Source organism: Chiloscyllium plagiosum, chromosome 29 (assembly GCF_004010195.1).
Source record: "Chiloscyllium plagiosum isolate BGI_BamShark_2017 chromosome 29, ASM401019v2, whole genome shotgun sequence".
Lineage (NCBI taxonomy): Eukaryota > Metazoa > Chordata > Chondrichthyes > Orectolobiformes > Hemiscylliidae > Chiloscyllium > Chiloscyllium plagiosum.
The window spans coordinates 24,947,520-25,012,686 of NC_057738.1; the positions used below are offsets into that span (position 1 = coordinate 24,947,520).

Here is a 65,167-nt window from a genome sequence, read left to right on the forward strand (position 1 = left end):
AAGATTACGTACGTATTACTATTTCAGCTCCATACAGTTAACACTAAGAACAAACGTTGAAGCACTGTTCGCTCTCAATGAACATCTGTAGAACTCGTTAGACCTGGTTCGCTCCTTCCAGGAACAGTCTTGTCCATCTTGATGGCCAAAGCTTTCCCCAGACAGTCAGTTAACCCTTTCAGGTACTATTACCCAGGAACAGCAACAGAAATTGCTGGAAAAGCTCAGCAGGTCCAGCAGCATCTGGGGAGAGCAATCAGAGTTAACGTTTCAGTTCGACTGACGCTTCCTGTGGTTGTTACTGGTACTTGAAATTACCGCCTGAGTGTAACTAGAAAGAAGAACAAAGTTGCATTTTTACGTAGCTTTGAACATCAGGATTACCATAGAATTATTTTGGAAGGGTAATCACTTTTATTTTGTAAGTTTGTGCACCAACTTTGCACACAATAAGCCCCCCCAAATGGCAATAAGATAAATGGCCAAATCATCTCATTTTGGTAAAGCCATTCGAAGGATGTTATTGGCTAGGACACAGGGAAGAAATCCCTCAGCTTTTGTTGAGTATTATAATGGGATCTTTTACATACATTAACATTGCCTCTGTTTCAAGTATCGTCCAATATAGATGACATCTGTAGTAGTGGAGCCTCAGTATGTCACTAGGAGTTAAAATATGTATACTCCTGATGAAGGGCTTATGCCTGAAACATCGACTCTCATGCTCCTTGGATGCTGCCTGACCTGCTGTGCTTTTCCAGCGCCATTCTTGTTGACATTGACCCCCAGCATCTGCAGTCCTCACTTTCTCCATGCCACTGGGAGTGTCAATCTGGATTGTACTTACAATGAGCCAGATTCTGGGCAGGTGGAATCTTGTTTCCTTACAGAGCTGACCTTAATGGAAATTGATGTGTGATATAAACTGCCGTCTCCTTACTGCTGAAAGCATGTAGTGAAGGCTTGAGTGATGGAATCTCCTATGAGTTGATTGGTGAGGCTTGCTAATTGTAGGTTTACTGATGGGAGAAGAGTCCTATCTTAGCTGCACAAATCACTCTGAAAGCCAGATGAGGCAGATAGATGAGTTGAAATGTGTGACAAATGTTAGACATTGAGTTCTTACAAACTCATAGATACAATTTTATTTAAAATGACATGACAGGTGCTGTGATCCAAGTTGATGTTCTGGACAAGTCTTATTCCAGACAGGATCCTGGCTTAATGGATAATGATTTTACTTGTTTTGCTTTCAATGAAGTGGCATCTCACTGAAACATAAGCTCACAATTCTGCAGGCTTCACTTTAATAACAATACAGAAGTTTAATACAAACAGAATGAAGATAAAATAGCATGATCCAAACTAGCTGCTTAAAGATTTTTAATGCACAGTAAAATCATGACTCTATTAATCCAAAAACACTCCCTTAAAAAATGAAACAGACAGCATTTGTACAGTACTGGTTAGACCACACTCGGAATATTGTGTTCAGTTCTGGTCACTTCATTATAAGAAAGATGTGGAAGCTTCAGAGAGGGTGCACAGGAGATTTACCAGGATGCTGCCTGGACTGGAGGGCATGTCTTATGAAGAAAAGTTGAGAGAACAAAGGCTTTCTCATTGGAGCTAAGAAAGGTGAGAGATGATTTGATAGAAATGTACAAGATGTTGAGAGGCACAGATAGAGTGGCAGAAATGCCTATCATGAGTGAGCATAATTTTAAGATAATTGGAGGAAGATTTAGGGGAGATGTTGAAGGTAGGTTCTTTACTCAGAGAAAGGTGAGAATGTGGAATGCACTGCCAGCAGTGGTAGTAGAGTCAGATACATTAGGGATGTTTAAGCGACTCTTGGGTAGGCACATGGAAGTTAATACAATGAATGGTAAGTAGATTAGTCTATCTTAGAGTAGGATAGAAGGCCGGCACAACATCGAGGAGCGAAAGGTCTGTACTGTGCTGTACTATTCTATGTTCTGTGTTAAAGAGGTACCTGAGTTCTGAGATGGCTGTGGAATGTGGAGAGAAAAGAGGAGAATCAGGATGAGATTCAGGGAATAGGGCTAAGACTAATCAAGCCTCTACCAAAAGTGGAGAAAAAGAAAGTGAATGAACTAAGTACTGGAGAACATGGGTTTGAGTATCTTGCAGGAGAAAATTAGAAGGAGGATGACAGTAAGATTAGATTACTTTACAGTGTGGAAACAGGCCCTTCGGCCCAACAAGTCCACACCGACCCGCCGAAGCGCAAACCACCCATACCCCTACATTTACCCCTTACCTAACATTACGGACAATTTAACATGGCCAATTCACCTAACCTGCACATCTTTGTGACTGTGGGAGGAAACCGGAGCTCCCGGAGGAAACCCACGCAGACACGGGGAGAATGTGCAAACTCCACACAGTCAGTCGCCTGAGGCGGGAATTGAACCCGGGTCTCTGGCGCTGCGAGGCAGCAGTGCTAACCACTGTGCCACCGTGCCGCCCCTAAGATATGGAGGATTCTGAAATGACTGGGTTGTGGAAGGGAAGGATGTTGTAAATAATTCAAAACAAATCGCTGCTAGAGTCTGCTAACCTTTTGGCTATAATTTGAAATGTCTTCTTTCTATTGCTACCATTCACTCATTCCTGTATTGTCATTTCAGGGTCTGCCTGTAGCAAAGTCACAGGGAGAAGCAGAACTTGCTGCATCCTCCAGATCAAGGTAAGGTATTCAAAAACAGTGTACCTCAACATTTCTCCTGTGGTGTGCAGTTAATTTGTTTAAGTGTGCAAACACATAACATTTTGCTTTGCATGGAAAATGGAGAAATTGCACACAGCTACACAGCTTCTAAGGAATGTCGGGCAAGAAAACAAATGTAGATGCTGCCAGACCTACTGAGTTTTCCCACCAATTTCTGTTTATGTTTATGATTTTCAGCATCTGCAGTTCTTGGTTTTTTCTTATGTGTTATCACGGGGTGGCACAGTGGCTCAGTGCTTAGCACTGCTGCCTCACAGTGCCAGGGACCCAGGTTCAATTCCTCTCCTCGGGCAACTGTCTGTGTGGACTTTGCACATTCTCCCTGTGTCTGCATGGGTTTCCTCCAGGTACTCCGGTTTCCTCCCACAGTCCAAAGATGTGCATTGTGAATTGGCCATGCTAAATTGCCCGTAGTCTTAGGTGCATTTTCTTTCTTCAAAGGGTCGGTGTGAACTTGTTGGGCCGATGGGCCTGTTTCCACACTGTAGGGAATCTAATCTAATCAGTAGTTGCTTCGTGGCTCTTAATTTTCACATAAAATGTTTGCCACTCTTGTATCAGAAATGTTTGAATTATAAGGTCCCCCATATATAAGGCACAATCAGTTTCCGATGCTCATCATCTGTTAGTCTCAGATTAATTGTGCCCAGCATTGGAAAAATATATTATAAGTTACGAGCTGCTTAATGAGATGCAATGTTCTTAAACTTGTCTGAATTAGATTTACTGAAACCTTTAATATGTATGTGCAAACCAAGAGAAACTGCTGTTAAAAGTGTAATAAAATATCACATGTGACATGGTCGAGCATTGAGATAGTTGAGACAAAGGAAAGATATAGAAGCCAACAGAAGACAGATGCTGTAAGATAGAATAATCGTGATCAGTGGGAGAATCAGAAGCCAAATGAACAAGGGATAATCTAGTCAATTTTCCTCAGTATTCAACACCATTACCACTTACCCTCCTCTCTATAATTATTAAAACTCTAGGGTTCATAGTGGTCCAGAAACTGAAGTGGACTAGCTGCATACAATCTGTGGCTATTGTCAACATTTAGGGACTAGATGTTCTGTGACGTGTAATTCCTATCCTGAATTCTGTAAGCCTTCCTAACACTTATAAGGGACAAGGAGTAATGATAGAATACACTTCACTCGTCTGTGTGAGGAAAGCTCCAACGACACTCAAGAAGCTTCACAATATCTAGATCAAAGCAATTTTTATGTTCAGCATTCCATCCTCCTTCTTAAACATTCACTCCTGCCACCACTGGTGCGAAACAGCTGTCATATGTACCAACTAGAAGATGCACTCCAGTGCCAGACTGACTGAGAGCAATTGACTCTTTACAGCCCCTGAAGTAGCCTAGAAAGACTCTCAACTTTATCAAAACTGCATGGGGGAAGCAATAAATAACAGCCTCTCCAGCAACACCCACATTTTCAGAATGAATTTTTAAAAGGTTTGTGGATTTATACCTTAATATTGTGGGCAGCACGGTGGCACATTGGTTAGCACTGCTGCCTCACAGCGCCAGAGACCTGAGTTCAATTCCCGCCTCAGGCGACTGACTGTGTGGAGTTTGCACATTCTCCCCGTGTCTGCGTGGGTTTCCTCCCACAGTCCAAAAATGTGCAAGTTAGGTAAATTGGCCATGCTAAATTGCCCGTAGTGTTAGGTGTAGGGGAATTGGTCTGGGTGGGTGCACTTCGGCGGGTCAGTGTGGACTTGTTGGGCCGAAGGGCCGGTTTCCACACTAAGTAATCAAAAAAAAAATTCTTTAAGGCACCTAAGGGGATACTTGTGAGTCAACAGTTGGCTATGTCCATTACAATTTCCCATAAGAGCATTTTTGTTCAATGAATGGAGCAACTCAATATTAAAAACAAACCCTCTATACTCTGTCAGTGCCGTGCAATAACTTGTCCATATGTCCGATTAGGTACAATCAGGGCAAGCGGTCAGCTTTCTACAACACAAATGTAACAATTGCATGAAGCAGTGGGACACAAGTTCTGATTCTTGGACACTGAGAGATCTCAGTCTTCCCTGGATCAACATGAATACCCATGGTACTTGGTTTAAAACATAGTGTTGGCAGTAGACTTAGGAGAGGTTGAGGCTCAGTTCCTTAATGGGGAGATAAATAAAGAAAATAGAATCCTTGCCAGGTTTTAAGTTTATTTTATCTCCTACATGAGCATTTATTTAAACACTTTGTGCATGAGTTTGGATTTTGCCAGCAGCACAAGTTCACTGCAAGTACATTCCTCGGAATGGCAAAAGCATGTCCTTTAGGTTTATTTTCCAGATCTGTTTTTCATGACTGCTTTACAATACGCTACCATATGTTGTGATATATGCTGTTTCTCTTTGTACAACTTCATCAATATAAAATGATTCATTCTGGTCTCTGGATTTATGCCTGTATTACCATGTAGTTGGCTATCAGGAGGGCTGCACATTTGATCTATCTTCCTAACTTTCCATTTCTCTGTTATCAGTGTAACTCAATACCTCTCCCTTATACCCAGCAGCTGAGAAGTAAAGGTGCAGAATTACAGACACTGAATTGGTGATGCTGGGCTGGAATTATTTTTAAACCATAAAGAAATCTACCCATCAAGAGACTGTTATAGAAAGCAAGGAGTGTCATTTGTCAATGGATGCAGCATCTCAAGTGGCCTGTATATTTGTAACTAGTTTCCTTTTATACCACTAACAGATAATGCTTTGGTATAATAGTGTCCCCTAATGTAAGTCAACTGAATTACATATTGGAGATTGTAAAATGTAGTTTCTGTAGATTTTGTTTTGTGCCATTTTATTGTGGATCTCTCTTGACAGTCAGCGGAAGGTTGTGAAATTCCATGTTTTGTGCGGTAGGCACATATTTTAACGCAAACCTCATACATGCAATTTAATGATAAACACCTCAGCATAATTGTTTCCTTTCATGAAAATTTGTCTCAAACCCACCGTTGTTGGAGAAAAAGAGTAATGTAGTTTCAAGATAAACAGAGACTTGCATAATAACTTCTAGCTTCAATTACATGTTTCCTCGCTTGGGGAGGAGTGTAGGAGAGGAAATATCACTCGGCAGAATCTATCTAAGATGTATAATTGCAGTATCCTGCCTGCAGCATTTTGGGTAGCTGTTTATTGCAGGAAGAGCTAATATGTGATGTATAACAAATATAAAGAAATAGAAGCTGAGCTGGCCAGGAGGTTATAGTTTCTTATGATCTCTGCCATGTACCTTAGAGAGTTGTCTGGCAAGGGCTCATTTTACTTGTGTAATAGTTGCTGAGAAATATTCCTAATGAGCAGCGGTTTTTGGGTCTAATGCAACAGGTATAATATTCCAATTGAAATTTCATGGGTTAATGGGTAGAATCAGCAAACAAAAACAAAATGCCAAGACAAGATTTATTTTCAGTTTAAAGGTTGCCTTTACTAACTTTGTGCACCATCCTGAGATATATCCTTCTTTTTCCCAGTGCTTTAAAATATCAAGACCAAGGTCCAGTTGCCAACAGACTATCCAACAGTATCTGTCTGGAGACTTCAAGTGTTTCTACAGCTACAAGCTCCTCACACACTGGGCAGGTAATTTGTGGCTCAGTTGCATTTTATTTCCATTGGTTTTTAACAACGGTTTGCCAATGTCAGAAAAATCCAATCATAACATTAAGCATTTTCTTAAGGTTGTTGAACATTTTTGTTTTGTTTTAATTTAAATGTTGTGCAGATACTCACAGTTAGTGTACAGCAGTGGGTTGGTCCACAGTCATATCTCCTGTGCAGTTATTTTGGTGGGATACTAAGTGTTTCAGTCTGAGGAGATACCAAGCCCATTCTTTGACCTCTGATGAGTTAACTTCTATGACAGGCTCCAGGTGACCTTCCTGTGATTGGATTGCAGGAGGAGGACAATTATCCAACATTTGCATTTATGATTGTCCCTAACTAATTAGATAATGTGTATATTGACTCTGGGTGAGGGCAAAATTATGCTGGGAAGCGATGCTTCAATAAGCTGTGATGGCTCCTATTATATATGCAGCAATACCAAGTCTGCACCTCACAATATGATAGGTTTGCTGCAATACTCCTCTTTAAGTGTAGTTATGGTCATGTAATAAGTAAAAATGAGACTATTATTCAGGATCGACCGCTAAATTCATGTTGTGATCTGGTAGGGACAAGTAACTTGTTTTAAAAGTTGACAAAGCCTAAGGTCCACATACTTAAGAAGAGAAGGTCACAAGATTCCATGGTTTTGGAAAAACAATATACTTTACTTTACAAAGGTAGAACACTAATAGAATCTACAATATACATAATACAACTTATATTCTCACATCTGTAATCGGCATGAAACAAATATGAGTAACAAACTGTGATTGAAAACCCAACAGAGCACATCAAATGAAAAGTGTAGTCAAGCCAAATCCCACCAATTTCTGGATAGTTTTCTTTTAATAGTTGTGGATGTGTACTGTTCTGTTCGCTAAATCCTTTCTCCTATTTCTATTTTGAATCTAGGTTCTGATTAAAAGGCCTAAAAGTGGGGTCAAAGGGGACGGTCATATTGATGAGACTAAATTCACTTCGGAGAGAACATCTACTGGTAGGGTTTTTTAAAAGCATTAATTTTGTTAGTGCAATTGATGATTTATCCTTTTTCTCTTTGAACATTCCTCTAAAGTTTCTACTGATGAGAGAATGTAATTACACTGTGCCATGTTTACACAGAACTTACCCATTGTATACAATTTTGTCCTATCCAGCTTTCCATTTCAAAGGTTCTGTTGAATCTGCTTACACCAGGTTTTCAGGAAGTGTAATCCATATCATAGCAATTCACTGCATTAAAACATTCTCTCATCTGCACCCTTTTTTTTGTTTATCAATTGTGTTAAATCTGGATCCTGCACCGGAAACAGTTTCTCCTTACTTGGCCTATCAAATTCCTCTGAATTTTAAACATCTCAATTAAATTTTCCCTTAACTTTTTCTGCCTCTCACAGCAATAATCCCAGTTTCTCCAGTCTCTCTCCACAACACCAAAGTCACTCAGCTTTGGTCAATGTCCTCTTTATTTTTCCAAGGCCATGACAAACATGACGACGAAGTTTAGCTTCGAAAAGGTGAGAGAAAGCGCTCTAGTTTTTTCATATTTTGCCAGAAGATTGACAACTTCAGATCCCCAACTTCAGAATCACACCAGTTCCTGAAAAACCAAATCCTTTTATTGAGGGAGGAATGTTAGATAATATTTGGTTTGATTTACTATTGTTGCATATAGTGAGATATAGGGAAAGGTATTGTTTTTTTGTGTGCTACTCAGACAAATAATCTCTCACATAATTACATCAGGGTATGATTTGTAGCATAATTTCTGGCATTATTAGAATCATAGCACCATACTGCCTCATCAAGACAGGAGGCCATTTTGTCCTACAAACTTGTGCCTGCTATCTCATGTCATTCACTGAACCATTTCCTCATAGCCCTGCAAATTTTTCCTTTAGTTGCTTCCAGTGCCCTTTCCAGAGCAATGATTGAATCTGTTCTTCCTTCCAAAATATATCAGTTTGAGTTTCTCTACATCATATTTCATCTGCCATGCACCTCCTTAATCCACCATCTTGTTAACATTCTCTTCAAGTCAATTACTGGTCTCACTATTCATTGAATTTCTGAGATTGGTTTCATCTGCTTATTTTTAAATTGTGCTATGTATACCCAAGTTTAAGGGATTAATATGAATTCAGAAAGCCTTACTGAGACATTTTTATCATCGATGGTCACAGGTGAGGTGCCACAGAATTGGAAGTTGGCTAATGTGGTGCCTCTATTCAAGAGAGGTGGTAAGGAAAAGCCAGGTAACTTTAGATCGGTGAGTCTGACATTGGTAGTGGGCATGTTGTTGGAGGGAATCCTGAGGGACAGGATCTCCATGTGTTTGGAAAGGCAAGGACTATTAGGGATAGTCAACAAGGCTTTTGTGTGAAAAGTCGTGTCTCAGTAACTTGACTGAGTTTTTGGAAGAAATAACAAAGAGGATTGATGAGGGCAGAGTGGTGGACATGATTTATATTGATTTCAGTAAGGCGTTCAACAAGGTTCCTCATGGTAGACTGGTTAGCAAGGTTAAATTATATGAAATACAAGGAGAACTAGCCATTTGGATATAGAACTGGCTCAAAGGTACAAAATGGAGGGTGATGGTGGAGGATTGCTTTTCATACTGGAGGCCTGTGGCCAATGGTATGCCACAAAGATTGATGCTGGATCCACTGCTTTTTGAAATTTATGTAAATGATTTGTATATGAACTTAGGAACTACGGTTAGAAAGTTTGCAGATAACACCAAAATTGGAGGAGTAGCAAACAGCAAAGAAGGTTACCTCAGATTACAACAGGGTCTTGATCACTTGGGCCAATGCACTGAGGATTGGAAGATGGAGTTTAACTTAGATAAATGTGAAGTGCTGCATTTTGGAGAAGCAAATCAGGGCAGGATTTATACACTTAATGGTGGGGTCCTGAGGATTGTTGCTTAACAAATAGACCTTGGAGTGCAGGTTCATAGTTCTTGAAAGTGAAGTCATAGGCAGATAGGATAGTGAAGAAGACGTTCGGTATGCTTTCCTTTAATGTTCAGAGTATAGGAGTTGGGAGGTCATGTTGTGGCTGTACAGGACATTGGTTAGGCCACTTTTGGAATATTGTGTGCAGTTCTGATCTTGCTATAGGCAGGATGTTGTGAAACTTGAAAGGATTCCGTAAGATTTTTAAGGTGCCAGGGTTGGAGGATTTGAGCTATAGGGAGAGGCTGACTAGGCTGGGGTAGTTTTCCCTGGAGCATCGAAGGCTGAGGGGTGACCTTATAGAGTTTTATAAAATCATGAGGGGCACGGTTAGAGTGAATAACCAAGGTCTTTTTTCTAGAGTGGGGAATCCAAAAATAGAGGGAATAGGTTTAAGGTGAGAGGGGAAATGTTTAAAAGGGACCTAAAGGGCAGCCTTTTCATGCAGAGGGTGGTGTGTGTGTGGAATGAGCTGCCAGAGGAAATGATAGACAGGTACAATTACAACATTTTAAAGGTATCTGGATGGGTAAATGAATAGGGAGGGTTTAAAGGGTGTGGGCCAAATGATGGCAAATGGGACTAGATTAATTTAAGATACCTGATCAGCATGGACGAATTGGACTGAAGGGTCTGTTTCCATGCCGTTCAGCTCTATGACTCTAAGTCATTGACACTGATCCTGGAAAACTGCACTGTAAACTTTCCTCTGGTCCAAAAAGCAATAATTAGATTAGATTACAGTGTGGAAACAGGCCCTTCGGCCCAACAAGTCCACACCGACCCGCCGAAGCGAAATCCACCCATACCCCTACATTTACCCCTTACCTAACGCTACGGGCAATTTAGTATGGCCAATTCACCTAACCCTGCACATCTTTGGACTGTGGGAGGAAACCGGAGCACCCGGAGGAAACCCACGCAGACACGGGGAGAATGTGCAAACTCCACACAGTCAGTCGCCTGAGGCGGGAATTGAACCCGGATCTCTGGCGCTGTGAGGCAGCAGTGCTAACCACTGTGCCACCGTGCCGCCCACAATCTACTAATATTCTTTGTTTCTAGTGTCATTGCATAGATTTCAGAAAAACATTGTACCTTTAAGACAGTTAGATGACATAATGGCATGTTATTTCCAACATCCCGCCTCACTTTAAATTTTGCACAATCAACCATGTATAGTAAATACAGAACCCAAATTATGTGTCAGTCTGAGATCTTATAACTGTGTAGCTAGTGTTGTTAATAAACTTCAAGTCATCTGTATCAACAAGAATCCAGTCTTTGTCGTTTTTGTAACAAGGGCTAAAACACAGGAACTTAGACAGTACCAGACTAGAAATCAACCTCTTATCCATGCTGTCCCTTTTATTCTATAGGCTTCAACTTTGCCAGTAAGCCTATTAGATGACTCTTTATCAAAGATCATTTGACAATCCATTTACACAACATCAACTGCATTACCCTCATCAACCCTTTCATTTATTTCATCAAAAACAACTCAGTTAACTTAGGGAAGGTTCTCTGCCTCACTTGGCTATTGCCACCGAATCCTATTCACCGGCATTCAGTGGTATATTTCATAGAATCCCCACAGTGTGGATGTAGGCCATTTAGCTCATCGACTGTCTGAACAGCATACCACCCAGACTCACCCCACTAACCTTTCTCTGTAACCCTGCATTTCCCATGTCTAATCCACCTAGCCTGCATGTCCCTGGACACTATGGGCAATTTAGCATGGACAATTCACCTCACCTGCACATCGTCAGACTGTGGGAGAAAATCAGAGCACTCAGAGGAAACTCATGCAGATACGAGGAGAATGTGCAAACTCACCACAGACAGTAACCCAGGGGTGAGATTGAACCCCAGTCCCTGGCACTATGAAGTATAGCGCTGACCACTGAGCTATCGTGTTGTCCAGTCGATTGGCATTCCCAAAGCACAAGGAGGAAGCAAAGAAAAGGAGCAGTGGCTCCTTTTCCATCACTCTCCTTCCATTGCAATGGCTTAGAATGTCCTGAGGCATTTGAACAGGTATTCCTCAGCCTTGGTCTGGGTTGAATAGTTAACTTTCCTGCTCTACCAAGAAAACTTAAAACCTTTGAGTTCTTCAGCAGCAGCAGAAGATCATGCTATCAATACATCTGTCAGTAAAACTTGCATAGCCTTGCATTTTTTAGAACAAGTTTAGAGGAGTAATAATTCAGAACAACAGTTCCTGTCTGAGATGTCCTATCATTTCATGCAAATTGTGAACTGTTCCTATCAGTTTCTATCTCATTCCTGATGAAGGACTTATGCCCGAAACATCGATTCTCCTGCTCCTTCGATGCTACCTGACCGGCTGTGCTTTTTCAGCACCACAGTCTTTGAACAGTCTCTATCAGCTCCCACCACTGGGATCTGAACCAGATTTGCAGCATTCAGAATGAGTAGGAAAAGGCTTGCATCCAAGAGGTAGGATTAATGCAAACTCAAATGACCAAGTTTTAACTCAAAGTGACATCCAGTGACTTTTTAAATATAAACAAAAACAGAAATTACTGGAAAAGCTCAGCAAGTCAGGCATCATCTGTGAAGAGAAATCAAAGTTAATATTTTGGGTTCAGCGACCCTTCCTCTAAGCGTCACTTGATCTGAAGCGTTAACTCTGATTTCTCTCCACAAATGATGCAACGTACACCGAGCCTTTCCAGCAATTTCTGTTTGTGTTTCTGATTTGCAGCAAGCACAGTTATTTCACTTTTTACTTTTCATCATAATTTGTTAACTGTTTTGACTTAGACCCTTAAATAAAACTGACATTTATTTTCTCAATTACAAAGACAATCTATGTGAGGTCGATAATCTGTTTGATATACAATAATTAAACTCTTTTACAACCATCTCTTAAGGAACTTTGATTTGAACATAGGGTCACTTTTCTTTCACCAAGAAAACCATTTTGCTTATTGCTGTGTATTACTTTGGAGTTACAGTAACCTATAGTTATGCAAAAGCTGTAATATCCCAGAAATAGCCACAGTAACATTGAAGAACAGGATTATACTCAGTCACAAACAAATAAGGTATTTGAACCTAGTACAACATTATAAAAACACCAGTTGTTCAGTCACAGAAGTATAGTGAGTCCTTTGAAGCATTAGCTGTGGCTCATTTTTGCGGATCAGTCCCAAGGTTGTAGTCAGAGACTTGAACACATAATCCAAGCCAAAGCGTTGACTGCCATTTTGAGTAAATGTGAAAGATCCCACCTCCCCAATGACTGTCAAACACAAATTACTTCATAGAAATCTTGTGAATCACATTCTCATATGTTAACCGCTAAAACCCCAGGCACAGATAAAAGCAACACTGCCAATGCAATCATGACTTTGCAGGAAATATTGGAGGACTCTCCATGCTCTCAAAGATTTCTTAAATGTCTACCTCTCTCCAGATATGTTACTTAGAGTGCATGCATACTTTGTTTCAAATACTTCTGTGAGTTTATCGAAAATGCTAGATTTGAACACAGTTAAATAAGTATTTCCAATTTACGAGATTTGCTGACTAATGGCTGGGAATTTCATCCTTGAGCAAGTAGCAAGAGTTGGGAAAGTTCCCAAAAATACTGGGTCTACAGGTAGAGAGAGGATATTGACCAATAAGCTTAGAACAAAAATACTGGGCGGCACGGTGGCACAGTGGTTAGCACTGCTGCCTCACAGCGCCAGAGACCCGGGTTCAATTCCCGCCTCAGGCGACTGACTGTGTGGAGTTTGCACATTCTCCCTGTGTCTGCGTGGGTTTCCTCCGGGTGCTCCGGTTTCCTCCCACAGTCCAAAGATGTGCAGGTCAGGTGAATTGGCCATGCTAAATTGCCCGTAGTGTTAGGTTAGGGGTATGGGTGGGTTACGCTTCGGCGGGGCGGTGTGGACTTGTTGGGCCGAAGGGCCTGTTTCCACACTGTAAGTAATCTAATGAAGCTTGGCTGAGAGCAAGGGAACAATTAGAGGGTTGAAACACTTGAGTCGCTGCCTTATTGACGGATTGGGCTGTTTGATCATTTTCACAGTGTTTATTTACAGAAACTTAAGCGGGTTTGGAATGGTGGTGTTAGCTGTTAGCACTTTAAATGGTCTGGATGATTGACACTTGCATTGCCCTATAGTATAAGAGACTTTTTAGCATCCAAATAAAATAAATTCATCGTAATTTCTAACTTAACAAAAACATCCCATTACCACTTTAAGGTTAATTACTTCCATACAGTGCATAACGGATGCATGGGTGTGGAAGTGGGATGGAGGCTATGAGAGATGTTTGTTGGGGGTGAGGATCGGGAGCTATGCCAAAGTATGGGGTCATAGTGGGCCATGGAGATTGTTTGGGGTGTGCAAGCCTTGGTATGGGGCGTATGAAAAGGACATTTAAACCTACCTCTTTAAATCTTTCCTCATGTTGGCTAAGGTGCATGACACCTCTGAAGTTTTGTAAATCAGTGACATTTTAAAAATCTGGCCAGACCTCATGAAAATTGCAGATGAATGGGCACTGCCCATCTCCAAATGGAGGAAGCCAGGTTGAAGTGCCAAGTGCATGTTCACAACCAAGGAAGCCTGGAATGAGGTTGGGACTCCTGGAATTGGGCTGTCACTTTTAAAGGACTTCTGAATCAACCTGACTGCAAACTTCTGGCCCACAAGTCACTTTCTCACTTCTGGAATAATCACTATATTCTGGCCTCTTTATCAATGAATTTGACGTATGAATCTTCCTTTCATTTTCTCTTTGATGCTTATTCTCCATAACTGAAAGGCAAAAAAAAATGCTGTTCGAATAAAATCCAACTTGCTTGAGGGTTTGCTGTTCATGCTAATGAAAAGCAAGTTATACAACAATTTAAACTTGTATAATCCCTTTAACCTAGTAAAACATTCCAAGTTACCTTTCAGGAGTCAGATAAGCTTTTAAACGAAGCCATATAAGGACATATTAAGATAGATGAACAAAAGCTTGGTTAAAGAAGTTTTAAGGAGGAGATAGAAAGGCATTTAAGAAGAAAATTCATACCCTTGGGGTGTACATGATTGAAGGCACAGTCCTCGATGGTGGGGAAATGGAATTGGGGAATTCACAAGAGGTCATAATTGAAGGAATGTAGGGTTCTTGGATGGTTAAGACTAAAGGAAGTTACAGCAACATAAGGCTGCACCAGTGGGGGATTTGGAAACAAAGACAGGAGTTTGAAATTGAGACGTTAGTGGTCTGGGAGCCAATATAAGTCAATGTATTCCAATTACATGTTGATGTGCAGTGTGTCATTTACCTCTTAAAATATGAATGGATTTGTAACCTGTTGCTTAATTTCTTTTCCTCTTTTCAACAGTTAGCTCTATTCCTGAACCACTGGACAACTCTGATGTAACGCTACAGACTGATCATAAGGGCACTCAAGGGTCTCACCGACGAAGCCTGGAGTCCATAGAAGAGATCCCAATTGTACAAAACCCTCTTGGTAGTGCTGCTATGGACAATGGACACAGGGACAATAATGGCAATACAGGGAAGTGCTTAGATGCATCCAATCATAATGTGCTTCTGGATAACACTCCAGGCTTGCTGGTGAATCCAAGGGACTCTGTGCAGTTGTCTGTGAGAAGTGTTGGCCAGCAACCGACAAGGACTTCTTTGGTCAGACAGGATAGAGATACAGCTCATCAGAGGCACGGCCAATTAACACAGCAGTCCAGTGATGTTGGGCAGAATACTGTGTCAGGGTGAATTGAAGACTTTCACTGAACGCAACTAAAACTTTGAGAGAGAAAAATAGATCTAAAGCATAGATTTTACTGTCGTCTTCTTGTGATTGGCCTGCAGTCAACAGCATCATCAACAGGCTGAGTGCTGGACAAGTGCAGAATTCCAAGGAGTGGAGTTATTTCTCAAAATTGCTCTGTATCCTAGTGGTGGCATGATGGGCTTCATCTAACGACAATGGTGAAAAGCGTGACTTACAGAAGAAAACAATCTGGCTAATTTAAACAGTTCAGACCCCAAATGTCCTCAATTGACACAAGTCAAGTCTGACAGTAGTTAGACTTTAGTAGATCCCATCCAGTAGTGACCCATAAACTCTCCCAACTCCAAACTGGAGATCCTGTGCCAAATTCTGAGGAGTGAGTCAATTATACAGCTGGGTGATCTATGCCACTGAAAGGGCATTTTAGTCCTGCCTACCCCAATCCATTTGTTCACAATAAAATGCCCCGCAGCTATTCCACCAGAAGCCATTTCTGATTCTGAAAAATGGTGATAGGAATATCTTTCACTCCAAGCGAAATACACACAAATTGAAAGAAAGGCAAGTGACCTGTTCTGGTATTGATGATCTTTCCCTTAGGACATCTATTTGACCTTATCAGCCACCTGGTGTCAGATCCACTTCGGCCAATTGATGGAATAATTTCTTGAAGAAATCTGAGAACATATTGTGTGCAAACTTCTCCTCTCCCAACCCCTCCCCACCACTACCACCACCAATTGAGTACTGTTGCCCTTGCAACCCCAAGTATTACAGGCCTCAATTCCAATCAGATTTGTAGGTCTACACTGTTTCTGTATTTCTCTTAATGATTGTTAAAATTGTGATTAGCAACTGAAAGTTAGATGTGAAGTTGAGCAACAGAAATGATTACCTACTTTTTAAAATAAAACTCAATTTATATCACTTAAACTTAATACACTGCTGTAAGTTCACCTTCATTCACACCACATTGGCAAATGATCCCTAGCCCAAGAGAATGCTGTTTCCATAAAATGGCATATGATATTTCTTTAGCATACTGGCTCAGAAAAGTGCACGTGACTTTCTCATGGTCAAAGTTCCCATGAAAACCTGCTCACATGCAGAGCCTATCATTGCTTTCCAGAGTTAGGTACTTTAGACCGAACTGCTCACAAAGTTCAATATGTCAGTTTTTTTGATCTGCACCCATCAAGGAAATCTTTAATTTTCTACATTGTCCAATCTTATGAAGATGAGAGTTGCTTTTTCCCGAACTAATGTGAATGTAAATCTGCTTGGCTGGCAGCTCTGCAGTCTCAGCAGTGCCAGGATCGAGTGGTGAGCACTGCAGAGGTGATAAGCAGTCCCTGAGGAGGAAATGTCATGGAGCCCAAACTCCGAGGCAAGGTCAATATTTTGGATGAACCTGTCTTGCAGACACTAGGAAAGGAGGGAATGGATGGAGTAGTTCCAGTGGGTGCAAGGACCGAGAGAATACCCTAGAGAAAGTACTCCCCAACACTGTTGGCTGCTCTCTAAGCTTCCATCTTCCCTTACCAGACATGAAATAACAATAGGAGTGGAATGAAAGCATGAAGCAGCCATTACTTGGAGTTAGTTAGGGGCCAGAATAGGTAGATGGGTTGCCTAGCTCTTATCCATCTGTCATAATATGGGAGTTAGATTGGGCACACGACAGTGAGAAGGTCATCCGTTTTGGTTTATGAGCTCCCTGACTTTCAAACATGTTGATGGCAGATTTGTAAATGTTACAGTCCTACGGATACAGTATGTTGATTTCCTTAACAGAAAAATGCAACGTAGGACAAAGGAAGTGAAAGATCTGTTGTAAACTTTTGCTGTCTCATGTCAGATGTCCCATGAAAATTTAGCAATAAATCATGGATATAGCTAATTGACATTTTACTCTACCTTTATTACACAAAACATACAAACAAATTCAATGCAAAACAGTTTATTTTGAAGCATGTGATCAATCAGGGAAACCACCATCTATCATGATCTGTCACTATCTGTCATAACAGAAGACCCACAGTCATATCCAAAAATTAAACAGAAACAAATGAATGGAGGAGCTCTCTGAATCACATAAACTGAAAATGCACATACTATGTAGCCTGAAGATAGGGTTGGTGACGGCTGGAATGGATTATGGCTGTCAGAAATCCTGTAAGCCTGCACATTATTTTGTGGGTTCCTGACAGGTTTCTGCACACCACTAGAGATCCCAGTTTGAGAACCACTGATCCACACTAATCCATATAATGCCCTTTAACAGTAAATACAAAACAGTTTCTCCATAGTGAATTTCAAGTATTTTGAATGCGACTAATTTGTTAATCATTTCATAGAATATTAAAATGTTCTATGTGCACATACTTGACTTATTGTATTTTCAATTTCCTGTATTAATATTTCTAATGAAAACTCCCGATGTAAACTGCCATGGTGTAGCAAGACCTTCCATCAAGGACTTTCCTTATAATCTTATGATCTGTTCATGGAACTGTACCACTTCCATTGGCAGCAGGATATAATTACAATGTGACAAGTTAAAATAGGGAGTTTCCATTAGAAATATTGACATAGGAAATGATCACACAAAAAAGGGCAGCGTGGCTAAATTAAGTCTTCGTGTCTTGAGTCGAAGAGTGTGGTGGTGGAAAAGCACAGTGATTCAGGAAGCATCCGAGGGGCAGGAGAGTCGATGTTTCAAGCATAAGCTCTTCATCAGGAATTCCTGATGAAGAGCTTATGCTCGAAATGTTGACTCTCCTGCTCCCAGGATGCTGCCTGACTGGCTGTGCTTTTCCAGCACCACACTCTTCGGCTCTGATCTCCAGCATCTGCAGTCTTTACTTTCTTCATGTCTTGATCCAATAATCCACCTTCCTTGAATCCTACTTCTAATAGAGAAGATTAATAATAGTTATCTGGCCATCAGCATGTTGCCAGAGGTGATAAATATTAAAATTAAAAAGTCATTGAAAATCATTGAAAAAAGCATTTTAAATAGTAATCTTCAAAGAATCATCATTTCTCATTTTTTTAAGAGGGCACCCAGATAAAAATGAACAATTGAAAATTAAACATTTCAGTGTTTATTATGTTAAAACTTAAGTATACCAGCTCGATCTGAGCAAATTCTTGCTAGAACGATTTGAAGAATTATTGAGATGAAACTAAAGTAGTATCCACTGGTGTTGTACCAAAGAACTACTGAATAGTTGCAGTATGGTCTCGACATGCCATTTCCTATCAGTATAATGAATAGATTATGCAAATAAATTTAGATTTTAATTAGAATCATTAAAATGCACTCTTGGTGAAAATATACTGTGCTAAATTTGTCACTTTTTAACATTTATAGCCATATATCTGTTTGTGTTTTAGTGCCTACTTCGTGAAACTTGAAAAGATTTAAAATGTTTTAGTGTGTGTATAACTGGATTTCAGTCATATTTTTGAAGTCTTTCACCGGTTTTGAAGCATTTTTAAACTGTTCCATTGTGTTGTTGCGGTATAGTCTGCCATGTTTTAGATCAATTGCAAATTTATTGTTTGTTATAAAGCAGAGTTGTCCAGTCTATTAGCTAGATGTGGCTAATTGGAAAACAGATGTGGCTAACTAAATAAAACCGAGTAATGGACACTATCATTGGGCATATGATTTTCTCTCTCATGTTAGCATGGTATATGCATGTGAACTGTGACTTTTGTGTGCATTTGTTTTAAAATAGATGAAAGGTGGTGTATCCAAGTATTTTTTGAATGTTGTGAATATATGATTTTGATCGTTGAACGATGCTAGATTTTACTAAATAATATGGTTCAGTGGCAGTATTAATTCCTTTGAGCTAGATTTAATGTGTTCAGACCTAACTCCAGACACTTGAAAACTTAATCCAAGATAACAGCCCCAAGTGCTATGCTAAGAGTGTGCTGCATGGTGTATAGTGTCATTTTTTATAGGTGAGATGTGAACAGAGGTTATGTCTTCCTCTTAAGTGAACGTAAAAGTGTGATACCTGGAACTGGGTTCAGTTTTCCAGTTGAAGTCAAGCCAATGTTCTAAATAGTCTTAAATTAATTTACTTGCATTTGTATTCGCTGTCCCTATTCATAAAGCCTAGCATGCAATTTACTTGATCAACTACTCTCTCACCCTGTCCTGCCACCTTCAATAAGGTTGGTACCTGGGACTTCGATGTTGTGGCTATTACGGAGACATTTGTATTCGCTGTCCTATTCATAAAGCCTAGCATGCAATTTACTTGATCAACTACTCTCTCACCCTGTCCTGCCACCTTCAATAATTTGTGTGCAGGTCCTTCTGTTGCTGCACCCACTTTAGCATGGAACCCTTTATTTTGTATTGTCTACAATCTTGATCTTTTTTGCTAAAATTGAAATAATAATGCACAGCCTCATTCAGTTCTTTGCTTGTTTCAAAACTGTTTAATTAACTGCATTCTGATGTATAGTCAGTGAAATTGTCATAAATATAGTTTGGGAAGAAGCAAGAAATATTGCATGAAACAAGAATTGTATGTGATGGCTGTGTAGCCAGCATGAAACTGGAAGTAATTTGCTTGCATCTTAATTCTCTTTGTTAGGTGAACTGTAAGAGTTTTGTTAAACAAGCTGTAATTACGCACTTCTTAAACCTTTTCCCCAGTGGAAGGAGGAATCAGGGTATGGATAGAAAATTTTCGAGTGGGGATGAGAGTGGAGATGAACAGATTGTTGAGGGAGTCAGAGGAATTTTTGTTGATAGGAGAGAGAAATTTAAAACTCGTGACAAATGTGAACATCTATCTTTGTGATTGTAGCAGCACCCCTTATACCTTTCCCAACATAATAGCTTCTGAACATATGTTGTCTTAACCTGGAGATTCCACATTAATTTGCAAGGAATTGATTACAAGATTTCCTGACTCATAGTTCGCTGAGTATTCTTTTGTTGACAGGTTTATAACTGTTCTGTCTCTTTTGAAGACTCCCTTCACACCCCCGCACCCAACTACTACAGTCTTCCTCCTTGAATCCTTCATTTCCCACCAATCCTCCTCCTTTCACAGTTTGTTCCCTCCCTCTCTTCCACCTGTTCAGTCTTCCAAAAGTCTCTTTCTTTCTCCTATTCTACTTGCTGCCTCTCCTTCTTATATCCTTCTTGTAGCCATTTCTTTTCCACCCAATCTTACAGCCATTTTCTTTCCTCCACCTCTCTTGCAGCTCTTTTCTTCTCCTCTCTAGACCTGGTAGATGTCACTTTGACAGACATTGCTCTGGCCTTGGCACCCTTGGCAAAAGAACCCACTAACCCTGCAGCCTCCAGATGTTGGCAGACCCCTGGTTCTTGGCACAACCAGCCAAAACTTTCCCTGGCAGCTCATTCATTTACTTCCCTTGATTCTTATTTACTGGGCTTACTGCAACTCCAGTCGTTGGCAATTTCCGCCTCTGTCTTACTATAAAGCTATCATCAGAGAACATATCTTCATTAATTCTGCCCATTCTAGTTTCAGGGGCAATTTTTCCCTGATTAGTCATCCCTGTGATGGAACTTTCCTGAGTGATTTGAGGATTTCAGAGGCGAATTCATCTGCTGCCCCTGTGTGTTTTGAGCATTAGGACCATATCCAAGATCTCTGCAACAACTCAGCAAACCTCCTTGAAAAAGACCTTCCAAATCCAAGCCTCTACCACCTAGAAGAATAAAGGTAGCAGGTCCCTGTAAGTTGCATTTCAAGATGTGGATATTGACAGCTCCATAAAGTACTGCATTCTACTTTTGGAAAGTACCTGTAGAGGGGTATGTTTTGGAAAGAGTACAGTGCAGATTAATCTGGATGGTATCCCAGCAATGAAAAGCAAAACTTATTTACAACTATTGAAGTTCACCGCATTGAGGGATGCCCATTTTTGTGTCAATCAAGGATCACCCTCCACTGTGATTGCTGGGGTTCTTATCCATATCCATCCCATTTCTAATAACTTTGCTCCTTTGCTTCTGCTTTCTCTCTCTCCTAGAACCGTGATAGCATTCCTCTTGTTCTCATCTTCCAATCCACCAGCCTTGACATTCAATGGATCATCTTCCACTATTTCTACCAAACCCATTGTGATATTACAACCAAGTCCATCTTCCTCTTTCTTCCCAGAATTCCAAATTTCCCTTGGTAATACCCTAGTCCACTCTTCTGTTACTTCAACACCATTTCCCAGTCCTGCAGCATTTCTCGTAAAAGGACAAGCAATGTAACACCTGCCATTCACTTCTTTTTCTATAATTCTTCCATTCCACTTTGTCACTTGTCATTTAAATTCTCTCCCTCACTCTAACTATATGCTTCTCTTTTTCTTTATAGAATCCCTACAGTGTAGAAGCAGGTCATTCAGCCCCTTGAGTCCACAGAGACCTTCTGAAAATCATTCCTCCCAAACCAAGACCCACATCCCCACCCTATCCCTGTTACCCTGAATTTCTCAGGAGTAATCCACCTAGCCTGCACATTGCTGGACACTCTGGGCCATTTAGCATAGCCAATCCATCTAACCTGCACATCTTTGGACTGTAGGAGCAAACCGTAGAACTCAGAGGAAACCCACGCAGACACAGGGTGAATGTGCAAACTTCACACAGACAGTCACCTCAGGCTAGAATTGAACTGTGTCCCTTGCTCTGTGAGGCAGCAGTGCTAATACTGTACCACTGTGCTGCCCCATTGGCCATTAACCAACTGGTCGACTTAGAATGAGGTCTTTTTGCATGAGGATGTAGATGTTGATAGCTACCTGCTCTGAAGCTCTAAGCTTCTTAAGGCACTGATATGCAACCATACCAAGGGGGTTGATCCTCTGCCGGTAGACCATCACCTGGGAGTTTCAGTTCTTTTCATTTGGATTTCAATGGCCAGCTCCTCTGCCCTATACATGGGCATATGATTTAGGAAAAGGCAGATGATCTTGCTGCTGATGTTGCTTCTTCTAATGTTGGATCTGCTGACAGTGGTGTTCCTTCTACCTTGACCCTCACTAGCAGTTTCCATTTACTCTGTATGTTGACAGCAGGGGAGTGCAGTTGAAGTGGATGAAGTGTTGGAGTAGATAAAATATCTTCAAGATCGTTGGCCATCATCTGTCAAGAAATGAGAGCATTCTCTGATAGAAGAAGTACTTTGAATAGCAGTGTCTCATATGGCCATGCTTGGAGACCCTCAGGTTATTTGGTCAAAGCCTTTGAAGGTTGTCATTTTCACATTATGAATGCCTTCCCTCACCACTCTTGCCTCCTCCAAACTGCCATTTTGCAGACACCATGTGAAAGACCTGCATTTTTGGACAAGTCAGAATCCATGCACAAAATTGCTCTCATTTTCCTCTTAAGTACCCTTAATGCCTTCTGAATCAGCTGAAGGAATTCCTCATTGCACTCACAGCTACTCTGGGAAAGTCTGAAACAGATGGGATCACTTCGGGATCCAGACTCAATGTCATTTACTACAATATTTTCACTCCTCCAGCAGCCTCCTCCCAGGCCTGAAAAAACCCACACACAATTTCTAAATTTTTGGAAGATACAAAGTTTTGTGTGCATGCAGGTGGGGGGCGGGGGGAGTTAGGACTGGCAGGGTGAGTGGTAGTGTTGTCAATGGGGAGGAGGGCTGCAACAAATTACAACGGGATACTACAGAACCTGTTGATTGACACCTAATTGCCAATGAATTGTTACATAGCTGCGTGTTACGTGATATGTTTTGTTAACAGTAAGTTAGGGCACATATCACTTTTAAGACAAGAATTCAGATGGAGTGAGGAAGAGCAAGGATCTGGGAGCAGAAATACACAAATCACTTATAAATCGCTACACAAGTTGATAAGGCCATAACAAAAATAAATCAAGCACTTAGATTTATTTCATGGGAATAGAATTGAAATGTAGAAAAGTTGCATTAAATATGGTTGTATTGCACCTTGTGTACTGTAATGTCATTTTTTACCTTTCTTCTGTAACAATATTTACTAAGCTGTACTTGGCATGAAAGTGTATTACACATATCGACATTGCACCACCAAGCAAGGTTCTTGAGTTGGATTTAGAAGCTCCCAAAAATTAGGTCAATTTAAAGATTGGTGCATACTAATTTAATTATCATTATTCCTTTGGCACGGTTTTCAAAATGTTCAATAGGTTGGGATAGAGAGCTTTGGCAAAAAGGAGACATGAAATTCATTCCAAATTCAACACTAAAACTGAGCATGGTAGCTCAGTGAGTTTCCATTTTTCCCTTGTGTATTGTCTATAATTTTCCTGCAGTAGTTTCCACACTTACAATTAGAGATTGTTTTGCTTGGTATGTTTATTTTGTCACTGTGAATAGCCACAAGTTGAATGTTTGCCACTTTGTCATGAATTTAACAAATTGCCTGAAAACAAAGCAGAAGATTATAAGCATGTAGAGCAGATGGATTGTATCGAAATGGAGGAGTTATAAAAACATTCTGAGGGAACTGTAGAGCTCTACTACAGAATTATAGATCTAGTTTGACCAAATTAACCACCATGCAGCAGGAGTAGTAAGAGGTTACAGGTAATACAATAGCATGAAGAAGTGCAATGCAGACAGAAACCAGAAATTAAGATTAAGCTACAACCACATAAAAGATAAGTTAACATAACACTATAGATCGACAGCTGATTAGATCAAGAAATAACCTCACCGAATTTTCCACAGAGTGATAGACAGTAAGGAGCATATAACCAGAGACGTGCAAGAATGCGAAAGAAGTGTTTGAGGAAGAAATCTGCAATAGTAATAACAGGAACCTAGGAGCAAGAATCATATGAAGAGCAATTCTGAGTCGGTGAATCAGAAAGGACTAAAAGAACCGAGGAAGAATTCACAATCATGGTACCCGAGGTCAGGGACTTAGATAACCGGAGTACACTCTGGACCACAGCCTGGTCACCTCTGTGATTTACTGGTTGTGTTCTGTGTAAGAAGTAAGGCTTGTGATTTTAATCAATGGTGTCATATAACTGATACTGCCTCTACGTATTTACCTGATTACTGCTGTTTTAGTTTGTGCAAAGGAATTTAGATAAAAAGCACAATAGCTACCATTCAACAACTCTTGAGTCCCATCTGCCTTTCAGATAATGATTGCTAACCATTTAGGTTGCTGTGCTTTTATTTAAGATTTCTTCTATTTTTAATGAAGCAATTTTATCCTGATTGTTTACAAGTAGGGAGGGCAAAATAAGGTTTATCTTCTACACTTGGGCAATAAGCAACTATCGAAATAGGATCAGATTTAAGACAGGGATTGGCTAAACTGCTGATTTAAAGCATTTTCCTTTGAGCTCTGCAACCTGGGTCTGAATCCAGTGCAAACTAGTGGGAGAAACAACTTGCCTGGAGCTCTGTAAAATTCAGTTCTTGTACCAGCCTTCAACTCAAAAACCCTTTGGGCAGTTGTATTGCTTCCTGCTGCTGTGGTTCAAGAGGTCACAAGTTTTAATAACCCAAGAAAGCAATGAGCACAAGCTAGCTCCGAGCCACAGAGACAGCCTGTTGTAAAGTGGAAATAAGGAGCCCAGAGGGTGGGAAGCTCAAGAAAGTTTCATGCCAACACTTACTGAATGTGGACACAATGCACAAAACTGGCTTCTGATGGCAGTGTTACTGAGAAAGAATGTGAAGGTTATAGAATCTATAGGTTATGGAAATACAATTCTGGAAAAGCTGAAGTCTTGTTTAACTGCAGACATTGAGTCAGTTGTGATAATGTGGACTATTTATTAGCAGAATTTGTGATTGTTATAGAAGTGTACTGTGGAAATATCACAGGATTGATTGGATGACATAAAGGATGAGTAAATTAAATCTGAAGTCAAAGTTTCTTTAAAAGCAAGAAGGAGACTTCTTTCCAAGGAGGGGCAAGCAAATCTGAACGAGTTAATTGATCAAACCAATGTGGAAAACATGACACACATGATAACAAACAAAAGTGGAAATTGCTGGAGAAACTCAACAGATCTGGCAGCATCTGTGACAAGAAACACAGTTAACATTTTCGAGTCCAGTGACTCTCCTTCACAACGTGTTAGTAATGTTTGCCATTGGTCAAACTGATTATTTGCTAGAGATTGGACAGTGTAGAGGTTCGAATACACAGTTTCTTTGTGTGGAAAATGGGTATTAAAAAGTTTGCCTCACTGTACAGTTAGCTACAATTAGCGAACCAAAAAATTAACTAGATTGGAAAGAGATTCATCTGATCAGCAGCTAGAAGTTGGCACAGAGTAGGTTGATCACCTGTTCTGGTCTGGTCTTTGGACAGATCAGGTTCACTTGTGATTGTAAGTCTTGTAGGGGTAAGATTTTTTTGCAGTGATTTTTACAGTGTACTTTGATAAAGAATGTTGCGTACATTCTGTTGTTAGACCTGCTTTGGTTTATTGATATCTAGAGTAAACCTAAAGTAAGAATAAAAACCCACAGCACATGCAGCAAGCTATTAGGAGGGCCAATAAAGTGTTAGACATTATCGTAAGAGGATTAGAGTACAGGAATAATGAAGGCTCATGGAACACAGGGAGAACTAGCCATTTGGATACAGAACTGGCTCAAAGGTAGAAGACAGAGGGTGGTGGTGGAGGGTTGTTTTTCAGACTGGAGGCCTGTGACCAGTGGAGTGCCACAAGGAAAAGTGGCACGGTCCTCTACTTTTTGTCATTTATATAAATGATTTGGATGCCAGCATAAGAGATACAGTTAGTAAGTTTGCAGATGACACCAAAATTGGAGGAGTAGGGTTACCTCAGATTACAACAGGATCTTGACCAGCTGGGCCAATGGGCTGAGAAGTGGAAGATTGAGTTTAATTCAGATAAATGCGAGGTGCTGCATTTTGGGAAAGCAAATCTTAGCAGGACTTATACACTTAATGATAAGATCCTAGGGAGTGTTGCTGAACAAAGAGACCTTGGAGTGCAGGTTCATAGCTCTTTGAAAGTGGAGTCGCAGGAAGATAGGATAGTGAAGAGGCGTTTGGTATGCTTTCCTTTATTGGTCAGAATATTGAGTACAGAAGTTGGGAGGTCATGTTGCTGCTGTACTGGACATTGGTTAGGCCACTGTTGGAATGTTGCATGCAAATCTGGTCTCCTTCCTATCGGAAAGATGTTGTGAAACTTGAAAGGGTTCAGAAAAGATTTACAAGGATGTTGCCAGTGTTGGAGGATTTGAGCTATAGGGAGAGGCTGAACAGGCTGGGGCTGTTTTCCCTGGAGCGTCAGAGGCTGAATGGTGACCTTATAGAGGTTTACAAAATTATGAGGGGCATGGATAGGGTAAATAGACAAAGTCTTTTCCCTGGGGTCTGGGAGTCCAGAACTAGAGGACATAGGTTTAGGGTGAGGGGGGAAAAGATATAAAAGAGACCTAAGGGGCAACTTTTTCACAGAGGGTGGTATGTGTATGGAATAAGCTGTCAGAGGAAGTGGTGGAGGCTGGTACAATTGCAACATTTAAGAGGCATTTGGATGGGTATATGAATAAGAAGGTTTTGGAGGGATATGGGCTGTGTGCTGGCAGGTGGGACTAGATTGGGTTGGGATATCTAGTCGGCATGGGCGGGTTGGACCAAAGGGTCTGTTTCCATGCTGTCCATCTCTATGTCTATGACTGTGACTAAGCCTTGCTTCAAGAACTTGCTATATAAGCACTTGGTTAGATCACACTTAGTGTACTGTGTATGGTTTGGCTTCTTATCTCAGGAAATAAATTATTGCCATTGGAGGAGCGCCATAAAGATTCACCAGAATTGTTCCCAGGATGAAGGGACTATTGCATGAAGAGAAATTGGGCAAACTGTGCCTGTATTCCCTAAAGCTTTGTAGAATGAGAGCTGATCTTATTGCAACTCACAAAATACTTGAAGGGACAGACAGGGTAAGTGCAGGTAAGATAAATCAACTGGTTGAAGAGTCTAAAAGCAGGAGGGGCCACATTTTAAAAATAAGGGAGTTGTTACTTTAGATTGGAGATGACAAATTATTTTATTCAGAATGTTGTGAATGTTTGGAATTCTCTACCACAGAGGACTACTAGACTCCAAATTTGTGTATTTTTAAGGTAGAGGTTCATAGATTTCTGATTACCAATGGCACACAGGGTTATGGAGATATAAAAGTAAATTGAAGTGTTTGATTTTCCATGATCATATTGATGGCAGGACCGACTCGATGTGCTGAATGGGCTATTCCTACTCCAATATTCCTAAATTGTTGGATTTTCCTAAGAGAATGCTGGTGTGAGAAAACTGCTTAGCAACCTTTACTGGATTTGTGTCAAACAAATGTATTTTTATTGAAAAATACAAGTTGTATTAATATAGCATACTTTATGACCACAGAATTTCCCAAAGCATGCTGCAACCAAAGAAACACTTCTTTGAAGTTGTTGTACAGTAACCAATTAATGCACAGCAAGCTCCGACAACCAACAATGTGATAATAACCATATAACCTGCTTCCCTGATCTTGAATGAGACATAAATTGTAGTCAGGGACCCAAGAGACTGTCTTTTAAATAGTGCTGTCAGATCATTTACATCCAACTAATAGGGCAACTTGATTTGGGTCAAAAGAAATACAGAAATTGCTGAAAAAAACTCAGCAGGTCTGGCAGCATCTGTGCAGAGAAAGCAGAGTTCCTATTTTGAGCCCAGTGACTTCTTCAGAACTGACAATAGCTCAGAAAAGCTGGTATTAATGTTGGTGACAGACAGTTGGAGGGAAAAAGACATAAGCAAACAAGTGGAGTTGGAGCCCCGAGAGTCATAGAGTTGTACAGCACAGAAACAGACCTGTCAGTTTGACCAGATATCCTAAATTAATCTAGTCCTGTTTGCCAGCATTTGGTCATATCCCTCTAAACCCTTTCTATTCATGTAACTATCCAAATGCCTTTTAAATGTTGTAATTGTACCAGCCTCATGGCAGCTCATTCCATACATGCACCATCCTCTGAGGGAAAAAGTTGCCCCTTAGATCTCTTGTAAATCTTACCCTACTCACCTTAAACCTATGCCCCCTAGTTTTGGACTCCTCTACCCTGGGAAAAAGACCTTGCTAATTACCCGATCCATGATTCACATTGTTTTATAAACCTCTATAAGGTCACCCCTCTGGCACTCCAGGGAAAATATCCCCAGCCTATTAAGCATTGCCCTTTAGTACAAACTCTCCAACCCTGGCAACATCCTTGCAAATCTTTTCTGAACCCTTTCAAATTTAACAACATCTTTCCTATAGCAGGGAGACCAGAATTGAACACTGTATTCCAAAAGTGGCCTACCCAGTGTTCTGTACAGCAGCAGTATAACATCCCAACTGTTACACTCAATGCACTGACCATTAGAGTTGAGAGTGTGGTACTGGAAAAGCATAGCAGGCCAGGCAGCATCCAAGGAGCAGGAAAATCAATGTTTTGGGCAAAAGCCCTTCACCGCACTGACTAATAAAATCAACCATATCAAACGCCTTTTTCGCCTATCTACCTGCAACTCCACTTTTAAGAAATTATGAACCTGAACTCCAAGGTCTCATTGTTCGGCAAAGCTCCCCAGGACCCTGCCATTAAGTGTACAAGTCCTTCCCTGGTTCACCTTAACAAAATGTAACACTTCACATTTACGCAAATTAAATTGCATCTGCCACTTCTCGGCCCATCGGATCAAGGTCCCATTGTACTCTGAGATAACTTTCTTCATTGTCCACTACATCAATAATTTTGGTGTCACTTGCAAACTTACTAACCATCCCTCCTATATTCACGTCCAATGTCAAAATATATTATATATAATATATAAATATATAAATGTCAAAACGCAGTGGACCTAGCACCAATCCTTGTGGTACATCACTGGTCACAGGCCTCCAGACTGAACAATGATCTCCACCACCACCCTCTATCTCCTATCTTCAAGAAAAATAAAAGTAGGCAGACAAAGGAATGGATATTAGTAAGCCAAGGAGAAAGAAAATCTGATAATGGGGACCGTAAATTGGTGAAGATTGGTTGGTTGTGCTGAAAGCACCCCATGTCATGAGAGGGCCTGGAGTATGGGGGTGGATAGAGCTCATGGAAGGTGTTCAGGCTCTAAAGCTATTGAACTGCAGGGTCTCCAAGTGGAAAATGAGATGTTGTTGTTCCAGCTTGCAATGAGCTTCACTGGAGCACTGCAGCAAGCCTGAGACAGAAATATTGGCCAGGGAACACAGTGAATAAGGCAGTAGGCAGCTCAGGGTCATTTTTTATAGAGAAATAGTTGTGTAAAGGTCTGTGAAGTGGTCACCCAGCGCTTCATCTCTCCAATGTAAATGAGATCATATTGTGAGCAGTGAGTACAGTAGACTAGATTGAATAAAGTTGAAAAGCGTAGTGCTGGAAAAGCACAGCAGGTCAGGCAGCACCCAAGGAGCAGGAGAATCAACGTTTTGGGCATAAGCCCTTCATATATTCCTGACGAAGGGCTTATGCCAGAAACATCGACTCTCCTGCTCCTCTGATACTGCCTGACCTGCTGTGCCTTTCCATTGCCACACTTTTCGACTCTGACTCTCCAGCATCTGCAGTCTCCTCACTTTCTCCTAGATTGAATAAAGTGAGGGTAAATCACTGCTTCACCCAGAAAGTGTGTCTGAAGCCTTGGGACAGTGAGATGCAAGAAGGTGTACGAGTAAGTCTTGCACCTTCTGCGATTGCATGGAAAGGGATGTGTGTTGGGAGTTGAGGTGGTCTGGACCAGGGTGTCCCTGAGGGAATCGTCTCTGTGAAATGCTGACAAGAGAGGGGGGGGGGGAGAATATATGTCTGGTGGCGGTATCCCTCTGGAGCTGGCAAAAATGGAGACATATAATCCTTTGGATGCAGATAAGAATGGGGTGGAAAGTGATGATGTAACTATACAGTACATCCTCAACCCTTGCTTCCTGTAAGGGCTCCACTCCATTGTTCCAATTTATCAGTTTCTGTTGCATCTGGTCTGGTGGTTCCACCGTTTGCAGGGGGGAGGGTCTCAGAAATATTTGCCTTTTTGTCTCAGTCAAAGATTCCCTGCTACCATAGTCTACAACAAGGTCCTTAGTCATGTCTCACACCTCTGCCCTCTCCCTCCCACGACAAAGATAGGATCTTTGTCTGGTGGGGGTCTCCCTGGTGCTCACCTTCTCTCCCTCCAGCACCAGGGTCACTGGACTAGAAATGTTAACTCAACTTTCTCTCCGTGCACTCTGCCAGGTCTGCTGAGTTTCTCCAACAATTTCTGTTTTGCTTTGAGATGTTTTGCAGTTCTTTGTTTTGGTTTGATTTAGGTGTTTTTAATCAAGTTGTTAAGGGATGTTATGACACACCTAGGGAACAGGTGGGACTTGAAAAAGCAGCTCGGTTTAGCTCCCCCTCGCCCCCCAGGAGAAGACAGCGTGGCCATAACATGCTATTTCACTTGAAAGCAACACACACAAAACCGGTACAGTCCAGTCAACACTTGCTTTCGCTTTTTTTTTGTTGTTTACAAACAGCGGTGGGACGCATAATGTGAAAAATGCCATAGGGAGTCCAACCAAAACCCGTTTTTATTTGCACTCGAGTCGCTGCCAACTCGTGTCAGCGCCCGATTCAAAACAGCGTGAGTGGAGAAAACAGATATCAGGCGCTCACGGGGAAAGAGAAACGCACCGCCCCAGGTGCGAGACGCCAACCTCCCGCTCAGGAAGTGTGGGAGATGAAGGGTGTGGAAATCCCCGGTGGCCCCTGGGGAAGGCTCCCATTTATGGACAAAGGCAGCCTTTCGCCTCCTCCGCCGATGTTGAAACTGACAGCGGGCTGCAGCTCCCCCACTCGCCCGGGCTGGGGGGGCGGGGCAACGGGATGTATCAATCTCCGGGTCTGATTGACGGCCGGCTCCGCCAGTGGCCCGCGGAGTTCCGGGATCGGGCTCCGCAGGGCGGGCCAATGGGCGTCCCGCGAGGAGGGGGCGGGTGCAGCCTTCGCCCCACCCACCCCCTCTCACTCTCCAGCCCCGGGGGACTGGCGCTGGGTCTGTTCTCGTCCGCCTCACCTGCCTGTGTACGGACTGCCCGGACAACCTGTAAGTATCAGCAAGGGAAGATCCGTGCTGGCTATGGGGGCTCTCCTTGCGTGCGTGTGCCATTCACAACAAACAAGGTTAAAAAAAAGGGCAAACCATCCTCGGGCAGGAGGGCTGAGGTGAAATGTTTACACCGTCTGGCTGTTGGAAGATGAGCAGCGGAACTCGTTTGCCTTGTACCTAGAGCCCTGGTGTCTGTGCACTTTTTAAAATCTTGATTGGGTACAAACAGGATGTGCTAGCAGGAGCTTGACTTTCAGTTTTTAACGACAAGTTGTATTTGCCATCTTCTTGTCTGAGAGTAGGATGTGCAAGGTTAGAGGAGGTCCTTAGAGCAGTTTGATTTTTTTTCCAACGTCCTCTGCAGTGTGTGGAAGCGTTTTTGGTCTTGCTGCTTTACACCACTGTGACAAAATGTAGGCAGCTGTGCTTCACAGCACCAATAGAGAAGTTGCCAATCTGAATGGCATGATTTCGATAGTTATTAATTCGAGCCCATTAACACGTTGTAGGGACAAAACGCCGCAAATGCTGGGAATCTGAAATTAAACAGAACATTCTGGAAATTCTTTGCAGGTCAGGCGAGAGGAGCGCACTGCTTCAGGTAGCTTTGTCGATACCGATACTTGTTGGTTTCATCAATTCCACCGTTAACAAAATTATATAAATTACCCAAGTAATGGGGAGTTGTTATCTGGCATGGACAGTAGCTGCAATTGATTTTGTTGTTCTCATGTGAGAGACGGGGTAAAACATGATCAGAACTTTAGCTTCTGATTCACGTTCTCCCTACCCCGTCTCCTTGAACTGACAGAGGTGAACTTTTGATCAGGATCAACTCAACCTTGCCTGTGAAATGAAAGTGCAAATGAACTGAGCAACGGGGCGAAGCATCAAGACTGAATAAGGAGGAGTTTCTCCTCCCACTGGTAACTTCCTTTTGCAGGCCAAAGATGAAAAAAAAAACTCCTTTTGGGAGAATGACATGCTCATCAACTGGTCTATTTCCATGTACTGTACAGCAATCATCTGGTGTAGTTTAATCTATATTAAGGTATTCTACATTAACACCCAAGGTGGTAGGAACTGTTGTTTATTCCCCACGTAGACATAAATAATTTATTAAAACTAAGGTATGGGGGGGGTGGTGATGGTTGTCAGGAAGAAGTTTCTTTTTCATGCAATGGGTTAGTAAATGTCTAAAATGCTCTGCTCAAAAGGCGTGGATGCTGACAGAAATTTCATTTGACTATACTGCAGTGTTATGAGGCAAGAGTTTCAAAATAGTTCATGAGAGTTATACTGGACTTGAAATATTAACTTTGGTTCTGTTTCTTCTGGTACTATAAAACATGTCAGGTTCCTCCAGCATTCTTTGCTTTTATATTATAAGAGTATCAAGGGATATGGAAACATGGTAGATAAAGTGGTTAAAGTACAGATTAGCCATAGTCTAATTGTTTGACAGAACAAGGTTGTGGAAATGACTTATTTGCATTCTTGCATTCCCACTAATTTCAATGCTTAAAGTTAGGGTGGGGAGGCAAATTACTCAACTTATTCTAAACTGAAATTAAAAAAAACTTTGATCTATCTTATACATCAATAAATGTTATTTACCCTGAATGGTTGAGTTTTAAGTTTAAATTGGAATGAGTCAGATATAATTTCATTGCTTTGCATACCATTTAAGAAAAATAGTGCAGTGGCAGTAACCAAGCGTCTATATTCAAATTGGGAGACATGCTTTTCTTTTAAATTCAAATTAGAGTATGGGTGTCACTGGCTATAAGTCAGCACTCATTGCTCCACCTTTTTTTTGTGGCTTCACTCCAATTTCTCATCACTCCCAATTCATGTTTGCCTTCGTCGATAAAATGTACCTCCTGAACTCTAGCTGTTTTTTCCCATCATATTGCTGACAAGCCAGTTTCCATTCTGAACTCCTACATGGGTGGTGTTGGTATTGGCATCCACTCCTCAGCTCCTGTTCTCATCTACTTCAAATCTACCATTATTACCCTTCTCAAAAATCCAAACCTTGACTCTTCTTGTCTTCGTAAACTACTGCCTCATTTCCAAGCTCCTTTTATTTTCTGAATCACTTTAATTTGTTGTTACATGCCAAAGCAGTGCCCATTTTTACCACAATTGCAGAGTTGAATCTCTCCAACCAGGTTCCACTATAGTTCTGAAACCCCTTGAATAAAGCTCATAAATGGCACTGGTGTGACCATGATAAGATATCCCTGCCCATCCTTTCTGGTTTTTTTTCAGTCTTTTACATAATCATCTTTCAATCAGTCTCCTCTGTGATTCAGTGGGATTGCCAGTGTGTGGTTTGATGCTTATCTAACTGTAACAGAAAATGATCCACAGAGATTTCTTTTCCCATGCTCATTACCTCTGGAATCTTCTAAGCACCTATCCTTGATCTCCTCCTTTTTCCCAACACATGTTGGCCCTGGCAGACATCATCCAAAAATATGATTCCATATTCCACATTTGAATTGATGACTCTTGGCTCCACTCAGAACTTTGTCAGTCAATTGCTGCATTGTCTCTGATTAGTCAAATTGCTTGACAGTACCACCTATTAAATAAGCAGTCCGTTTGTCCAGTTAAATAAAACGATTGTCTTTAGTTTTCACCGCAAATCCTGTTCTTTTCCCATTGGCTCCATCTCTCCCACTGTCGATTTTTCTGAGGCTGAAGTGGATTTTGTTTGTTTGTAACTGTGTAATGGTACTAAAAACTGAGATAAACTTCCCACCATACATCTGCTTCATCACCAAAGCGGCCTAATTCCATCTCCATTTCAATTCTGATGCTCAAACCCCATTCACTGCTTTTGTGACCTTTAAGCCCTACAATTACAATGCTGTCCCGATAGGGCAACTCTCCTATCTTCCAGTGCCCCTCAACTGAAAATTATCCAAGAGGATTCTGTCCTAATTCTCACCATGTCCCTTGCAGTCATTATATTTCTTCTTGCCAGCCTACATTGATCCTAGGTGTGACAATGCTTCCGTTTAAAAATTTCACCGACACCCGTGAATTCACCCCATCTTATCCATGTAACTCCCTTTACAACTCTAAACCCTTGAGATCTCTGTACTCCTTCCAATTCCTGCATGCTGCACAACCCTGATTTCATTATCCACCATAGTGACCATGTCTTAACTGTCTCTTCTCAGTGATTCGCTTCCCGGACCTTTCTGCCTCACTAACGCTTTCTCAACCTTTAAGATACTCCTTAAAACCTCTTTGATCAAGTTTCTCTCCTGCCCTCATATGCCACTGTTTCATATAGCTGTGCCAAACTTAGCTTTGGTAACGCTCTTATTTGTGACTGGGCTGTTTTACTGAATTAAAGGTGCTATTGTGATCCTAGTCTTTGTTGTTGTCCATTAGAAGATAAATTACAGCAGTCGCTGTGGCCCAGTAAGAGATTTCAGAATTCTCATATACTGGTTGCTTTGCTCTTCGGGATGGTGGGGATTGATTAATGGTGAATACTTCACAGCTAAAAATAGCAAGGGGCCAACTTGTTCTGTTGCATTTGAGCCAACTCCATGCAGATTCATTAAGAAAAGGGACCAGTGTAAACCTTTCACTACCTCAAGACATCCCAGTGCTTCACTGGCAATGACACTTTTTTGACATGTGGTCACCATTCTAAGAAACACAGGACAGATTCTTATAGGGGTCTGAGCTATGTCGCCAATGGCAAGATTCATGGCGGAATCAAACAAGGTGCCTGGCAAGGCTGTTCTGTGTTGGGAGCATTCTGCTCTATCCTTTATGCTCTTGCTAAGCAGTAGGACGTGTTTAGATTAGATTCCCTACAGTATGGCAACAGGCCATTTCACCCAACCAGTCCATACCAACCCTCCAAAGAGCAACCCACCCAGACACATTCCCCTACCTTATATTTACTCCTGACTAATGCACCTAACACTGGGCAATTTAGCATGGCCAATTCACCTGTACATCTTTGGACTGTGGGAGGAAACCGGAGCACCCTGAGGAAACCTATACAGACATGGGGAAAATGTGCAAACTCCACACACAGTCACCTGAGGCATGAATCGAACCCAGGTCCCTGGTTCTATGAGGCAGCAGTGCTAACCACTGAGTCACCATGCCACCCCTAATGTTTCTCACTAGGCTATGGCAAGTTGTCAATTGAAAGGGATTGTAGTTTGTTAAACGATTAGTAACTAATGTACCACATTAATATGTAGCCTCTTACCTTACCAAAAGGACTAGACGAGGTTGACATTGAGAAACCTTGATTTGGAAGTCAGAGGGGGTACCTGGTGACTTCAGTTTGTAGTGGCTATGATGAAACCTCCATGTTGTTCAGCACCAAACGGCATCTGAGGGTTTGATCTTCAGGCACCAGCTCATCCATGGACACTGGCATCTGATATTTGAAGCACAGAGCTGCAGTACAGGGTGCACTGGTGACCTGCATTGTAAGGCTGCAGCAGGGGACATTTTCTGTGGAGGGATAGGCATCCAGCTCACTGCTTGCCTTGCTGATTAGCGCAGTTACACAGCTGTTGGCTTGCTTTGCTGGTCAGTAGTCCTCAGTGAAGGGTGCATACATCTTGCTGTACAGCAGTGTGCCATATTCAATTTCACCATGTGCCAGAAGCTTACACAGCAAGCACACTCTATTGCGTATCCATGATTTCCATGGTGAAGCCTGTTAGGCAGGGGGTCCCAACACTGTAAATTAGGGCAGGCACCCAGTTGGCATGTTCTCAGCCTCTGCGGTCTGAAGTCTGAGCCACAGTCTGGCTACAAAGCAACCAGTCCAGTGAATAGGGCTAATGGGGTCAGAGAGATGTGTAGCCACCAGTCAGGGCAGTTCTTATCTGAGGCTATCTGGTTTGCTTGCTCAAGGGAAAGGGCCACAGTGTCTCAGTGCAGACCTAATTCTGCAGCTGGCATGGAGGGAGCCTACTTTACTGTGGAGTTATTGGCTCTTGAGGTTGATTGGGTGACCTAAGGGGAATTTTGTTGACCCTGGCATGCCCAAGATTGTCTTGCCATAGGCAAGTGAGCCCTCCTTGGCTGTAACTTCCAGGGGACAGTGCGTGGGTTGGCATGAATGATTTGAATTAGCAGGTAGGGCATAAAGGCTATTGAAAGTGGCATAGGGTGATTTGGAGTACATGTAGAATCATCTATGTAGAAATAGGTTTAGAGGTATCACGGGATGGCGTGGGTGATCTGAGAGGGTATGGGGGATGATTGGTAGAGTGTGGAAGATGAAGGATGAAGTTGGCAAGTTCCTTAAAAGCTGTTGGGAGCTGGCGTAATGATTGGCAAATGAAAGCGGGTCTTAGCTACAGTGATAGTAAATTTAGATTCCTCTGGTTTGAAGTAAAAGATTTTGATGGATGTTATTAACCTTTTTTCATTTACGTTTTTTAATTTGGTTAAAAGAAAACATTAAAGTATTGCAAAAATGTATCTTCACTTGCAGTATGTGTTTAGTTTCCATGTATCTTTGTCTCCTATAATATTGTAGATTTAAATGGTGAGCTTTGGCATTGATAGTGAAAGCTGCCTCAGAGATGTTCTTGAGCTTGATAGTTAATGTTTGTAGATAGCTGGGCTGTTCCTTAGTGATAATTCGTTCTGTACCACATCCAACAGTACTGTCCCGCTGTCATTTGATGATCATTGCTCAAAAACAAATACTCAGAAATGACTGGGAATTAGTTTTTGATACTGGTAATTCTTTGTGATGGTTTGATGTTGTAAAGGAATCCAGATGTAACGTTCCCTCTAAATATTATGAATTTAAAATAAACCAACTCCTACTTCCCTCCTTCTCCATGAGCCAGAATTCATGAACTATGGTAATTTATTTACTTCATACAGTTTGAAAAGATACTTGAATCTGATGGTTCAATGTGTAATGGGAAATTGGACTCGAGAAAATGTTTAGAATGTGCACTAATTACCTTCATGTCACTGAGTTCCTGCGCTGATTCAGTCCAATATTGCTAGTTTGTCTGTTAAAGATTTCTGTGCAGTAAATTCTAAATTAAGCTTCTTCTTGCTTCATTGTCCAGCCTGCACCTTCATTGCCAGATTCTGATTTCATCTCCTAAAGACGCTGACTCCTGAGGTAGAGTCCCACAGTTCTCTGGCATCCCTTGCCCAAGTACATGTTCTGAATGAGTGATCTGGATTTTCCTGTATAGATCATTGCATTAGCAGTCAGAAATCTTGCCTTATTTGGCCCCAGTCTTCTTGTTTGCTGAGGTCAATTGTGGGGTCCTCCACTGTCAAAACATAAATTCAGATCAGAAGAAGAGGGTATTGGTTTAAGCTGAGACGGGAAAGATATAGAAGGGACCTATGGGGCAACATTTTCATGCAGAAGGTGGTGTATGTATGGAATAAGTTGCCAGGAGAATTGGTGGAGGGTGGTACAATTATAACATTTAAAAGAATTTTGGATAGGTATATGAATAGGAAGGATTTAGAGGGAAATGGCCAAATGTTGGCAAATGGGACTAGATTAATTTAGGACGAGTTGGACTGAAGAGTCTATTTCCATTCTGTACAACTCTGACTCTACAGATACCAATGAGGAAGGCCATCTTACTCATCCATCTAGAAAAACGCTTAATTTCCGTTACATTCAACTACTTATTTATGAATATTACCCAAACACTTTCACCACTTCCCTACACAAAACAGCAATGTCAGAGAAAGACCATTGAATCAACAGAGTCTGCCAATTCCGAAAAGTAAAGCTGGGAAATTCCTTCTTGATCCCCAAGCATTGAAACAAGAACTAGGGGATTATGATAGGCCATATTTCCAATTAACTAGATGTAAGCCTACTGTGACTGAGAGTGTTATCTGTAGTCAAGAACTTGTTGCGTTGCCTGGGAAAGGACAGTAGAGGGTCCGCTCTCACTGAATGTTTCAATAATCTGTTTCAAAGAGTGATGACAGTATCAAAAAGAAGCTTAAGCTCTCCCATGCATACTAGGTATTACGGCCTCAAATTGGCTGGAGCTGTCGTGTTACTGTGGGACTTTTTCTACAGTTGTGGAAACTTAATGTAAGATACTGTTGGCATTCTAGCAATGTACTTAAGTGTCCTTTGTCCAGTGTTGTCCAACGCATTAACTTTAGTTCCAAATGGTGCACTGCACTACAATGTGATTAGGTGCGTTTCCGTGGGGACCGGTTAGCTCAGTTGGCTGAATGGCTGGTTTGTGAAGCTAACAGCGTGGGTTCAGTTCCCACACTGCTACAAAAGTCCCTCTTTCTTGATCTCTCCCCTTACCCGAAGCATGGTGATCCTGCAGTCAAATGAAAGATGATCTAAGGAGAGATCAGCCTTTTGGTTCTCTGAGACTATGTAGACTATGCCTTTACTTTTGAATTGCATTTCTGATTGAAAGGTAATGAGTGGACACAATGGTTAATGATGTGATTTGGTGCTCTTCACCAAACAGTCTGTGGGTTGTACTTCTCTTCTGGTTTTCATGTCCATTGCAGTTGACATGATTTCAAAGCTGCTTGCATAACTCCTTAACTTTTAACTGGTCTCCCACTTCCACCTTCGGGGCAGCACAGTGGCTCAGTGGTTAGCACTGCTGCCTCAGAGCCAGGGACCCAGGTTCAATTCCAGCCTCTGGTGTAGAGTTTGCACATTCTCCCCAAGTCTGCTTGGGTTTCCGTTGGGTGCTCTGGTTTCCTCCCACGATCCAAAGATGTGCAAGGTAGGTGGATTGGCCATGGGACATGTAGAGTTGCACAGATAGGGTGGGTCTGAGTGGGATGCTCTTTGGAGGGTCAGTGAAAACATAAGCCGAATGGCCTGCCTCCACATTGTAGGGATTTTATGATGATTCTAAAGTTGAGTCCATTCAAGTTTATGCTTCCCACATCCTAACCAGGTCTTGTTCAGGAGAAAGTGAGGACTGCAGACGTTGGAGATCAGAGTCGAAAAGTGCGGTGCTGGAAAAAGCACAACAGGTCAGGCAGCACCCGAGAAACAGGAGGGTTTATGCCTGAAATGTGGACTGTCCTGCTCCTTGGATGCTGCCTGACCTGCTGTGCTTTTCCAGTGCCACACTTTTTGACTAGGTCCTGTTCACCCATCACCCCATGGGCTTCACTGAATTATTATGGTGCAGAAGGTGCCCATTGTGCCTGCACCAGCTCCCTCTAATCTGGACCCAATCTCCTGCTTTTTGCCCCATATTCCTGCACACCATCGCTACCCCAAAAATATCCAATGCCCTCTTGAATATCTGAGTTGAACTGTATGTGGGGAAAAAAGGTTCTTTTCCAGCAGCTTCTGTTTATGATTGCCAGCAGCTGCAGTTCTACTGGTTTTTACCCAGTTCAACTGTGTGAAATTGGCAAGAAATGTAATAAAATAAATGGAAATTAATTCAGTGCTTTTCAAGCAAGTTGTGCAACCCAACCCTCAACAGGCTGCTGTTTTCCACATTCTGGCATGCACAGGGATTATCCCAGCCAATGGGGAAAGGACCAACAGACAAATACAATGACACATCTGTAATTTTCTTTTCTGGTTCTGGTGCTGTGGAAACTACCCCATAATAGAAACAGCAGCAAGTGCCTGGGGGGCAAAGATATTCCCAAGGAGTTTCTGTACGAGAAACAGACCGCAAAATGGCATATTACAGAGCACAGATAATGGGTGTGGATTATGACTGTGTAAAATTGACACAAAATCGTTGACAGCTCTTTCCTGATTGGAAGCAACACTTGCTTGAGATTTCAAACTGCTAACTCAGTACTAATTGTTTTACAGCAACACCCAAGGTCAAGGTCTGTTCCAATGACCCTTTAATGGAATGGTAATGTTACTGGAATAGTAAGAAGCTGAGACCATTGATCCAAGTTTGAGAGTTCAAATCCTGCCACGATGACCTAAGAATATAGTTTCGGGAATGAAACCTGCCATTCTTACCTGGTCAGGCCCATATGTGACTTCACGCACAACTCTGAACTGCCTTCTGTAGTGCACTAGCAAAGCACACAGTCATAGCAAACCCACAGAACTAGGTACTAATAATAAATACTGCCTTTTGCCTGATTCCCAAATCTCAAGAGTTAACAAGGAGGGTGCTAAAAGGATATACAATTATTGATGGGAGCAGAGAGTAAGTTGAGGGAACGATTCAATGAAGGGCCAAAAAGTTTACGCAATTTGGACAAATTGGATTCTTTATTTGTATAGTATTTGGGAACAAAACTCCAATGTACAATTTAAGTACAATGAAAGAAAACCATGAATTTAGGAGGATTTTGTTTTTAACTGAAACAGAGGTGAATATGTCAGAGTACTGGCCCAGAATGGATGAAGGCATTTTAATGTGTGTCAAGAAGAAAGAAGGTAACCCTTGTCAACAAATAGGATTCAGTGTTATTAGAATGCTCCATAGAAATACAATCACAAAATTATAAAATTATAGAATGGTTACAGCACAGAATGAGGCCATTTGGCCCATCTTCATTGTAATTGACAAACCTTACTGAACTCTGTGTTATAATAGTGGCAGCATGTCAACAGTATTTCATTGTGTGCACTATATAAATGCAAGTCTTTCAGTTGAAAAGTCAATTGTGATTTTGAGAGCTATTGGGAGAATTTTGTTGGCAATGTAGGATAGTAGTTATCAATAACATTTTGACTGTTGTATACTTTAATGAATAGGCTCCATTTAAGAAAGGACTTTATTGTTTCACTCTGACCTGCGTTATTTAAACAGAGAGGCCATGTGGAAAATCTTAGACAAGATTGGATGACCTGATAAAGCAGTAAATTCACAATGGTCAGCAATGTTGCTTGTGAATGCATTGATCTATTTAAAGTAATACATGGTGTGAATGAGGTGTGTGTCTTGCACACCTGTGCTCTTCAATATATTCTTTGCTGTCACGCTTTCTGGGAATTTGATTGATATGTTGATGGGATGTCTACCAAATTTGGACCAGATGGCACACTCTTCAACTAAGATGACTGAAACCCTCAACCAAAGAATCAGAGCTGGTCGTAAGAGAAATGCAGCGACTCACAGTATAGGTTGATCCTCCAAGGCAATTCTGAAGGAGTGCTGTACTGTAGGAAGCACTGTCTTTCAGTTGTGACATTAAACAGTGTCCCTATCTGCTCACTGAGGTAAATGTCAAAGGTGACATGTGGTTTTCAAAGAAGGGTTCTCCAGGAGTCTTGATGTTTACCCCTAAACCATCAACAATGAATATAAATGATCTGGTCAATTATATCAGTGCTATTTGCTGTTTCGTATATTCAAGCCACCTGTTTCCCTGCATTATAACTGCAGCCTACTAATGACCATACCCTTGGTGACATTGGGAGTATGGCCTACAACAAATCATGGACGGTTCAATAAAAGTGCCTGGAGACCTATGTCCAATCCTAAGCTTAAGGAAGCCAGGTGATACTGTAACAACTGCCAACTAATTCTGACTATATCCCTCTACTTCCACCAGTGATAATTGTGAATACATGATTTTATTGTCAGTCATGCAAAAATACATGCACACTCCATCTGAGCTGGGATCTGCTCAATGCTTCATTTCTAGGCCTACCTGCTCCATGACAATCAGCAGTGTGGACCACATGGTTCTCCCATGTGTTGCCCAAGATGTTCCAAATGCATCTCAGTTGTTCAATTGCTTATTTGTTCTGGCATAGATGGTCTGTGCCTCAGAGACATATAGAGGGTGGGTATTACAACTCTGTTAATATTGCTTCAAAGAAAGGTAAAGTTATCTCCAGAAATGTCTGTCTTGACAGCAAGACAGCAAATACAATTGCAAGAGCATGCTCAGCATTTGCTGCTTTACCTGGAAGACCATGCAGGAAACAAGGAAATAAACAAAAGCTTGCTTTCTCCACAGTTCCAGTAATATCTACCCTCCAATTTAATGTGGTGGTGGCTAGATAAGCTGTTTTGGTGATGATGACTATGAGGTAAATATTGTCCAGGACTCCAGGAATAGCTCCCCTGTGTTTCAGAATGGTGTGATGGGATCTTTTACACCTATCAGAAAGGGCAAGCCCAACCTTGGTCTAATATCTTGATGAAAGACAGTTCACCACTTCCACAGTGTTACATTGGAGGGACAGCCTTGATTTTTGACTCCTGAGTAGAACTTTCAAGCGTGTTACAAACTGAGCTTCAACTGGCGCAAGCTGTCTGGCTCGAGCTATGGGATGAATCTGTGATCCTGAAATAAAATTATTAAATAACTGAGTCGAAAATGTGGCATTTTTATAACACGATATAACTTCTGTAAAAGCACAAAGCTTTAGAAAAATCTAGGGTGACGTATTAAATGTGTTACAACCCTCTGTATGCAGTAGCTTTTATATTGTATCTGACTTTTTAAGAGTTGTAGAAAACTAATGTGTGGCAGATTTTTCACTCAGTTTTATGTGAGTAACATACACGTAACTCCCAGGTGCTCAGCGCAGCATTACAATTGAATGGGATGGTTTTCGATATGTGTGGGCACTGAGGAAAGTAGACCAGCGCGATCTCAGCTTTAATCCCTGGTCATTATGGAGCTGGCTGCTCTCAGGTCAGATTAAAACTGGGCCGCTCGCCTGGCACAGCAAATGAGGGGGAAAACCTTCCTGTAATGGTGACTTCACCTTTGGGCACGAAACTTGTTAATAATGCATGATCTTCATACATAAAGAGTTAAATGCTGTGCATGATCAGAGTGCAGCTGTAACCTGGCAACAGCCAGTGACTTCAGGTGATGTTGAAGTAGGGTACAAGGAAATATCAATATAGTAAAAATAGAATTTGCTGGGGAAACTCCACAGGTCTGGTGAGAAAGTAGTGTTAAGATTTTGGGTCCAATGAGCCTTCTTCAATATGACTTGCTGGAGCATGGCATCTTTCACTGTGGAAGTGGTTAAGGGCTCCATATTCTGTGGAAACTTTTGGAGAAGACCCAACTATCTCAATTATGTTCTTTATTATTAGAGGAATTAGAAATGCAGTTCTGTTTAGTGTCTGAACTCCGTGCTGTAATGACTGAAAGTTATGTTGCTCTTTGAATATTTGAATCTTATTGAATTGTTATTTTTAAACCTTCACTTGCTACTTGCTTTAATGTAGTTTACATTCAACTACATTTTCATCACTGGAGCCATTCACAGATAGGAAGATTCCATGGTTAGAGATTGAATAAATTCTAATGTGCGAACTCTTTCTCTAATCTAAGCGTTTATTAGCCTTTGTATGTAAAGTAGCAATCCCAACATTTCAAGGTGAGGCCTACACTTGATATATCATACCTTTCATAAGCTCAATGTGCCAAAATATGTTTTCGTGACAATCGCTGTCATTGTCGAATTGTAGAGTACAAGATTACTAATTTGTGCAACCTTACTGTGTACAATCAGTTATGAGTTAAATAACAAGAAAACTGTTAATTGGGGATAAGGTTTGGCCAGTGCGGTTTCTTAACTGGAGCGTAAATGCTATCTGTCACTGTGTAAACAAAGGCTTGTACTGAAACCCTCTGCATGCTCTAGAAAAGATGATCAGTGTAAAGAAATTGGCAAAGTTACAGGCAATTGTTACTGCAGCATTGCAATGTCAAAGGAAGCCCAATGATGTACTTAGTTTAATATCTTTTATGCGTTGTAAAAGAATATTGCCTGACAGTATTAGTGACCATTAGAATGCGTTATGATCATAATAAAGGTACTGCCTCCTAATGTTTTGAAGTGCAATCTGATGAAATACTATCATTTCTCCCAGCAGTGGGGTTAATGGCTGACTGCAAAGCCAAACCAGCAAGAGGCAATATGGACCAACTTTCCACCAAGATTCAGAATGACCGGATACAGGAGAAAGCAGCCACACGACGCATGTCCAATTCAAATGGCACTAACGGGGGAGCTACCACACCTGATGAGCTCAGTGACCTTGAAGAGGCCTTTAGAAAATTTGCTATTCATGGAGACACTAGAGCCACAGGAAGAGAGATGAATGGCAAAAATTGGTCAAAACTGTGTAAAGACTGCAACATCATTGACGGGAAGAGTGTGACAATCACCGATGTTGACATTGTGTTTTCCAAAGTCAAGTATGTCCTTTATCTACTGTTCAGTCAATGGGCAGCTGTTCTTTCTTTGAATTATCATTTTCATCTCCGATTGTTCTCACCTGATGTAATCTTTTTGTTTGGCTAGGTAAAATATTTTACTGTTATCAATAAATTAATGTATCACAGCAATGGAACTTAGGAGTTACTGAAATTGTTATGATCTGTTAAAAAGATTTTTATATGAATTACCAAAGGAAATGAATGGGACAGAAAATCATATGATAATTTATATACTCTTTTAGGATCTGGTGTGTTTTTGTATTAAAATTGTTGGATTTTGCTGTTGTGTTTTCCAAAGTCAAGTATGTCCTTTATCTACTGTAAATTCCCTTCCACCCAGAAATGAACTGCTATCTTGGTTTCATTGACTGAAATAGGATTGAAGTTACAGCAGAGCCCCAGGTTTCACCACCCAGGGAGTTTAGTCTTATACAGGCTGGAGATTATAACAGCAGCAGACAGGAACTGAGCTGCTTTAGTGACTATGTATTTATGTAGAGATATGTTTATGAATAAAGTATATTTTGAAATTTAAAAACAGCAGCAGGCAGGAAGTGTTCATAACTAGGGACCATAGTTTAAAGATAAGGGGGTAGACCATTTTGAGAAATTTCTTTACCCAGAGTGTGATGAACCTGTGGAATGCGCATCACAGCAAGTGGTTATGGCCAAAACATTGAGCTTTTAAGAAGGAGATAGATCTAGCTCTTGTAGCTAAAGGGATCAAGAGATCTTGGTAGGGTAGGAGAGATTAGGATATTGAGTTCAATGACCAACTCTGATATTGATTGAGTTTTTTGAAGAAGCAACAAAGAAGATTGATGAGGGCAGAGCAGTAGATGTGATCTATATGGCGTTCGACAAGGTTCCCCAAAGAAGACTGATTAGCAAGGTTAGATCTCATGGAACACCGGGAGAACTAGCCATTTGGATACAGAACTGGCTCAAAGGTAGAAGACAGAGGGTGGTGCTGGAGGGTTGTTTTTCAGACTGGAGGCCTGTGACCAGTGGAGTGCCACAAGGATCGGTGCTGGGTCCTCTACTTTTTGTCATTTACATAAATGATTTGGATGCCAGCACAAGAGGTACAGTTAGTAAGTTTGCAGATGACACCAAAATTGGAGGTGTAGGGTTACCTCAGATTACAACAGGTAAGAAGGTGTTTGGTATGCTTTCCTTTATTGGTCAGAGTATTGAGTACAGGAGTTGGGAGGTCTTGTTGCGGCTGTACAGGACATTGGCTAGGCCACTGTTGGAATATTGCATGCAATTCTGGTCTCCTTCCTGGCGGCTGGGGCTGTTTTCCTGGAACATCAGAGGCTGAGGGGTGACCTTATAGAGGTTTACAAAATTGAGGGGCATGGATAGGATAAATAGACAAAGTCTTTTCCCTGGGGTTGAGGAGTCCAGAGCTCGAGGGCATAGGTTTAGGGTGAGAGGGGAAAGATATAAAAGAGACCTAAGGGGCAACCTTTTCACGCAGAGGTTGGTATGTGTATGGAATGAGCTGCCAGAGGAAGTGGTGGAGGCTGGTACAATTGCAACATTTAAGAGGCATTTGGATGGGTATATGAATAGGAAGGGTTTGGTGGGATATGGGCCGGGTGCTGGCAGGTGGGGCTAGATTGGATTGGGATGTCTGGTCGGCGTGGACAGATTGGACCGAAGGGTCTGTTTCCATGCTGTACATCTCTGTGACTCTATACTGAATGGCAGAGCAGACTTATTCTGTTTTGTTTTTAGAATATTATGTCACTAACCAGTCTTTATTGCACAGCTCTCAATTTGTCAGGCGGAGGTCATTAAAATTCATCCCATTATACTGTGGATCAATAGTTGACTATTGTCTGTCAGGGAAAGAAGCCTACATCCTTCTCTTCTAAATGAGAGCAGTGGTTACAATTTAAATTTGTTGAACTCAATGTTATTGAAGGCGAAATGCTGTAAAAACTTAATCCAAATACGAGGCGCTTCGCCTGAGCTTCCATTGGAACAGTGGAGTAGGATGGAACTGGGATAGAGAAAGTTGTACACGGATCCACTGTGTGAAGGCATATAGCTCCTGTATCTATGGTCAAACTGGATAGGTAAATGGAACTCCTGGTTTACTGAGTGGAATACCCAGAAAGTCAATAACATGGTACACTGTGTTTTAGTTTTCTATTCCAGCTAAGGTATACCAAAGGGAATTCTTTTTCGCAAACAGAGTCCACTCAATAAATGAAGGGCCACCACTTTAAAGATGTTTAGAAATAGGCACCCCCAATTTTATGTCCTCAAACTCAGCTGTCATCTTGCTGAGAGTAAGGATGAGGGAAGTGGACATTGAATTTCTGCCATTATTTTGCGTTAAAGGTTGCTCTTCAAATTCTGACATTTTCATATTATAGGTCAGGAAAAGAAAAATAAAAGCTTGCATTTGCATAGCATCTTACATGACTTCATTGTTTCCCAAATCATTTTGCAGCCAATGAGATCATTTTATAAGCATTGTTATAACATGGGGAAACACGGAACGAATTGACACCCAGCAAGTGTCAAACAGCAGTGTGATTTAGGCCATCATCTGGTTTTAGGTGTTAATTAAGAGACACGGGTTGGTTTGGGCTCAATGTCTGCGTCCTTGAAAATAATTTACACTGCTTCATATAAGAAGGCCACATAAATCTTTGATTTGCTGACAGTTGGCAGGAGAACAGAAACAATCATCTACTGAGGCAAAACTCAAGCCTTTGGCCTCTGTGAAATGGATTCGAACTGTGCCCACAGCTGTCGTTGTTACTGCAGGTTTATGATAAAACAGATATTGTCAACAGCTTTTGGTCCAATGCTTCTCAGGTTACTGATCCTTAATTTTTTTTTCATTCATAAGAAGTGGGGCCACTAGTTAGACCATTGTTCATTGTCATTCCCTAATTGCCCTGGAGGAAATGGTGGTGGTGAGCTGCCATCTTGAACTGTTCCAATCAATGAGGGTACCCTGAGTGCTGATAGGAAGAGAATTTGACCCAGTGATAGAGAAGGAATGGTAATTATAGTCCCAAGTCATGATGATGTTTGGCTTTGAGGGGAACTTGCTGGTGGTAATACATCCAAGCTTCTGCTTCACTTGACCTTCTATGTAGTGGAAGTCATAGGTTTCAAAGAATATTTCAAAGGAGCCTTGGTGAGTTACTGCAGTGCAACGTGTAGACGATACACACTGCTGTCACTCTGTGTTGGTGGTGGGAGGAGTGTATGCTAAAGTGGTGAATGGGGAGAGCTAATAAAGCGGGATGTTTGCCTTGGGTGATGTTAAGTTTTTTGAATGCTGTTTGAGTTGTCATGGTGTTATTGCATTCCTGACTTGTACCTTGTAAATGATAGACAGGTATCAGGGAGATAGGAGTTACTTGCACAGACTTGCTAGCCTCTGACCTGCTCTTGCAGCATTTATATAGCTGGTTTAGTTCAGTTTCTGGTCAATGGTATCCCTTGGGGAGTTGACAGTGAATAGTTCAACAATGATAACGCCTTTGAACATTAAGAGCGATAGTTAGATTCTCTAATATTGGAAATGGTCATTACCTGGGCACTTATGTCATATGAATGTAACTGGCAACATATGAACAATTGCACTTAATAATTGCAAAACCCACTTGTGTGGGGGCAAGAATTCCAGATTTGTTTGAGGAAGAAATGCTTCCTGAATTTATTTCTAAAAGGCCCAATTCTACTTTTAAGATTATGTTGCCATGTTGTGTCCCTTTCTCCACCATTGTATCAGTAAGCCTCAATTTCCCTCTGTCTATCCTATCAAGTCCCTGTCTCATTTCATGGCTTTGGTAAGGTCACCAATCAGTCTTCTACACATACGGGAAAACAACCTAGGCAATCTGTCCTCAGAATTTACAATGGAAGCTTTGTCAGGGTAGGCATTGAACCAAATGACTAAACCTAGAGAAATATTAACATGTAACTGTGAAAAGAATAGAGGGTCATTGTCATGTCCCTGGGATCCGGGATGTCACCCAGGTTTTATATTAACGGGCCTGTGTACTAAAAGGCTTCCTAAGACACACTTTTGAATTTTTACATTGAGACTATAATCTAACAAAGAAATCCTGCTGTCTCCTAACAATACCTTGATTCACCTGTTACATCGGGGAAATTTAACTATACTTTGTTTAGAAAACACAGATAGTCTTCCCTATGGGTGACTGTTGGAGCCACAATTCTGAAAGGAAAGTTAGTGCACCAATGGTAAAATGAAGTCTTTCTGAAGCCAGGCAGTGTCTGATAAATTACTGTCTCCAGAGAGATGCTTCCTGAGTACATTTAACTGAATACTTTCCACTAACTTCAGCAGCTGAATAGCAGGAGGAGAATGGGGTGCAAGTTCTCTGACTGCCTTCTGGTCTACAGAGAAATTAATAAATGTGAATTTTTACTCACTTTGCATTAGCACAGATCTAAATGGTCCCTTTTTCTAAATGACAGTGCATGCCTTTGCAAAGACATAATCATTTCTTACTTGCTGTATCCTGGGTACGCTCATGTTGGTCCTAAGATACCATATAGGAACAGATGAGGACTTGTAGGTTTGGTCATGAACTGCCAAATATTCTGCAATTCAATATTCTACAATATTTGTGCAAACACTTGTTTTCTTGAAAGAAACCTTTAAGCTTTCTCATGATTGACCTTTATACGGTGTCTTTTACCACCTCAGGGCAATGGCCAATGATTGCTTGATAGATATCGAGTTTTGAGTGAGCTGAAGTATAAGTCAAGGTATTGCTTACCATCTATAACATTAATTCCATCTCAAGTTTATGTAAGGCCTGGTAAACGTTTAAGAATTCTGCTTTTTTTCTAAATATTGGAGCCTTTAACTTTTGTACATGTAATCTGACTTTTTATTTGAAAAGTATATTCCAACATGCGGCTGCACAGTATATTAAGTGCAAATATTTATCTATGAAGACAGCTTTGTGAAGAATTTATATCTTTAAGTGACACATAGAGATTTAGAGATCTCCTCACTGGATCCTGGGTTCTGTCCATCTCCAATGAAACCTTCCTTTGGAGACTGTGCAAACTCCACACAGACATTCTCCTCGTGTCTGCCTGGGTTTCCTCTGGGTGCTCCGGTTTCCTCCCACAGCCCAAAGATGTGCAGGTCAGGTGAATTGGCCATGCTAAATTGCCCATAGTATTCGGTATATTAGTCAGAGGGAAATGTGTCTGGGTGGGTTACTCTTCGGAGGGTCGGTGGTTGGTCGAAGAGCCTGTTTCCACATGGTAGGGAATCTAATCTAATCTAATCTGAAGACAAATAGGCTGTCTGATATTGGTAGAGTTTTGGCACAGTAGCTCAGTGGTTAGCACTGTTGCCTCACAGTGCCAGGACCCAGGTTCGATTCCAGCCTCGGGTGACTGTCTGCGTGGAGTTTGCACATTCTCCCTGTGTCTGTGTGGGTTTCCTCCAGATGCTCCAGTTTCCTCCCACAGTCCAAAGATGTGCAGGTCAGGTGAACTGGCCATGCTAAATTGCCCATAGTGATAGGTGCATTAGTAGGGAGCAGGGGAATGGGTCTGGGTGGGTTACTTTTTGGAGAGTCGGTGTGGACTTGTTGGGCCGAAGGGCCTGTTTCCACACTGTAGGGGAATATAATCTAATCGAAATGGGATATAATTTTCTTGGACTATAATGCTTTTCTCCGTGCTTTCCCACCCGTTTTCCTGCCACTGATTATCAGCTGAAGAGCCAGGAAGAAATCTTTTCTTTACGCACGGTGTTGATCTGATCTGGAGTGCATACCCTGAAAGGATATTGGGAACAGAATCAATACCAAGTTTCAAAATGGAAATGGATAAGTGCACTTAAAAAAAAAAATACCCAAAGTTGGAGCAGCAAAGTTTGGGCTTTTGAGGGAATGGGAGAATGAGAAAGTTTCACCTTGAGATACTCTCTGAAGTAATGAAGTTTATGTGAAGAAAATGTCTGGCCGCAGTTGTGTGAAATTACCTCTCCAGAGTGGTTGATAGCAGCTACTACATTTCACTGTAGCTTTGGCAGTTCGGGTGACAGATGTAGAATCAAAGAGGAGACATTATGAGTCTCCCAATCAGGCACCCACAGGCTTAACCTCCATTGGGGTGTGGAACTGTCTGTCACCAGGAAGATTCTGGCAATGGCGTCAATCAGTCCACGACTGGACATTAACTTCAACGGGTTGACCACCCACACCCATTAAGCTGGGCTGAACAGCAGGCTCCCGGTCTGGTGCCTCAGTTGCAAAATGTCCTCATAATCCTGCCTGGAGGCCTGTCACCATGGCATTGGGAAGATCCCACCCTTAAAGAGCAGACATGTGCTGAATAGCTTTGCTGTGTGTTGCAAGTATCAATGAAATTTAAGTTGATTTTCAAAGCCTTTACAGCATCAAGATGTATCATTGCCTCACTGAACATATTTTGGATTTGCTGCTTGGCGCCTTCTATTGATAGTACCTTGCGATGGGTTTGAATTGTTGTCTTCTTGTCTTTGATTTGTTTTGCCATCCAAGGTCTCACAGTGAGCAACACGCATTGATATTCGGTCATGTTCAATGGCCCCACTCCTGACCCTTTGGCACTCTTGGCTGGTACTTTAGTGCTGTACTGAAGGGCTGTGTTGTCATAAGTGATCTCTTCCTTCTCAACTGGACATAAAAGATCAAGCAAAGAACAAGTGATTCTGCCTGATGTCTTGGTCAGTATTTACTGAAGCAGATTATCCGGTCATTTATCTTATTACTTTAGTGTCTATTTATTGTACACAACTTGGCCTTTGCACTTCCTACATTCCTGCTAATCCCTGGAAGCTCAAATACACAGGGGCTGCTAATCCCTGGAAGCTCGAATACATGGGGGCTGCTAATCCCTGGAAGCTCGAATACACAACCACCTGATGAAGGAGCCGTGCTCCGAAAGCTAGTGTGCTTCCAGTGAAACCTGTTGGACTATAACCTGGTGTTGTGTGATTTTTAACTTTGTACACACTAGTCCAACACCGGCATCTCCAAATCATGACTAATACACAGGGACTGTTAATTCTTGGACTATAGGACAGCTACAATTCACTTAAGTATTGATTAAACCCTGGTATTTATGACAGTTCCAATACACAGGGGCTGTTAATTCTTGGAATATATGACAGCTCTAATATATAGGGGCTGCTAATACTTGGAATATGGAACAGCTCTAATACATGCAAGCACTGATGATCTCTGAAACACATGACAGTTTTAATTCACTGTGACTGCTAATTCACTGAACTAAAACGTGGGGCCACTAAAGATCAAACCAATTAATAAAAGCACTTGAGTTAAAGCATCAAATTAGATTGCGGAAGGCTGAAACTCATTGCTTTTACTCCGGTTAGGGGAGGGAAGCAATTCTACCAGAAGTGGACTCATCAACTCAAAACATGTATCACAGGAGGTGCTGCATATTTCTGATATGGTTATCAACTGAGTCCTCTTGTCTGTTAACTCATTCCTCCATGCATTTCTGCTTGTGACTCATACCAGATGGTGTATTCGTTTCTCAATCTCAATGACATAAATCTTGTTGTCATTTCACTGGTGCGACCACCGGTCAAGCGTACATTGTTGGCTGTACTATTGGACATTCTAGAAGTTTGTCTTTCTGTACATCAAGGAGCTTTACAGTGAGGTAAATTCTGTAAGAGATTATGCATGGTTAGTGCATATTGTGAGAAAACATTCACAAGGTTGAAAACAAAATGTTCTTTAGGGTATGTTTCTGATAACTGTGAATTTGTGTTCCAGGGCGAAATCTTTTAGGACTATTACCTTTCACCAATTCGAGGATGCCCTTGAAGAGCTCTCACAGAAGAGGTTTAGAGGGAAGGTCAAGGAAGAGGCAATCCAGGAGATTCACAAGTTAGTTGAAGGGAAGTCCCCTGTTGTTTCAGGAGTAACGGTATGTTTTCTCATCGCTATGTAACATAATCATCCAGTACCTGGCAGGCAGTGTCCTGTTTAAAGAGGAATTAACCCAGCTGCTGGATTAGGAGTGACCTGTACTCTCCTTGTACAAGGGAGTTCTAGAGACAATCGTTGTCCTACAAAAGTTATTGAAATAGTGGATTAATATGTGACAACAGGATTTTGCAGTGTTTCTTTGGTTCAATGATTATTGGTTGTAGGTATTACAAACATTAAAATTTTGAGTTAACAGAAACTGAGGTCAAGTGATCTCATCCCAATAGGATACAATTTTCAGAAAAAGCATGTCTTCCTGTTTGAATTTCTTCCCCACCAATTATTTTGCCATTAATTGTCCACTCCTAATTGCCCTGAGAAGGTCCTGCATCAGCAGTTTGGGACAACTGAGTGCCTCCTGAAGAGGGCAGTCCATATTGGATTGGGATTACAGTCATGTGTATCCCAGGTGGGGGTGATGAAAGCAGGTTTCCTGCCTGAAACTAGCTGAGGTTTTACATCATGGCCAATTTTATGGATTCTAGACTTCTTTCTGTTTAAACTGAATACGAATAATCAAGTTGCTATGGAGACATTTGAACCATTGTTATTTGTTAATAAGCAAGCAAGGCCTCTGGATCACCGGTCCAATATCAGAATCACTTCCACATCATGAGCCCTTTATCCAGGCTGACATGTCTGTAAAGCACTGAATGAGTGCTGCATTGTCAGACTGATCTCTTCCACAAAGCATGTCAGGCTGGGACCTTGTCTCCCTGCTCAGATGGATGGAGAGGTTCCAGTGAAAGTGCTTAAAGAAGAGTGGACATTAATCTTATTGCTGTTTGTAAGATCTCGCTGTGCATCAATCAGTTATGTTTGCTTGCATAATGACAGTAAACGCACTTCACAAAGTAATTAATTGGTTGCAAAGCATTCTGGGTAATCACAAGTACTTGATCGGTGCCATATAGTGTAAGTTCTTTGTCTGCTTAACACTTGGGTTAAATGCCTGGAATTGGCATTAATATTCTAGCTCAAGCTCCCTGCATTATCAAAGTGTTATTGTGCATGTCTAATTTGGTTTCCTGTAGAGATGTAGCAGCACATTTTCTGTATGCATTATTAATGCTATTCAGATTCTAGACAAAGGTTGCCAAAAGTGTTAATTTGTTATCTGCAAACAGACCCTGTCAACATAAATCTTGCACAATTTGTTTTGATGCACTGTTCTGCAAGGTGTTCTTATATAGACATCTATTTGAGCACATTGTGAGCTAGGCTAAGCAAAGTCCAAATGCTAGATAGATCTATCCCTAGTGTAAAGCCCCTGGGACAGTTGGCTGTTTATGAGCATCAAACTGAAAGAAGAAAGACCTGCATGTATAAAGCTTCGTCTTTGACCTCAGGATGTTCTGAAACAATTTAAAATCAATTCCGTACTAACGAAATGTAGTCACTGCTGTCATGTAGAAGACACACAGCAGCTATTTATGCTCAGCAAGCTGCCCCAATGAGAAATGAGTTACGGTGCCAAATAATCTAATGGTGGTGTTGGTTGAGAGATAGTTGTTGACTCTCAAGGACACCAGAGAGAATCGTGCCTTCTGCTTTGATTTGGTGTTGTCATCTGAGAAGGCAGAAGGAGCCGCAATTGAATGTCTCATCTGAAACATAGAAGGTCTGCACAAAACCGGCAGCCTTGTTAACGTGCTCAGTTGTTGGTGTGGGACTTAAACCTGCAACCTTCCAACTCAGAGGCAACAGAATGTCACTGAGCCAAGGTAACATCTTGTATAATCTCGTTATGTCCTAAATTTGCTTCTTTGTGAACTTCTTTGTGCATGAAATAATCCTTTATCAAGGGTAATGCTGGTTTAATTGTTTTCTCTGCAGAAAACTGTGCTATCTCCCACGTTGTCACGACTTACAGATACCTCAAAGTTCACTGGTTCCCACAAAGAAAGATTTGATCAAAGCGGAAAAGGCCGAGGAAGAGAAGGCAGAGAGTACTTGGTTCAGAATACTGGCTACGTGGTGGGATACAAACACGCTGGCACATATGACCAGAAAGTAAAAGGGAGTAAACATGACTAGGTTCTTTTCCAACATATGTATCACCATCTACTTCCAATGCACCTTGGGAGAACAAATCAAAAGTAGGAACTCAAGTTGTTATTGTTTATTTCAAAGTATTTCTAATTGGTTAGAAAAATCTTCCACACTTTCTTTAGAAAGGCCATAAACCCACACCCCCTCTCATTACCCTGCCACCATCATTGGCCAACTGTCAAAATTATTGTCATTTTTGAGTGGCTCTTGGTAATCGAGTGCAGTGCACCCTTCGTTGTTGGCCATTGGCACCTAAGCAGAGGACCAGGCTTTGAAAGGACAACTCTCAATAGCTCAATATCATAAACATTTGAACCGGTTCGTGATGCTGCATTACAGTCATCTCTTTGGATGGCTTTCAACTCATTTTGTGTTAAGAACGGAAACTTATGTTCAGTCCAAAGATCCCTGCATTACAAGATGCCTCTCCCCACAGCAATTGATGAGACAGGGAAAAATGGCCAAGTACTCTGTTTCATAAAATCCTCATCCAGAGTTGGTAATGAAACATCAAACTATACCTTGTAAGAGTGGGTTCTTTTCAAACGCTGAGTGGACATGAAGACCTAGGAAAAATACAAAACTGAGAGAGGCATAGAAGTGTCAGTCTCAACATGTCAGGTATAAATGTGTGTCGTCTTTGATAGTCCTGTTGTACAAAATGTCCTTACAATTTAGGTGGTCAATGGGGAAAGAAAGTCTCACCACAACATTGTGAAAATTGCATTATGGCAAAGCTATTGGTGAGAAGGCATCTGTCGGCATCACTCTAGCAATACGTAGTTTTCTAATACGGATCAACCACTGTGCCCCTGAAAGATGTGTTCGACATAAATGAGATAGGACTCTGCTGCAAATAGCATCTTACCTGCCAAAAAAAGGTCAATTATATCTTAAAGTGTCGAGATTTGGCCCGATCAGCCTTTTGAAGAAAATAGGATGGGAGCTGGTGGATCTAATCAGTGAATTTGGAAGGTGACCCACAGGCACTCAAAGAAGTGCTTTGACTGAATGGTTTTTGTTGTCAGTGGCAAGGACTGTCAGCATGTTGTAGTAGTGCACAAGGAACATTTGAACAATCTGAAGGTATGGATCAGTCAGTGATGGGTTAACCATAAGGATGGTACAGATGAATCACACCCTCAATATCATCACAGACTTTCGCCATTATCCTAATATCTTTCAGCTAGTGGAATTAGGATAAATTGACGTTCGACAGTTTTAATGATTCTCAGTCATATCCTGAAAGGTTTCTGCTGAAAGAAAATAAAAGCTGGAGATTGATGTTTCTATATTCTTGCACAAATGAAAATGACTAAGCTGCCATAACATCAGGGGGGGCGGGGAGAGAATGAATGTTTATCCTCTCAAACAATTCCATTGTTTTGTTGTGCAACATAAATAGGAATTGTATTACACTTTTTCTCCAGACCCAGTTCAACTTTGATTGTAACAATGTAGAATCTGTTAAGTACTGAACTCGATTGTGATTCTGCTTCCAAAAGTGTATGATTGGCACACTTCCTTAGGCTTCAAGAGAGACATTTATCAACCAGTCTATTCTGTTAAAGGGAATAGAATGTATAACTGCCATTGTGAATGTGGTAGTGGTAGACCTTATATTACACATTCTTGCCTCACTCTGCTCAAATGAGGAATTGGAAACTGGCACATAGTGCCTTTGTTCTCGGCAACAACACTGATTCATTTCATTCCACTTTATTGTATTCCAGTAAAGCTGCTGTCTGTTCTTAAGCTAAGAGCTGCTCTATCTTATCTTGGAGTTTCTCAGTGAATTATTCTCTCTGTAAGCTTCAGCAGATTGATTTTGTACTGTATGGCATGGCCCTGCTATAACTGCAAAGACAACAAACGAATGAAAGTTGTAGCTGATACCCTTCTGAAGACATAAGTGCACAGGCAGAGCGTAGCTTATAAAGGGGATATTGGGGGAGCATCGAATGAAGACTTATGTATGTGAAGACTTTAATTAACACTTTAATAACAAAGAATCATGGCTATGATTTCAGTTTTATGTTGGGTTAGTGAAAGTCTAAACATCAGACCAGTTGGGTTCCATCCTGTGTGAACTGCTCATAAAGTATACAAAGTCAAAAATCACATGACACCGAGCTATAGTTGCACAGGTTTATTTTAAACCATGAGCTTTCAGAGCTCCCACTCTTTTTTCAGTTAGCTACTTTGTCCACTCCAGTCCAACACCTGCATCATAATATGGATAGAAGAACTAACAGCTGGAAATAAGTTTGATTATGACAGAGTTTATCGGAGTGTACTACATATTCCATCAAACACAACATAGGAGCACTTTTCATCTAATCGCTATTGATTGAGATTTCCAAATTGCAGGTTACCCTTTCTAACCATGGCCCAAAGGTTTTGAGTATTTGTTAAAATCAAGTGTGATATTCTATCAGATATCTTCTTTCAAACTTCTCCTTTCTTTTGCATCTGCTGTTTCTTTAGCTTGCCCTCTCCCCTCCACTTTTTGTCCTTAATCATCTATGGAAGCCAGATTCCATCCATGGATTTCTCCATGACTGATACTTATTCCTCCAACCGTTGCCTGAGAGGAATCAAATATATTGTTGCCAAAACACAAGTTTCCCCTGCATTGGAGGTTCAGCCTTTTTGAAGAACTAGTTCCACTTTCCTTAACCTTGCAGGAATATCTGGGCTACCGTTTGAACAAGTAACAGGGAGTCTATTGTCCTAAGGTGATACTAAATATCTTCAGAATTTGTCAAACAAAATTCAGCATACCAAGGGAAAAAATTGAAATGCAGCAGAAATATAATGGTTGTGATACATTATAAAATGCTTCAAAGATTGTTCTACGGTGGTTAGTTATGCTGAAATCAAATATGTAAATTGTATGTAAATAGCCAATCTCAGTATGCATAGGTCGATAGTGGGGTATTAGCTGCATCGAAAATTCCAAGTTGAATAATCCTCAGCATGGATCATTGTTCCATTAAAATTGACATGTTTATCATTAATTGGATCATACTCAAAAATAATTATGTAATGTATAGATCTAAGCTTTGTCAATTTTTAACATCACAAATCCTAACTTCTACCAATATATAAATATAGTTCAGATTGTGCACTTTACTGTAAGGTCATTACTATTCACAGCACAACTAATTGCTGCTCCTTCAGTGGTGACTGAGGTACTGCTGATATTTGCTTTTTTTTGTCGAATTTGGATTTGTTTTTGACTTTCCATCTAATATGCACTGTAGAGACACTCAGATTTAATTTGCTGTTTTAATACAATCCAACAATCTGAAAATCTCTCGTAAGTAATGCTTGATAACAAATCAAGAATTGCAATTAAAGCCTTTAGCTTTCCACTGTACATATTGCCCAAGGCCAAGCACTTTAATCAGTATTCTGTTCCTCCTTCACTAAAAGGCAGTGGAAAGGACATACATGGTCTGAAGGTCAAGAGGGCTCAGAGGAAGCTATGGGTGTTGTGAATAGTTCTTTCTCTATAGAATTACACCCTTATTTTTCTACATTGCTTGCTCCAACTATGTATCTGAGGCTGCCAAATATTGCTACATCGTAAAGCTAGACTGACTAAATTTTGTAAGAACAATAAATGAAATAAAATCTATTTGTAAAGCTATGAGGGTACTATGTAATTATTTTAATCCATTGTATTCTTTTCATAACTATGACATTGGTCTGAGAGTTGAGAAACAGAACAGTATTCTATCTGTTCTATTTGTGTAGATTTGCTTCTCAATTCAACTGGCTTTTTGAAAAATAAACATTCTCAGAAGAAAATTAAGGCAAAAAATCTCATAATATTAACCTGTCATGTTGTATGCAGTATCTATTTGGTAGGGTTCGAGTCAGAGAGATGCACAGCATGGAAACAGACCCTTCGGTCCAACCCGTCCATGCCGACCAGACATCCCAAACCAATCTAGTCCCACCTGCCAGCATCCGGCCCATGTCCCTCCAAACCCTTCCTATTCATATACCCATTCAGATGCCTTTTAAATATTGCAGATAGTTCAATTCATATTGGCAGCAATTGTGAGATATTTTACAGATGTTGCATTGAAAAGGGAAAGCAAGGCAAGTGAATCTGCTCTTCTTAGCCTCTCAATATCAAGAGCGACTTTCTCCTACTCCAGTTCCATGGGTACTGACATGCCCATTAAGTTACAATGCACAAACGAATTAAGCCTTGGCTGGGGTACTACACCCAGTTCTGGTCACCACATTGCAAGATGCGATCACACCAGAGAAGTTGTAGAGAAAATTTATGAAGACCTTGAGAGAACAGAATAATTCTAGCCAGGAGGAAAAATTGAATAATCTTGTAAGATTGAATTATTTTTCAAAAAGTCAATAATTTTGACTTGATTAAGCAAGTGCAGAATTAAATTAAACTCTCTTTAATTGTGGTTAGTTGTGAAACACTTTCTAGAAGGAACAATGCCATATGACCCTGACTAACAATAAGATATTTGGTGCACAATTTTATTAATGTTTAATGGCGTACATTAACATAAACATTGTATTGAAGAAATGTAGATTATGGTTTACTAATTAAAGGGCAAATGAACAGATGTTTGTGAAGTAGAGCCAAATTTTACTTGAGACACAGCTATATTTTAATATAGTTTTATTTTGTAACAAAGTACGTAACAGGCCTACATATACTTCTCTTATGTGGTTATTTTGAGCCTTAATTTGCTTTAGATGTTAATAATTGTTCTGTAGTCACACATAGTTCACTTATTTTGGAATTTCCTGAATGCAGTATTACTTGGGAAAATTGAGACAATGTTAAATCACTAAGGAGTGACACTACGTACTCTAGATGGACACCTAAATGACCTTATTGGTGCCACATCTAGATGAAGTTCTATGGAGTTAGTAAGTTAAGAGTGACAAGGACTAATTGTGTTGTGCTGCACTGCTCTGCACTGAAGCAGTCACCCTTATTTGCTCAACTTATTCCCTCTTTGCAGACACCACAGTGGTGCTGGCAAGAGAACAGCCCCTCCCAGGTATCAGCTCCTCCTCCACCTCTGAGAAAGACACAGACCCCTCAGAGGAAACCATGGCTCCTGTACCCTTCAGTTACTTGAATCTCAGTGAGTACTTTAGCTCGAGTACACTTGTGAGCATATCATTGGAACGCCTCCTCAGCTGACTGAGGAAGAAATGCCCAGAATGCCAGCACTCAGAGGACTGTGAAGACTAAGTACTTACTCAGTCCTAGCCAGAAGAAGACTCTATATTGTTGGCCATGAATACCAATGCATAAATAGACACAGGTAAGGCGAGCAGGTTTATCTGAGGCACTTTGTAAACTTGATCAAGGGTTGGAGTAGTGCACATTATCAGTACTATACTGGCTTGGCATGTGTGCATCTGGCTGGTGTCAATAATGGATACATTGACAGTTGCCATGGAAAGCCACATCCAGTAACTGTCAGAGCTGCATGTGGACGTTCACTCTATTGCTTTAAACTTTTGTGCTATGGAGCAAGGCAACCGGGGAATGAAGGATATTGACCTTACCTCAGATGTCTTTTCCTCTCAAGGAGACAGGGTGGTGCCTGCAAGGTACCCAGAAGAAAGAGGAACCACACACATGGCCTCCCAGAAGTCTCCACTCAGGACTCTCCCATAATGCCCAGCTCCTCCACCTCCACCCTGACAGTGAGCACTGACCCTGTTTAAGTTACAGCCAAGAAGGGCAAGGCTGCATCTGGCCAGGACACACTGAGCATGTCTAGGTCCTTCAACCACAAACACCACCCAGAGCCATCTGACAAATTCTACAAAATCAGCAGGTTCCAGTGTAGGGCAACCTTGTACAGTCAATGAGAGTTATTGGAATGTGTTTTGAGAATTGGAAATTCGCCAGGCACCCTGGTCTGAGATTAGCCATTGCCATGGACTGACTATGATATATCCTTGACTTGTTAATCTTGACCAGATTAAAAACTACACCCTGTATGCCTTTAGACGAGGTCAGTTGGTTGAAAACATGGAATGTGTTTGCTGAGGAAGCTGCTGAAACATGCAGCAGATGTGACATTGATGTAATCCTGCACTGAACAAGAACATCATAAAAAACAAAGAACAGTGACTGCTGGAAATCTGAAACAAAAACATAAATTGCAGGTCTGGCAGTAACTATTGAGAGAAAACAGTTAATGTTGAGAGTCTAGTGATCCTTCAGAATAACAACACCTTTACTCCCTTGACTGTCCAATGCTGGCAAGCAGGCCACACTGCTTGGCTTTTTGTTGGCACTAAAAGACAAAGCAAGACAGAATACTGTAAGCCTGTAGATACTGAATGAAGTAATATATTCAAAGGCAAGGCAAGCAGATAGACTGCAAACACCCAAAGAAACATAGGGTTGACCATTATTATGTCTGAAAAGACCTGGAGAGCTGTAGCCTCTATTCTACTTCTGAAATTGGGAATAAGCACTATCTAATTTCTCAATGGCATCTGGGAGAATTTCAAACTGTATTTAAATGAGCTAAGATTGGGTACTAATGAGATGGTAATACATACAAATACACCCCTCACTGCCCATTTAATGGAGATTCACATCTAGTCAGTGAAATTTTACGAGGATAAGCAAACCTTTTTCTTTGATGTTGAGCATTTAATTTTTCAATTCTCACCATATTCTCCCAACTTTCTCTCCACTGCCCATGCCATTCACATGCTGTGAAGATTCAGTTCCGTGTTCTTCCCATTCTTAATACCTATCATGCAATCCTGATTATCTTTATCCCTTCACTGGATAAGCCATTACCTTCAGCCATTTAGGTCTTAAGCTTTCAAATTGTTTCGCTAAACCAGTCCCTCGTCTCCTTCACAATATCCCTGTAAACCCACCTTTTGGTCAAAGCTATTGATCACCTGTCTTAATTTTGCTTTTGTAGCTTGCTGTTATTATGTTTGATGACACTCCAGTAAAATTCCTTGAGGTACTGTACAATGTTAAAATGACTGTCTAAATGCATGTTGCCGATGATCCAGGGTCAACATTTGTGTTCGCATTGTGCGAAGTTTCCAATAGCGGCTGCACAAAGATTGTGATTGTGTTCAAAGGCTTTTCTCACCACATCATATCAATTTAAGAACATAAAGTCAAAAGAAATAATAAGTCTATTGACCAATCAAGTCATCTCTAATATTTATCAATAATCTGACTGATCAACCTCAGCTTCACCTCCCCCGACAATACATATATCCCTTGATTCCATCAGCATCCAACAATCTACTAATCTCAGTCTCAGACAAAAAGTGAGGAGCATTGTCTCTAATCTAGGAATTTCAAAGATTCACAGTTGCATGAGGAAAGAAATTCTCATTTCACTCCAAAACAGTCAACCCCTTATTCAGAAATTGTGGGACAGATATTTTGAGAGTTGGGACAACTCTGAGCACCTTTAGAATGGTGGACAGGCCTAAGTGCATAGCTCCCATACTCGCTCACAGCAGATCTCACTTTCACCAGTGGGGTAGGAGATGGGGTGTGAACCAAACAAGCGGAAAACTTAGAAACATGGCAGCACAATTTGAAGTTAAACTTGAGCTCAAACAGAGCCCATTGTCATTGCTTCAAGGACTTTAGTGTGGAAATTACAAATTTATGGAACAGGCATAAGTCTTGTGATAAATTTAAATTTTTAGTCCCTCAAAATCAACAAAAGGTTGTTAGTTAAAATAGCAAAACATATACCTACTGCTGGAACCCATTGCTTGACTGACCATTTGGTGTAGATTAAAAAATATTGTCAGTTCCTGCAGTTTCAATTGCCTGTTTTAACACAACCTATTAGGAAAGCTTGGCTAAATTTGAAAAACTCTGAAACCATTTGTTCAGCTGGGTGGGCGAGTTCATATAGCCTTAAGGGGCTATTCCAGGATTGGCTGCCTTTGATATGGTTATTAAATAGAAGCTTATGTTTATTTAGCAGACTTGAAGGGACTTCGATTCTTGAATAGGCTTTAGGAATAAATGTTTTTCAGTATCAATGTGTATGAGTGGGATTACTACATTTGTTTTTTCCAGCTTCACATGGACACTGAGGTCTGTCCATAATGAGTGCTGAGTGAGTGGCTATGAAAGTCAAATGAGAGTAAGGTTGCATTAGGGCAGGATGGTGATCAGAGAGCCCAACAGCATTTTACACTTACAAGGCTAAGCCTCAGAGAAGGCAGCAGACTTTCTAACTGGACCCCTTTGACATTTGCCTGCCTCTGTGGTTTTTTTCTATGCTCTGGAGTGAAAATCATGAACGCAGTTTCAATGGAGATCGATCCACCAAGTCAGAGCTTTTCCTCACTTGACATTCCTGCCTTGATGGCAAAATTCTTTGCTTTGGGTTCCACATCAGCACCTACTCTATTTTTGAAGGAGATCACCGTCATTCGTCTAAATTCTAGGCAATATATTTAATTTACTCAATCTTTCCTGAAAGGACAATGCCTTTATCCTAAGTAGAAATCTTATTTGCATTTCAGAAATTAACTGAGGCGCAGCACAGGCAGAGCTTACAGATGTTTGGAGTGGGGAAATGTGTGAAGGGATAGAATAACTTGAAAACCTAACAGTGGCTCATAGCTACATCGAAGCCTGGAGGTGGAGACTGTGGTGTTCCTTTGTAATACAGCTTGGCCAGTCAAAATATGTGCTCTGTTGATGCAGCAGCTCAATCTTTCCACCTGGTTTTGACTCAGAGGTGTCAATGGATGACTTTCGGATGAATCAGGCACTCAATATCATAAATACAATTTCATAACAACATTTAATTTAGTTTATAAAAACATACATTTCTCAGTCAAAACAGTATTCATAAACTTGCAAAATGAATGTCTATAAATATAAATAGCAATTAATTATTTCTGCTTTTATTATAAAAATGAAACAAATTGTGAATACTTAAAAAGATTTACCCTCTGTATTCATCCACAGTTATGTGGCTCTCTGACATACAAACATGTAATTACATTAATTGTCGCATTTTCCCCTGTCAGTCTGCTACTGGAAGCATCAAGAAGTTCTAATGGATCCAAGAACAGGACAGACATTCGAGTTATGCCTACATTGAAGCAGCTAAATGCCAAAATAGCCAGTTTTCCAAATTTGTTGCTCTTGTGCTGAGGACAGAGACAATGCTCATCAATTTGCCCAGTTATTTCAAAAAATGAAGCTTTCCCAGTGAAGGCATAAGGAGCCATGAACATACATGTAGTAATCTGACCCTGACCATCTTATTTGACGGGATAAATCAATTCGGAATGGGACTTCAGGGCACCAAGGTTCTTCAAAATGGGATTTAAAACATTTCAAATTGATTTCACAAATCATCTAGGTGAGTCATTCGTAGATTATTTCACAGGGCAATGCCTAACCAATCCAACTCAAATGCCTGGTTTAAAATTCAAACTATGCTAATTGTAAATCATCATTGATTGATGCATTCTTAATGCCAATGGCTCAAACAATTAGAACCCACCTGGCAACCAATCAGCTTTCTCCTCTCCTGCAGTATATATTTGAAGTTGTACTCTTGTGAGTTATGCTCCTAAGTGCAAGACAAAAAAACCTTGACAAATTGTGAACTTTTTCAACAATAAACATCTGTGCTACTAAACAATTACAACTGAAATTCCTGGAACTTTACATTTAACAATTTCAAAGCAGTTCCAGCTTCAAGACAACTTTTAAAAGAAAACTAGGGCAGGTAGTAGTCATTAATAGTTATAGTAATTTATTGTCACTAGGTGCACCAGTTGCATGGGGTTGTTTTTGGTATTGTGGCTCAGCTGATGGTGTCCCTAATTCTAGTTTAGAAACTCCAGGTTCAAAGATCTATATCCAGGACTGGTTGACTAAAGATAGACTCACCATGAGATTCAGTGATTGCTCATCAGCCTGCTAACCTTTTCAACACTTGCCCAGTGTTGCTTTCCTCAAAAGGCAAACGTGTAAAATTATGAAACAAATAATTTTAAACACTGTATTTGCCCAGCAAGTAGTAGCTGTACTCTATTTATTAAAATAGTTTAATGTTGGGAAGATTTCTGAATTTGTATAGACAGTGGTCAAGTCATTGGCGTTTTACCCTGGGATAGAAACAGTTAATCTGCTTCAACACATTAAACTTCCATACTTATAAAAGAGGGTCTGATACTGGCAAATTCCTTGAAACTGGAATCTGCTCTCCCACAGATTGTCTATGCACAAATGAAATTATTTTCATCATACTGAAATGCAAACATCACAGATCCTTCACCCCAATACAAACCCCACAGCAATACTCTTACGTTATTAGATTACCTACAGTGTGGAAACAGGCCCTTCAGCCCAAGTAGTCCGACTCTCCAGAACATAACCCACCCAGACCCATTCCCCCTATTTACCCCTGACTAATGCACCTAACTCTACGGGCAATTTAGCATGACCAATTCATCTAACCTGCACATCTTTGGACTGTGGGAGGAAACCGGAGCACCCGGAGGAAACCCACGCAGACACGGGGAGAATGTGCAAACTCCACACAGA

The 65,167-nt window shown here is 41.0% G+C and overlaps 2 protein-coding genes across 7 annotated transcripts in view; both read left to right on the forward strand.

Annotated features, from left to right (window-relative positions):
* zdhhc11 (zinc finger DHHC-type containing 11) overlaps positions 1-16,081 on the forward strand; it is a 103,039-nt gene extending 86,958 nt beyond the window's left edge. For all 4 annotated transcript variants that reach the window (XM_043719342.1, XM_043719340.1, XM_043719341.1 and 1 more), the window contains 4 exons: positions 2,655-2,713; positions 6,259-6,367; positions 7,307-7,391; positions 14,735-16,081. In XM_043719342.1, the coding sequence (XP_043575277.1) occupies positions 2,655-2,713; positions 6,259-6,367; positions 7,307-7,391; positions 14,735-15,129 (648 nt within the window). In that variant the 3' untranslated portion in view covers positions 15,130-16,081. The remainder of the gene's footprint in view (positions 1-2,654; positions 2,714-6,258; positions 6,368-7,306; positions 7,392-14,734) is intronic.
* Positions 16,082-30,851: 14,770 nt separating this feature from the next.
* LOC122564451 (tubulin polymerization-promoting protein) lies at positions 30,852-58,229 on the forward strand. Of its 3 annotated transcripts, none has more exons than XM_043719346.1 (4): positions 30,852-31,315; positions 44,143-44,470; positions 52,309-52,462; positions 54,361-58,229. In XM_043719346.1, the coding sequence occupies exons 1-4, from the start codon at positions 31,096-31,098 to the stop codon at positions 54,559-54,561; spliced, it is 903 nt and encodes a 300-aa protein (XP_043575281.1). In that variant the 5' UTR covers positions 30,852-31,095; the 3' UTR covers positions 54,562-58,229. The 3 variants fall into 3 exon arrangements, with proteins under 3 accessions (XP_043575281.1, XP_043575282.1, XP_043575283.1); XM_043719347.1 differs by having other exon boundaries at positions 44,146-44,470; XM_043719348.1 differs by lacking the exon at positions 30,852-31,315 and adding an exon at positions 31,898-31,919 and having other exon boundaries at positions 44,146-44,470.
* The last annotated feature ends 6,938 nt before the right edge of the window (positions 58,230-65,167 follow it).

Coding starts and splice junctions, on each gene's coding strand:
- LOC122564451 (XM_043719346.1), top strand. CDS start 31,096: ATGTATCAATCTCCGGGTCTGATTGACGGCCGGCTCCGCCAGTGGCCC. Junction 44,471..52,308: donor ATTGTGTTTTCCAAAGTCAA/GTATGTCCTTTA, acceptor TTTGTGTTCCAG/GGCGAAATCTTTTAGGACTA. Junction 52,463..54,360: donor CTGTTGTTTCAGGAGTAACG/GTATGTTTTCTC, acceptor TTTTCTCTGCAG/AAAACTGTGCTATCTCCCAC.